General features: G+C 35.1%; 5 protein-coding genes across 7 annotated transcripts; 4 read left to right on the top strand and 1 right to left on the bottom strand.

Annotated features, from left to right (window-relative positions):
- The first annotated feature begins 8,199 nt into the window (after nucleotides 1-8,199).
- Nucleotides 8,200-9,675, top strand: LOC110644002 (uncharacterized). The gene is made up of 2 exons (XM_021796576.2): nucleotides 8,200-8,765; nucleotides 9,249-9,675. Exons 1-2 carry the CDS (start codon nucleotides 8,426-8,428, stop codon nucleotides 9,323-9,325), a joined length of 417 nt encoding a protein of 138 aa, XP_021652268.2. The 5' UTR covers nucleotides 8,200-8,425; the 3' UTR covers nucleotides 9,326-9,675.
- A 10,083-nt stretch (nucleotides 9,676-19,758) lies between these two features.
- On the top strand, nucleotides 19,759-25,942 carry LOC110644012 (phytochrome A). Of its 2 annotated transcripts, none has more exons than XM_021796588.2 (5): nucleotides 19,759-20,162; nucleotides 20,859-22,925; nucleotides 23,440-24,256; nucleotides 25,007-25,297; nucleotides 25,538-25,942. In XM_021796588.2, the coding sequence occupies exons 2-5, from the start codon at nucleotides 20,870-20,872 to the stop codon at nucleotides 25,743-25,745; spliced, it is 3,372 nt and encodes a 1,123-aa protein (XP_021652280.2). In that variant the 5' UTR covers nucleotides 19,759-20,162; nucleotides 20,859-20,869; the 3' UTR covers nucleotides 25,746-25,942. The 2 variants fall into 2 exon arrangements, with proteins under 2 accessions (XP_021652280.2, XP_021652281.2); XM_021796589.2 differs by having other exon boundaries at nucleotides 19,841-20,157.
- Nucleotides 25,943-26,232: 290 nt separating this feature from the next.
- LOC110644013 (glutamate--tRNA ligase, cytoplasmic) lies at nucleotides 26,233-31,086 on the top strand. 2 transcript variants are annotated; one of them, XM_021796592.2, is made up of 7 exons: nucleotides 26,233-26,470; nucleotides 26,588-26,734; nucleotides 26,844-26,940; nucleotides 27,045-27,198; nucleotides 27,717-28,816; nucleotides 29,219-29,686; nucleotides 30,689-31,086. In XM_021796592.2, exons 2-7 carry the CDS (start codon nucleotides 26,592-26,594, stop codon nucleotides 30,905-30,907), a joined length of 2,181 nt encoding a protein of 726 aa, XP_021652284.2. In that variant the 5' UTR covers nucleotides 26,233-26,470; nucleotides 26,588-26,591; the 3' UTR covers nucleotides 30,908-31,086. The 2 variants fall into 2 exon arrangements, with proteins under 2 accessions (XP_021652284.2, XP_021652282.2); XM_021796590.2 differs by having other exon boundaries at nucleotides 26,571-26,734.
- A 2,002-nt stretch (nucleotides 31,087-33,088) lies between these two features.
- Nucleotides 33,089-34,253, bottom strand: LOC110644028 (germin-like protein 5-1). The gene is made up of 2 exons (XM_021796627.2): nucleotides 33,882-34,253; nucleotides 33,089-33,763 (listed from the first exon to the last, which is right to left on the bottom strand). Exons 1-2 carry the CDS (start codon nucleotides 33,988-33,990, stop codon nucleotides 33,225-33,227), a joined length of 648 nt encoding a protein of 215 aa, XP_021652319.2. The 5' UTR covers nucleotides 33,991-34,253; the 3' UTR covers nucleotides 33,089-33,224.
- Nucleotides 34,254-37,100: 2,847 nt separating this feature from the next.
- LOC110644026 (membrane-bound O-acyltransferase gup1) lies at nucleotides 37,101-46,529 on the top strand. Its single transcript, XM_021796623.2, has 19 exons — nucleotides 37,101-37,334; nucleotides 37,466-37,524; nucleotides 37,619-37,800; nucleotides 37,889-37,937; nucleotides 41,906-42,009; nucleotides 42,111-42,175; nucleotides 42,308-42,378; nucleotides 42,962-43,021; nucleotides 43,144-43,257; nucleotides 43,571-43,695; nucleotides 43,790-43,841; nucleotides 44,529-44,591; nucleotides 44,792-44,901; nucleotides 44,985-45,077; nucleotides 45,172-45,253; nucleotides 45,347-45,424; nucleotides 46,021-46,096; nucleotides 46,187-46,236; nucleotides 46,305-46,529. The coding sequence occupies exons 1-19, from the start codon at nucleotides 37,235-37,237 to the stop codon at nucleotides 46,344-46,346; spliced, it is 1,575 nt and encodes a 524-aa protein (XP_021652315.2). The 5' UTR covers nucleotides 37,101-37,234; the 3' UTR covers nucleotides 46,347-46,529.
- The last annotated feature ends 4,048 nt before the right edge of the window (nucleotides 46,530-50,577 follow it).

Raw genomic sequence — 50,577 nt, 5'->3', positions numbered from 1 at the left:
CCAATCAGCATCAGAGTAGCCAGATAATAATAGGGAGGAGATAGCGGAAAAGTGCAAACCATGAAAAAGAGTGCCTTTGATATAACGAAGGATTCGAAGTACTGCAGAAAAATGAGTTGAGCGAGGAGTAGACATAAACTGGCTGACCAGATGAACAGCATATAAAATATCAGGTCGAGTAACTGTGAGATAACCAAGACTCCCGATAAGCTGACAATTTAAACAATTAAATGACTTAAACTTAGTAGATCGTAATAATCTACGAGAAATTAAAGGTTGAATTTTACTGGCAGAAGCATGACCAAGACGAAGATGCCATTGGTGAATGGAGGAATTAGGGATTGTAGCTGCAGACACAAATCTCGGAGGAAGATGTAAAGATGCAAGCTTAAATAATCGACCCACTCTGCAACCCTCCCCAAGAATCTGTCCCGTTTGTGGATCCTATACCAGGACACTATGGGGAGAAAAAATAACATTTAGTCATTTTTCACACAACTGACCAACAGAAATAAGATTGAGTGCCAAATTAGGGATATAATAGGTGTCAGGGAGATGAAGATTTGAGGTAGACACATGACCAGTATGTGTGATGTTCATTTTAGTACCATTTGCAGTATGGATTGGTGGTAAGGAAGATACAGGTTTTGCAGAAGACAAGAATTTAAGATTAGTGGTCATATGATTACAACATGCTGAGTCAAAAAGTGTAACGATCGGGAACCAACCACTAGAGGAATTGTCCGCTTTGGCCATAAGCCTCACGGTTTTGTCCCATAGGTGGAATGGAGGACTTCCCAGGAGGTCACCCATCCTAGGATTTCTCTCAAGCGAGCACGTTTAACCCTGGAGTTCTTCCAACTCTCCAGGCCATTCCACCAAAAGGCGCCTCTAGTAATTAGTTCCCCCATTTTATATATCATTACTTTTTGAACCCAAGACCAACTCCGTGCTTTGCCGATGTGGGATTTGCCTAAGGGACCTTTCTCCCCCCCTTTCAGGACTCAGCGTCCTCGCTGAGGTTTGCCCCACCATCGCTCAAGAGGACACGCGAGCGGCTCTGATACCAATTGTAACGATCGAGAACCAACCACTAGAGGAATTGTCCGCTTTGGCCATAAGCCTCACGGTTTTGTCCCATAGGTGGAATGGAGAACTTCCCAGGAGGTCACCCATCCTAGGATTTCTCTCAAGCGAGCACGTTTAACCCTGGAGTTCTTCCAACTCTCCAGGCCATTCCACCAAAAGGTCCCTTAGGCAAATCCCACATCGGCAAAGCACGGAGTTGGTCTTGGGTTCAAAAAGTGAGAAAGGTCCCTTAGGCAAATCCCACGTCGGCAAAGCACGGAGATGGTCTTGGGCTCAAAAGTAATGATATATAAGATGGGGGAACTAATCACTAGAGGCGCCTTTTGGTGGAATGGCCTAGAGAGTTGGAAGAACTCCAGGGTTAAACATGCTCGTTTGAGAGAAATCCTAGGATGGGTGACCTCCTGGGAAGTTCTCCATTCCACCTATGGGACAAAACCGTGAGGCTTATAGCCAAAGCGGACAATTCCTCTAGTGGCTGGTTCCCGATCGTTACAATTGGTATCAGAGCTGGACTCCCTCTAGTACGGTGTGTGGTGCGATGACGCACCAGGCGGAAGCTGGTGGGCTTGTCACGACCCAGGGATGGGGTTGGGACGTGCTTGTTCAACCAGCTACGCACTGGGGTGAAAACTTCGTGTCCCACATCGGAAACGGGAAGAAAAGATTTGGGCCATATATGTGGGAGCCTTCCTCACCTGGTCCGCGCGCTTTTGGGAATGAAACCTCCCAAGGGACAAATCCGTGAGGCCCATGGGCCAAAGCGGACAATACTAACTGGAGAAGGATCGGGCTGTTACAATTTGGTATCAAAGCCGCTCGCCAAAGTCAATAAGAATTACCTAGAGTGGCAGACATGGCAGCAGGAGAATTAGAAGAGATAACCTGTTTGAATAGTGCCTCAAGATCACTCATGGTGATGGCAGTAGAATCCTCAGTAGCAGCAACAGCAGTGAGAGAAGAAGATCCAGGCTTTGAGACATTCTTGAATTTAGAATGCCCTCCTTTTTGGTCTTGGAGGGCGTGTGGAACAATGTTCAAGAATATGACCGTAACCATGACAATATCTACATTCTATAGTAGGACAATATGCAAAAGTATGATCAATTTGATTACAATTCTTACAGAGTTGATTACCACATTTTTGATGTGAGGATCGAGTAGTTGTAAGAGCAGTTTAAAATTGAGGAGTTTCATCCAAACTGAGACGAGTCTCTTCAAAAATAATCTCTTGAATAGCAGTATCCAATGATGGAAGTGGATTTCGATGTAGCAGGGACGCTCGAACGGCCTCATATTCTGATCGAAGAGCCATTAGAACTTGAATGAGATGAAGATGATCTTCACTGATTTTGGCCTGAGATATTTGATTCCAAATGGGTTGGACCTGGGCAAGAAAATCATTCACAGATTGACCTGCTTCTTGTTTCAGATTATGAAGAATAGTCCATAACTGATAATAATGGGCAAATCCAGTGGTCTGATATCGATTAGCCAAAAAATCCCAGATTTCTTTTGCAGAGTCATAATTAGTAAATTGAATGTGGATGGACGAGATAGAGGTATTGTGAAACCAAGTGATGATCTGATGATTTTTACTATCCCAATCCTCAAGACGGTCAGCAAATTTTGCATCAGTTTCATCGTTCTCTCTTGTCGGCGTAGTGATATCTCCGGTAACAATACGCCAAAGCTTGCGACCTATTAAAAAACTTTTCATTCCTTGAACCCAAAGATTATAGTTGGAACCAGTCAGAACTGTTGCAATAAGTTTTGAAATATCAGATTTCTCCATTGATAACAAGATGAGGAGAAAAAAAAATGGTATAATAACAAGAATGAAAGAATGAACCAGAACAGGTTGTAGAGAGAGAAGAGAGACCCTAGAAACTAGAAATAAAAGTTTTACGGCTCTGATACTATGTTAGAAGAAAGAATACAAGTAATGAAGGAAAGAATTGTGTATTTATCTGTGTCTTATTTACAGAGATATTACATCTATTTATACATGAGAATATGAGCTAATTTAAATAAGAATAATAATTGTTGTAATTATGTTACACAAATCTCCTATAATCATGCTAATTGTTGTAATTATGCTACACAAATCTTCTATAATCATGCTAATTGCTGTAATTATCTTAATAGATAAGCAAACACATTTAAAGTAGAACATGGAGAAAAAATATTTATTATTGAAGAATAGATTTGGAGCCCCATGCAAGTCTAGATCACAAAGTCAAAAATCTATTCTATAGCTGCTTTAAACTTTAAAATATAGGACACTTGCACCGCATGTACCCTCTCCAAGTAAGTAGATTATTCCAAAGTCAATTTCCTAGGTTATCATTTAGTTATTTATTTATCTTTAGAAGCATGCTTGAGCAAGTCAGGAAAATGTGTATAAAAATGAAATGTTTGTAATGATTCTTGATAATAAATCCTAAATAAGTTGACTTTTTTTTATATAAATGTTTCTGAATCCAATTACAGTGTAAATAGGATTCTAGATGAGGGCATGAGAATTCAGAAAACAGAATGCTGTGAACAATTTTAGAATTATTTTCTACGTGTTGTTAACCAAAAATCAACACCAATGTGCTATATATAGTCGGGTGTGACAGTCATTGCTCTCTAGGCTTAAGGTCTACGGTTAAACAGTTTCATTACCTTTGGTTTAACTCATCTTAGGTAGCCTATCAACGAGAGTGTAGACAACCTGCAGTGGATCAACCCACATATCAAGCGAAGACAATATGTAGTCTTTATGTGGAGATGCTGAGAGTCGAACCGGGATTAAATACATCCAACATCAAAAACCTACCACCAGGGTGGTAGAGTTGAGGCTTTCTGGTTTGAGGCACATCATAATGTTCATGTATGCTATGGCATGCCTTCTCTGGAGTGCATTAATATCTCTGGGGAAAATAAAATGAAGGCACCATTGTGTAGTAGGTTGTAGCCAATTAAAGGAAGAATGTTCATGTTCCTTATCTTGAAAAGGACTGTCAGCTTCTCCAAGAGACTAGTAAATCCTAGGGAAAAAATTTGCCAAGAAGCCAATAATAAGTAGCTAGGTTAGAATCAGAAGATGAGTTAAAAAGGTATCTTAAAAAATGCAAGTAAAAGCCCCCAAAACAATTACTCAGCTAAGTTATTTGATCATTTAGCACATCTTGCAAGAAATCCTATGAATTCTAAGGTCTCACCTTATTTAAATATCTAAGAATCACTTGATTTGCAAGTTAATGTACTCACGCTATTCTTCTTAAAAAGAATATATAAATAAATAAATAAATAAATAAATAAATAAATATATATATATATATATATATATATATATATATATATAAAGAGATTAAATTACACTTTATTTTACCTAATTACTTTTTATATAAATATTTATTGTATTTAATAGAGATAAAAAAAAATTAAAAAAAAATTAATACTCCTTAATTTTTTAAATATAATGAATAATTTTATATAACAAAGCTCTCATATAAAAAACAGAAATGGTTGGAGGAGTATTAACTTAGCAAATTTCTATTCCTTCCCAATATATGGGCTATTCAAGGATGGGCTATGATATTTAAAGGACGGAACGTGGGTATGTGGGCTCTGAAAATTAGACCATGAACTTGAGTTTAACAATTAAACGAAACTGTTTCTGGTAGTTGTACCATTATACAAATCACCAGCAACTCTGTAGCGGTTTTCTTCCATAACTTACAAATTAGACCAAACAGTTCATAATTCTGACTTGATCATGGACTAATCTCTGTCAAATGAATAAAGAAACATGTAAATCTGCTATGATTAAAGACCACAACCATATACATCCTTTACTTAACCAAATGATTAGCTCTGAGTTTGTATATCTTAACATTTAGCATTAATCATTGCACATGCCTACAATATTCCTCTCATCATTTACTAATCACACAGATTTGCAGGATGAGTCTGTCTTTTCTGTGTGTATGTGTTTAACAATCACTAATCTGGTTATCTCCATGGTGTTGGCCATGTGTTAAAAGCAGAATTGGAGGGCATGCATCTCTCTCTCTCTCCTCCTCAATGGGGAGTGTACCAAATTAAAAAATGTAGCCACCCATGTGTTATGAGGAATCAAAATAAGGCAGTCTTCACCTACTTGTGCTCATAGTATGCATTTGAAGGAACATTAAAGCCAGATTCTGCATGAACTCTGCACACTCTGCACTTCCATTTCCTCTCTTTATATACTTACAGTTCTTTGTTTAAACCCTGTTAGCTTAGCTGCCCACCAAGTCTTTTTCAACTAGCAGAGGGTTGAATTCTGCAGATGGGTATCCAAGATATTGTTGGATTGCACTTGAGGTATCGGTATGAGAAGCTGATTTCTTCTGATGAAAAATTGGCAAAGCCTAGAAGGCGTTCTTGGTTGAAGAAAATGAATGGAGGATTAAAGGGTCTTCGCCTATCGCGGTCCAGGAAACTCACATTTAAGGCATTGTCTGTGATGGTATTGCCAAGCAGGATTGCCACAGTCTATGCAGATATTATTAGCAGAATCAAGATGGAAGATTTTTATCCCAATATCATCTTCTCCACTCAATGGGGGCTTCCTGTTTTATCCCATCCTTCTGTTAAATGTAGAAGAAATGCCATTTATCTTCGAAGAAAATTGTTCTAGCATAAAAATTTAATAAATTTCCTTTCCATTTGCTTTGAGCTGTTCTTTCTTAGCCCCATACAATTAAACTTTATTTTTATGGAGAGACAATGACCCAGCTACAGTACTTACACATGCATGAAAATGATAGCAGAAGATTAGGCATTACTTTTGGAGGGTGTTTATAATCAATATATATATATATTGTTCTAATCTTTTCATTTTCATTTTTTTATTGTTAATCAAGTGGCAAATATGATTACCATTGGCATGCCTGATATATATTAGTGCTGTGCAATTTTTCATACTTGCACAATCTGAAAGGCAATCAACTAGGCCCCTTAAAGAGTAATTAAGTTATGTAGAGAAGAACCGAACTTCATCTAAATCATAATATGGTTAATTGACCACACAGTGCAGTAGTGGTTGGTGGGTTGGACAGACTTGTTAAAGAAAGCCAACTATAATTGAAGCTTCACTGTAAAGAAGAGGCCACACCACCTTTCCAACCATACAAACAACTCTGTGTGCCTACCTTTTATTCCTTAACCCTCTTCCTCAGTATACAAAAAGAAGCACTAGACTGCTTCATACTCATCATTTCAGGAAGGTATCTGATTACACAAAGTTCACAAGATATATATGGTTAGTTGCCTTCTCAATGTTTTTTCCCTCGAGGCAAAAATGAGGAGAGCCTATCGCAGAATGTGGCGTGCGGTGCCTTGCACAAGCAGGACAATCTTGCGAACTGAGTCCAGGAAGGACATAGAAGAAATACTCAAGACAAAGCTAGCAACCATCAAAGAAGAGCCGGAGCCGGCAGAGACGTCTGAGGAGAAACGGACACCGGTGAGAGGACGTTTGCAGGTGGCTAAAAGTGCTGTGAAGAGGAAGATCTCTTCTAATAAGGTTAAGAAGGGTTCCCGGTTCAACTTGAAGGAGTCCTATGCTTTATTCATGGCTGCAGGATTTGCCTCCAAAGGTAGTAGCATTGGTGGATTAGTTCAATACTGAATAAAAGCAGTGCACAAATTTCAGATTCTAAAAACCAGCTTCAGGGTTTGTAGTTTCAGTGTTGATGTAAATGTGTATTAGTTTCGCTTTGCCCTTTTGATTATTCCCTTTTTTGTGATTCTCGAAAAGAAAATCTGTTTCCATCTTTGAAATATGTACGTTAATCACTTCACATCTATTTAACTAAATAATAACTAAACCAATGCCTTGTATATCTAACAAATCGTTATTGAAGCATGTATGTCTATCTACTGAAAAAAAAAAAAAAAAAGATTTGTTGTGTTTTTGCTTATATATATATAATTGCCTTCAATTAAAATTTAAATTTGAGAACACTCAACCTGTTTTAATTTCTGAGTGTTCACCTCCCCAATCCCTTTAAAAAAAAAAATTTGAGAATTCATAATCTTAGAAACAAAGGTTAGTTTAATCTAATATATCTCCATTAAGGCCTGATATGTATTGGATTAAGTTGCAATTAGCCCAATAGCAATAAACCCAACCCATTTTAGAGACCTTAATGTATTGGATTTAGCACATTTTTAGTATGGAGATTCACTATACTAGTAATTATATTCCACACATATGATATTATATATGAAATGACAAATCAATAGAAAATATATATATATATATATATATATATATATATTCTACAAAATTATAACTACCAAATAATCGCTCAAAAAAGTTTTTGTAATTCGAATTAGATTTAACAGTTGAATTGAATTATTAATTATAATTTAGTTCGATGTAAGGGAGGACGAACTATATTGACTCTTTTCCAACCAATTTATAGAGAGTGTTTGATTAAATTTATAAAATCAGCTTATAGGTGGTTAATACTTATAAGCTAATTTAAATTTATAAGTATTTAAAATTTTAAACAGTTATGTGTTTAATTAAATTATTTATAAGTGATTAGTAAATATTTGATGTATTTAATAAAAAATATCTCATAAGTATATTATTAAATTAAGTAAAAAAGATGTTAAATGAAATTTATGATAAAATTATAAAAATTATATTAATATGGTAAAATATTTGATAAGTTAGTTTATAAGTAATAAAATAAAAAAATATTCTTTTTTATTTTTTTTTAATTCAAATTAAAAAATATTATAAATAAACATATTAATTTAATTTTAAAATTTATAAACTGGTTTACCCTCTAGCTCAGAACTTGGTCTTTAATCTGTTTCTATCCAATTATGAGCATAATCTTGAGGCCAATTACAATAGTGAGACCCATAAATATGAGTATAAGAGTACTATATTATGTTTACTCAATAATTTTCTCATAGTTAGATATAAATTAGGAAAATTTGTAATATGTTTAATATTATTATTTGAATTATTATTAAAAATTATTTTAATTATATTAATTAAAAATTTTTCAAAAATAGGTAAAAATTTTCTTATGCATTTATTTTCACTAGCCGATGTATTCATTTTCCAGTGGCTTGTCTGCACAGTAGAGTCGGACAACTTAGGCGAACAAATCGATGTCTTTCATCCAATTATCAACTGGGTTTTTGTCCTTTTATCTGATCCTGCTCTTATTCTCATCGTGACATTAATGGCTGTGGTCCTCTCCTCTGTTTCAGTTTCAGTCTCAGTTTTCCTTTATTTTTTTTAACCGCGATTTCTGATCCTTGTTTCTATGCGTTGATGTCTGCATCTCAGTCTGATAGAGAGATATCCAAATTTGGTGGCAGAGTAGATCACCACCACTACGACGATGACGATGATGATGATGAAGAAGAAGATAAGCATGGTGCTGGGTCCTCGGGCAGAGGTAGTATTGACGTCAACAAAAAGAATAATGGGAAGGAGAAGGAGAAGAAGCAGAGAAGTGGATATGGGTGTGAAGGAAATTTCGCTAAAGCAAAGGAGGTGGTCCTCCTTCAGTTTACGATGGTCAAGAAATATCTAAAGCACCGCTGGGCAAACTCCAATAAGAGGCCTTCTCCTTCTTCTTCTTCTTCTGCGAATGCTACTACGAGAACAGGTAAGAGGGTTGTTGGTAGTTGCTTTTGTATGAAGCAACCTTGTGCTTTGGAATCTCCTGCTGAGTCTTGCACAAGTGATCCTAATGATCCTAATTTCACTCTTGAGATGTTGAGGACTTTGATCGAGAAGAATGATTTCTACTCCAAAGAATGTAATCCCCATTTAGATGCTACTCCTTTTTCCTCTGCTAATAAAAATTATGGGTGAAAGTTAAAGGGCTTTTGCTGATTTGATTTGAATATCTTGATAAAGCTTCAGAGAGATTGCGGGAATTAAGATAAACTCATATGGGTTGACGAATTTTATGATATTAGAAAGCTTTCCTGGCCTTGCTCTCAGTAGATTGGCATGCTTTATATTGGGTTTTATCTTCTTTGGCCATTCATTCATTCATTGATGTTCTGTGTGAGGAGGACCGAGAGTGATCATGTATGTTTATTGGTTTCGTTTACTCTGAGGCTAACCCATGAACAAATTGTAGAGCGTCAGCCTCGTCTTCTCAACAATTGTTCACATTGGATGGGAAATTGGAAGCAACCTTATGATCAAGGTCTGTGACACGTTTAGCTTTGGGAGTTTCCTCATTGTTCTTTGAAGAACTATATGCGGCTTGTTTTGGACATATAGAATTCAATTGTAATACCAGAGGAAAATTTTGGATACAAGTATATTCGGACTAGTGGAACTTAGAAGGATACATTCATTATAAGAGAAAATTCAAGTGTACAATGGTTCACTGTTGGTGTGGGATATTTTGGTGATACCTTTGCAATACTTCGAATTGTATAGAATTTTATTTTGTCCATGAATCTTGTTTCTTTTGTATATGAGATGTCTCCTGATTCGTGGGCTGTGTTATTGATCTTTTTGAATACACTGACTGAATTAAGCAGGTTGTATGTTAATTTTCTTTGTTCTTGACATGGCAGTCCCTGATAGATCAATGCCCTACAGGTAGGTGTATGAATGAACATATAATAGATGAAATGCAAATGCAACTTATGTGGGCCGCTTGGTAGTCCTAGCTGCTTCCTTTGCCTTGTTTCAATTCAACTGTGGTAACGAGTTTCCTTCATATCGGAACACTGCCTGAATGATGCTTAGCATCGAGGCAATGCTATCTTCAATTAAGCTTGAATATTACAGCAAGAGGTCATGAAGGCTCTATAGCATAGCCTACCTGTACTATAACAAATGAGGCACATCATCTTTTTTATTTGACGTGCACCTGTAGGAAAGTTCCCAGGAACAAGTAGTTCTCAACGTATGCATATATTTTTTTTTAATCTTCATTGATGGATCATGGATGGTATTATTTGCTGTGCGCTTGTTATCTAATTTGTTTCTGGATTTTGGATTCTGGTGCATGTTATGCAGAACAACCATTAACCATTATAATGAGTTTATTTCATGATGGGATAGTATATTCCTCCGTGTTGTGCGTTTATTTGATGAGATTATTCATCTCTCCATAGTCCTAATTCATGACAATATTTGCACTGTCTTTAGTGCAATATCGTTATTGCTCTTTAGCATAAACATCAACTGATTACTGATCTTCAACAGAAGTTTCTTAAACATCAGCTTCAAATTTTGGCCTTGGTTTCTTGGGTCTGCGCTTAAAGGTTTTTCTGTGATTTGGCATATTCCAGTGGAGGTTCCTTCATGCCAGGCAGTAGCGTGCAGGGCACAAGTTTCTGATACTGAACATCCAATTTCACGACCCAACCTATGGGTCGGACCGGCACTAGTACCTGAGCCAGCCTAAAGCCCCCGAAGCCCGTAGTAAGCTTAACTATTCTTCAACCTAACTCTAAGGCCCATTTGGGTCCAATTTCAAGTATTCAACCAGACAGAGTCCGACCATAAAATAGACCTTTTAACGGAGAGTTTTTGACTCACCCGACCTGTAAATACAATATATAATCAATTGGGGAGCTCAGCTCACCCTCCACATACTCATAATAACATAAAGTCAAATGGGAGCTCAGCTCCCTCATCCAATACAACCATACATGCATTTAATAAGTTTACAGGCCCAACATGACAATTATATTACAAATCCAAATCAAATAAATATTTTTAACACATACGGAAATTCTAGGAGTTAATAGAATTATACAAATATTAATAAATGACCTGCGAAGAAGAAAAGTAAGTTAACCACAACAAATATTCTCCTGTAGCCTGAAAAAATAATGAGCAGGAGTGAGCGTTCGACTCAGAGAGTAAAATATCAATTTTAACCATAATCTCTATAGCTATCTAAAGCTAATGCACCCTGTAAAGTGAAATGCAATATCATCATAATTTTCATACAAATCACATCAAAAAGGTAATTTGGAGCACTCATACACCCGATAATGTCAAACAATACATATATGGGAGCTGATCCCCTATACAGCCCTCTTAATCCAACCTGTGCCAACGAAGAACTCAAGCTGAACTTTTGCTTAATAAACCAAATCGGGGTTTCAACGAAGAACTCAAGTCGTGTTTACCCCGAAGGACAGGGTCCCAGCGAAGATCTCAAGCCGTGTCTACCCATCCTGTCCATAGCCAATACCACACTACACGCACACCAACTCACGCACACTGCTCCAAATTACCACAACAACATCCATGGCACTTTAACAGTTGTGAATGCAACATAAAACTTGCCTAGAGTTTAACTACATATATATATATATATATATATGTGTGTGTGTGTGTGATGTATGGGCATGTTTGAACATATAATAATATCGAAATTACAATTAAAATTAATATTTTACTCACAGACTCAACCGAAATCACTGTGGCGACTGGGCGGAGGAAGAAGGCTGTCCCGGATCACCTGACAATTTTATTACAATCATTTAATAAATTTAACTCAATACAAACTAAGAAAAAGATCAAAGAAGTCCTAACTCGTGCCGAAAATCCAGCAAAATCTCCCCTATACCTAGGACCTAACCAATCTGCAAAAGGGCTTAAAACACACTTCTATATCCACAAACCATACACCCACAACTCAATCACATCACACAGCCCCTCTTGGGCCCATCCAAATAGTCATCAATCATAATATGTAAAATTACAGTTTAGTCCTTATAATTGACCCTTTTTGCAAAAACTACCCAAATGAGTTCTAAAAATTCTAAAACTTTGCCCCGCGGTCCTTAGCATTGTTAATAAGCTAATGCAAAAGGAATTATAATTTTCTGAGCAACCACGAATATTTTATGAATTTTTAATCCAATTCAAGCACTAGAAAATTACGAAAAAGCAAGGTTCGGGTTTACCTATGACGATTCCGACTCCGGGATGCGCTCGGGACGTCTGACAACGGTGGGGTAGCCAAAATCTCTATCTAATTCTAAGACTTTTTCGGTAGCCGGTCTGTCTGGTTGGATTCACATAACCGGGCAACCGTCGAATTTCCGTGAATTGAAGGTACCTACACTAAGCTCACAACACGAGGGTTAGTATATAATTTTTACGAAATTTTCTAAACTCATTTAATGCTCGGAAAAATACTACGAAGTTTCGTGGGACTCACCAAAAAACGGTATCGAAAAAGTTCGAAATTTATATTACTGCGAAGCTCTTGACGAGTGGAGCGCTCTAATACTCTCGATTTTCTCGTGGGGTTCACGGTTTGCGAGAAATCTAACCCAAAAATCGAAATTGGCTAAAATTTCCTGAACAAAAATTGGGCAAACCGCTTGATGGATTTTAGTGTTATTGGTGTCTATGGAAAGCTCTCGAAGTGTAGATGGTGTTTGACATAAGACTCGGCCCAATAGGTGGACGAATCGATCGGATTTTAGCCAGGAAGTCGAAACGGCGCGTTGCCCATCGCGCCTCTTCACGCGTCGTTTTCGGCCGCCTAGAAGGCCGACCAGCTGTGTGGGAAGGCTGAGAAGGTGGGAAGTGTAACACCCTCCCGGTAGCAACTCCGTACATTCTCATCGCTTTGGATCGGTCGGTCCCATACCTAGAACGTCCGAAAAAAATATTTAAACTAAAGTCAAGAACCAAAATTAACTCAAATATTAATAATAAAAATTTAGAAAAAATTTTAGAAATAAAATACAACCAAGTCAAATGAGCCGGTGCCCAAGCAATGGGTAACCCAGAGGGAAGTTGCGGTTCTCGCAACGAGGAGCCCTAGACCCGGGAAAAAATTCATAAAATAATTTTTGGGACTCTAGAGAAGGGTCATTGAGGTTCCTATGGCATTAGAATGCCAAGAAAATATTTAGAAAAATTTTACAATCGGTACAGACAATTTTGACCCGTTAAGCCAAACGGAGGGCATTTTGGTCATTTTGCCTTCAGAGACGATTTTTGGCCGACTTGTCCAGTTGAGTAAATAATTATTATGACATAAAATATGAATTAATATTGATGAAAAATTAATTGAAAGTTAGTAGAAAAGAAAAGAAAAGAAAATGCAATAAAATGCCAAATGTGACATATTGTGATGTCATTTAAAAAGCTTCCTCCAATCACAATTAAACAACCCTTTAATTAACTAATAAAAGAGACCAAAGGAGACCAAAAATTCTGGTCATCTTCTTCTTCTTCTTCAGCCAAAACGTGACCTCCCCTTTTCCATAACCCTCCATGAAAGTTTCCTTTAATTTCTTCCATTTCCCATGAAATTCCACTACTAAACCCTAAGTCACCTTCACTAAAACTTGTCCCCACATCACAAGGCAATTCTAGGCAGCCACAAAGAGGAGAAATTCTAGAGTTTTCACAAGCTCAATAAGTTGAACAAAGAGGTTAGTGCTTAATTATGCATGTATATCTCTTGTTCCATGTTAAGGACTTAAAAATGAGTATGAAATTGTGGATTAAATGAATGAAACTTATGGGTATGTATGCCATGGATTTCGGCTGCCCTAAGGAAGGAATAGGATTGAGTGTTTGTGATGGACTTGGAGTGAACTAGAAACCATGTTTAAAGTGTATAAATATAAGGATAATGAACTAGTAGTTAATTAAGGTAAGTTGTGAAAATTCATAATGGGAATTAGGGTTTTAAGGGTGAAAATTGGACTTGGCATTTGAATTGATTAATGGACATTCTAGTGGTCAATTAGTGACCATTTAAGGCAAGTTAATCATAATTTGAAGTGAGTTAATGCATGGCAAAGTGAATGTGTAGGCTGCCTAAAGACAGCAGCAGGGTGACTGAAATTTCAGTCCACTTGGACTGCCATATCTTTGGCTGTGTTGGTCCAATTGGTATTTGGCCAATTGGACATGAAACTAGGCTTATAATGGCACATTTTTGCTGAAGAAACCATGCCCAAAAGACCAAAGCAAGTGGACCAAAAGTTGGCCCCAATCCGGATACCCTGCAACAGCACCTGCAGAAATGACCAAATGAACAGTAACCGTTCATTTGGCCATAATTCACTGTAGATAAGGTCAATTGACCTGAAATTTTTACAGCAACAAGTTAAGACATAGACAAACAACTTTCATGAAGAAACCTACCCCAAATTATGACCATAACCTAACCCAAATGGTAGTGGCAGTCACTGTTCATGTTACTGTAGATATGGTAATTTTTGCAGAATGGAAATCCGGCCAGCTGTGATTTTTGGACCATATCTGGGGTTACAAAACTCCAAATGGAGTGATTCAAAAAATAAAATTCAACTAGACAAAATAAGGAACAACTTTCATGTTTGCCATTTCTTCAAATTCCCACTGCAACAGTGCTTAATGGAACAGTAAAATTAAGCTTCACAAACTGAAAATTCTGCTTCCCTTGGTTTAAACTTAGAAATGGTAATAGTAATCAATTCCAACAAGTTTTAAATACAAAATGTGGTATGTTTGGGGTGTTAAAACCAATACACCTATTTTCTATCCAAAAGTCAACATTTTTGTTGACCAATGAGGTGAATAGTGACACCAAAACTTGAAATTCAAAATTTGAAAAATTTAAAAGTATCAAATGCCCTAGTATACCTAACTAGATTGGTTTGGATAGTTTGGCATGCCAATAGGGTATTGTTTTAGCAGTACTGCGAAAGGAAAGGCTTTGTGCCTGTATTCATGGCTTTATGCCCGTATCCATGGCTTTTATGCCCGTATTCATGGCTTTTATGCCCGATTATGTGATATCATAGCTTTTAGCTATATTGACTGCATACGTGGTTGACGTTCTGCGTCCCATGGTATGACGGCCCGAGGCACCGCGGTGCCCAGTGCCAACGACGTTATCGATCCAGTCATCCAAAGATAGGTTACTTGGGCAACCAAATGAATGGAAAAGTATAACTGTGAACTGATTATTAAAGAAAATACGAAAATTAAGTATCAGGAATGATTACAAAAATACAAGGAAGCTCAAGATCATGAAAAAAAAAAAATTAACGAAATGCATGAAGAAGTTAATATCATAAAACATGATTAGCCATCGACTAAACAATAAGTTAGTAATTACTCATTTCTTATGAACACAATAGCAAGGAAATTATTATTTTTATTTGCATATTATATTTTCTTGTATTATTAGCACCACTAAACTTTATGCTTAGCGCGTCGCTTTTGCAACGCGTAGGTACTGAAGATTTGGACAGAGGGCCCAGTAGACCACAGATTCGGTAAGGCAGTTCACAGTTCTACATAGTGTTCGTGTCACCTCACCGTCTACAGTGCATTGGTAGGACACTAGGCTTCATTTTGGTATTTTGTAATTGATTTTTATTTTCCTTTGTGTAAATGAAACTTATGTAATGTATTTTGATTTTCATGTAAATAATGCAAAATTGTGTTTGTAAAATGAAAAGTGAATATTGATTTGTGACTATTACATGACTATCAAATGTGATGAATGATTGAGAAACGAATGGTTGAAAAATATTGAGATTTTGATATTGGAGTTTGTGAATAGATGAATATGATTATTAGAAGTGTTTTTCACAGGTTCCGAAGAACTGTTTTCTCCATTTTTAGCCAGATCACGGATTTTCTTTAAAATTTTCGGAACCTCAAATAAATTACAATTTTAATAAATGAATTATATTTCACAAGTTATATTCAAAACTACGATAAAAATGAATTAAGATAAAATAGAGTGCTCCGGCACACTGAGTGGCATAACTTGCTCGGCTACACTGTAGTCGGGTAAGGGGTGTCACATTTAGTGGTATCAGAGCACGGTTTAGGCATTTCTGGGCCTAGATTGAGTCCATACCATGCATTGCATTTGTAAGAGTCGATGTGACACTAATGCAGATCTGTTTGTCTTTCTTATTTTGAATAGTATATGGACCCTTCATCACAGAGAGCAGTCGAGGAGGAAGTGGAGAGTCATGCTCCACCTGTAGCAGCTGAGACTGGGGGTAGGGGAGAACCTACTCCACCAGCTCAAGCAGAGCCTGTTCAGCCTCCACAGGCCATGTTCCAGCAAATTGCCGATTTCTTTAGACAAATGGCCGGAGTAATGCCAGCACCACCACCACCACCAGCTCCACAGTAGCAATCACACCTGGAAAGGTTAAGAAAGTTTGGAGCAGTGGACTTCTATGGTAAGAGAGAAGATAATGCATTGGTAGAAAATTGGTTGAGCAGAGCAGCAATTCTAAAACAACTCCATTGCACTCCAGAGCAAAACTTGGAATCACAGTATCTCTGCAAGACGATGCATATGAATGGTGGGACACTGTGTCCAGTGAAGTGCAGTCAGAAATAGTGACATGGGACTTCTTTCTCTCCGAATTTAAGAAGAAATATGTGGATACTGAATATCTAAAAGAGAGAAGAAGAGAGTTTATTAACCTGAGGCAGATGTTAATAGCTATAACCCTTCGAAGTTTACCACAACAGCAAATGTACTTGCCTTCAACCCTGAAAGAAAATTGGAGCATTTATGTCATTAATGCTAGACAGTACTGCACTTCTTTCCATCAGGACTATTTGGATAGGCATTTGGGCAACGGCAAAGTTCTAGAAAACAAAGAAGAAATGGAATAAAGGACAAGGGCAAGGAAGCATAGGGTCCCCCATCATGATGGCTTAGAGTTGGCGCCATCGCAGCTTGTTGTTGGGTCCCGAGTCCCAACTTGGACAACACACCATCTTCTTCTTCGGCTTACAAATTTGGGCATTAATCCCAACGGATAAGGGGACAAAAACGGAAAGTGCGGGAGATGACCCTCCTTCTACTGCGGCTACTTCCCTCCACCATGAAACATCAGCTATAGATGATTCTACAAATAGAACTGTGCAGACATGGGTCGAAAGGAGTCTATAAAGTAGTGGGCAACCGTCATGTGGACAGTTTTAGACTTGGCTACCATTAATAATCCTCTTGTCTCGTAGATTGGAGATGGACAATCAACTAGAGGCATGGCTCCTTAATTATGAAGCCTAATCTATTATTTCAAAATTATTTTTTTTTATTGATTGATCTTTTATTAGATTTTAAATCTTAGAATTTAAAAATAATAATATTATTAAATTAAAAAATTATTTTTTCGTAAGATATGAGAAAGAAGTATGATGGTTAGACTAATTATCGATGGCAATTTAATTCTTTTCATTTCTTCCAAAAATTGTAAAAAAGGAATTTCAGTCCTTTCATTAAGTTGGATAGTTTTGATGTTTAATCCATTCATGCACAATAAGAGTTCTTTAATTTGTTTATTCATTTAATTTTAATTAAAATTCAAATTTATTTTTAAATTAATTTTTTTAAAATTATGATTCAATAATAATTTTTAAGATAATATCTAGTAATAACTAATATTAAAATATTAATTCTTTTATTTATACTATTTGGTGACATAAGTATTTATATTATTATTTAGAAGTTATAATTTAAGGAAGTGTTTAGTGTTATAAAAAAAATAGTATTTAGTAATTAAGGACAAATAAATGATATTATTATTTTTACATTTAATGTATAGTTTAATAAATATTTTTATCAATATTTATGGTTTAAGTCACTGTATAAGGAACTAACCATTAACAATTGATAACTAGTAAAATAATTGACAATTATTAAAATAATTAATAGTTTATTATATTAGACAGTAGGAGCGAATTTAGCTAATAATTTTGCCCCACTAAATATATCAACTTTGCCCCATAGTTCATTTAATCTTTTAAATTATTTATTTATTTATTTATATTTATCCTAAATACAAATCATTATTAGTTTCACTAAAATAAATTAACTAAATAATAATTTAACTAATATTGATTAACGAAAAAATTAACGTATAAACTAAATAATCTAATAGAAGTAAAATATAGAAATTAAATAATTTTAAAAAAAATATAAGAATTAAATAATTTTAAAAAAATATAATAATTAAATAATTAATTTTATTAAAATACAAAATTAAATAGTAATTTATCTTTTTAAAAATGAGAAAGTTGGACAGAGTTATGGCTAATAATGTAGAGACAGCCACACCAAAGCAGCTCCTTTCTTACCCATTGTTTTATTTTTTAGTGGGCACAGGTTAATAAAAGGAGAGTATGGAGGGGTGATCAGATGCTGCTATCTATCTTGTTGAAAGAGAGGAAACCTACCCGCAAAGGAAACCTCCTATTGTTTTTTTAATTATTTTTCTGTTGTTGCAATGGAGATTTTCCATTTTCCAACTTACATTCATTATTTTATGAGCTTCCATTAATAAAAAAAAAAAAATTAAAACATCTTGCCAATAGTTCTGAGGCCCTGGATTCTAGATAGGCTTCACGAGGAGCTAGAAAAGTGTACAAGCTATATACGGACAACCACTTGTGTATTCCTTCGGCTACTTCTAAATGCTTGTGAGAATTTATAGGTTGAGTGTTATTTTTTTTTTATAAGAATTAGAATTTTGAAAATATTTTTATGAGCTTGAATTATGATTTGATTCGAAAGTTTCATGTTGTAATTCGATTAGAATAAAAAGTGAGATCTGTGGTGGCAACAGAGAATATGAATATGAAACCAGTATAAATATTATAATATTTTATTATTTACGATAGAGTTATGATTTTAGAGTTTTAAGTGATTGCATTTTATTATTTTTATCATAGTAAAACTTTTTCTATTGTTTTGTTCATAGACGTAGATCTTACGGTTGAACCACGTTAAATTCTCTATTATTTTTTTTCTCTTTTTTATACTGTATGAATATATAATTTATATGTGTATCTTAAATTTATGTGTTTATTATTATAACATGAAGGTTTTATTATTTCTCAAGATAGAGAAGTTGGGTTAGAAAGTTTAGTGAAATTTCTTTACTTAGCACCTCGATAATTAAACTAGTAAGAGGATAACAAGGAGCGATAAGAGAGTAAATGAAATGAAAAGGAGTTTAGATAAAATTAATGAATCAAGTTAAGAAATATTCTTATAAATAATCTTATTTAGAGTATTGATTATTGTCATTTTCTGACATTTTAATAATGATTATCTTGAGATATATCCTTTAGGTAGCAAGTGTCATGGAATAAATATTTATAGAGGTTTAGAGCATTAAATATATAAAATCGGCTATTTAATGCCCCAAACAATTTGAGGTGACTTGAGATGTAAGGTATTTAATCTTTTGACATTAAAAAAATTCAAAAACAGAATTTTTGGTAAATTAAAGATTTTTCTTGTTAATTTAATTTAGAAAAAAATTAAAATAAAAAATTATTTTTAATTAAAATTGGGTTGTTGGTAATGACTGTGAAAATAAAAATTTTTATTTAAAATTAGAAACGAGTTAAAAAATAGAATACTATAATTTTTATTTAGATTAAAAAAAATTATTTCTAATTTTATTTCTAATTAAAAATAAAATATGTTGTATTTGTAATTAGATGATAAGATTAATTAATTTCAAATTAAGAACAAACTCTTTTTCATTTTTAATATGTTTCTTATTATTTTTAAGAAAAAATATTAAAAATAAAAATTATTTATTTTTTTAAATAAAATTTAAATAAAATAATTAATTAAATATTATAAAAAAAAAATTTGACGAAAGGCCAACATAAAAAAAAAAAAGTGCCAATTACTTTACTTTTCTTATCCGGCTCTTCTTCAAATTAATTTATTCTTACCCAGACTACGATAAAAATCTACAAAATGGCCATTGGATAATAGATATCAGATTCGCCTTTTAATTTCATTTTTTAGTTGAAATGTTGTCGCATCTGCAGCTCGAGATTCGTCTCAGCGCGCTATACGCATCATTGCTCTTTTTTTTTTTTTTTTTTTTTTTCAATTTCCGCTGATTGGTTAGAGACATGGGATTGCTTGGGATTCTCATTTTCAAGCTCCACTTGTTCTTGTTCTTGCTCTTCTCCTCATCCTCCATCAAGCAGTTAACCTCGTCAGTTGGACAACGCTGGATCTGAGATTACTGTTTTTGGCTCTTTTCTGTTCAGTAAGGTTTCAAGCTATTCTTTCTCTTACTTTAATGGGTTTTGGTTACTATCTTTTCAGCTTAAGCACAAGGGCCTTGAAGTTTCGTGTTATTGTTTAAATTAGTTTTCTTTCCTTTGCTCATTTTTTACTAGCTAAAAGATTCAATCTTTCTTTAGTGTACTATTAGCTGGAGCTAGTTTTATCCTGTGTTGATCATACAAAACCAAATTATTGATATAACTGTTTTGGTTAAGACATTGTAGGATCCATGTTCTGTTTTGAAAAAAAAAAGTTATCTTTGTCCGTTTTGTTCACTGAATTCCTGTTGTTGTTGAAGCATGCTATTGCTTGGTACAATTAATGATCAATGATAGAGTACCTTTGTCTCATTATTGTTAAGGAACATGACAAATACCTATTACTGGTTTTCCTATATTGTTTAAAATTGATAGACTCTTCATGAAACTCTGGTGTTTAAACGTTATTAATGGATATTGACAAAGATGTCTGAACTTCACTTTATGGTGATGAAGAAATGATGGATAAATATAAATAAACCATCATAGCAATAATACATGCTCATATAGTTTGAGTTGATGCTGATAAGAGAGGGGGGTTGCTTAGAATTATTTTGCAGATCCAAATCTAGCAATCTTATGAGTTGTTTTAGTTTTTTTTTTTTTTTTTTTTTTTTTTTTTAATTTCTGTATTTTCCCCCAGATTGGGTGAAGATGTCTTCCTCTAGGCCAAGCCACTCCTCATCCAGCAATTCTGTGAGATCAAGACACAGTGCTAGGATTATTGCTCAGACCACTGTAGATGCAAAGCTCCATGCAGATTTTGAAGAGTCAGGCAGTTCATTTGACTACTCGAACTTGGTGCGTATTACCAGTTCAGTTGGAGATCAACCACCAAGGTCGGACAAAGTAACCAAAGCTTATCTTCATCAAATCCAGAAAGGCAAGCTCATCCAGCCTTTTGGCTGCTTGCTAGCCTTAGATGAGAAAACTTTAAAAGTTATCGCATATAGTGAGAATGCCCCTGAAATGTTGACCACAGTTAGTCATGCAGTCCCAAGTGTTGGGGATCACCCGGTTCTTGGAATTGGAACTGACATAAAGACTATCTTCACTGCACCCAGTGCCTCTGCCTTGCAGAAAGCTCTGGGATTTGGTGATGTCTCTCTTTTGAATCCAATATTAGTCCATTGCAAAACTTCTGGGAAGCCCTTTTATGCTATTGTCCACCGGGTAACCGGTAGCTTAATAATTGACTTTGAACCAGTGAAGCCTTATGAGGTCCCCATGACAGCTGCTGGGGCCTTGCAGTCATACAAGCTTGCAGCTAAAGCAATTACACGGTTGCAGTCGTTGCCAAGTGGGAGCATGGAAAGGCTTTGTGATACAATGGTTCAGGAGGTGTCTGAGCTTACTGGTTATGATAGGGTGATGACCTATAAATTTCATGATGATGACCATGGGGAAGTTATCGCTGAGAGTACAAAGCCTGGTTTGGAGCCATATTTGGGTCTGCATTATCCAGCCACTGATATCCCTCAGTCTGCACGGTTTCTATTTATGAAAAACAAGGTTCGAATGATTGTTGATTGTCGTGCAAAACATGTCAAGGTGCTTCAAGATGAGAAGCTTTCATTTGATCTGACCTTATGTGGTTCAACCCTAAGGGCCCCACACAGTTGCCATTTACAATATATGGAGAACATGGACTCCATTGCTTCACTGGTTATGGCGGTTGTTATCAATGAGGGGGATGAAGATGATGATAGTCATACTTCTGTGCAATCACAAAAAAGAAAGAGACTTTGGGGTTTAGTTGTATGCCACAATACAACTTCAAGGTTTGTTCCATTTCCTCTAAGGTATGCTTGTGAGTTTCTAGTTCAAGTATTTGCTATCCATGTCAGTAAGGAATTGGAATTAGAAAATCAGATTGTTGAAAAGAACATCTTGCGAACCCAGACACTCTTATGTGATATGTTGATGAGGGATGCACCCCTGGGTATTGTGACACAGAGTGCTAACATAATGGACCTTGTGAAGTGTGATGGGGCTGCACTATTGTACAAGAACAAGATATGGAGGTTGGGAGTAACTCCAAGTGATCGCCAAATTCAAGATATAGCTGTATGGCTATCAGAGTACCACATGGATTCTACAGGTTTAAGTACAGATAGCTTGTTCGATGCAGGGTACCCAGGGGCTCTCACTCTTGGTGATGTAGTTTGTGGAATGGCAGCTGTGAGAATAACTTCCAAGGACATGCTATTTTGGTTTCGGTCCCAAACTGCTGCAGAAATTCGATGGGGTGGAGCAAAACATGAACCTGGTGAGAAGGATGATGGTAGGAAAATGCACCCGAGATCTTCCTTCAAGGCCTTCCTTGAAGTTGTCAAGACAAGGAGTTTGCCTTGGAAGGACTATGAAATGGACGCAATTCATTCTCTGCAGCTTATACTGAGGAATACTTTCAAGGAAACTGAAACAATGGATATGGATACCAAAACAATTCATTCGAGGCTCAATGATCTAAAAATTGAAGGGATACAAGAACTGGAAGCAGTAACTAGTGAGATGGTTCGTTTAATTGAAACTGCTACAGTGCCAATTTTGGCAGTGGATGTTGATGGGCTTGTTAATGGGTGGAATACGAAAATTGCTGAGTTGACAGGTCTTCCTGTTGATAAAGCAATTGGAAAGCATTTACTGACACTTGTGGAAGAAAGTTCAATTGACATAGTAAAAAAAATGTTGTTCTTGGCATTGCAGGGTAAGTCTTATTCCAATTTCACAATTTTAAATATTTATTAGTTCTTAGGTCTTACTGCTATAGAGAAATGTGCATAAGCTTGAATATAATTCAGCAAGTCAGAGGTTGCCTATGACCTTCAGTTTATGTTTATTCTTTTATCCAAGGAAAATGCTTCTCATGCCACTTTTTTCAGCACCTCCTATTACTACACATGTTTTATGATCTTGTTATCACAATCAATGCCCACCTGTAAATTTTTTACATGTAAGTGTGAACAATGAATCTATGCTATTTTTCCATGTAAGCTGAAGCCATGGTTTTGTAGATCTAGTCTGTATCCAGTATTCCTATGCATATGCATTTTATTGACAAAGAAGAATGAGAAAACATTAGATGTCTCCTTGGTGCATTTTGCTGTCAACAGTATGTGCTTGTTTTGCATGTCTTTTATTTCCCAGCATGCTTGGAACCAAAACAAGGATTCTTCTTTTTCCATTTTTGAGTAAAGTTCTTGTTTTCTCTTTTGAATCAGGCAAGGAGGAGCAGAACATTCAATTTGAGATTAAAACACATGGCTCCAAGGTTGAAGGTGGCCCAATCAGCCTAGTTGTTAATGCTTGTGCAAGCAGGGACATTCATGAAAGTGTTGTTGGGGTGTGTTTTGTGGCTCAAGATGTCACAGGCGAGAAGATAGTTATGGACAAGTTCACCCGGATTGAAGGCGATTACAAAGCAATTGTACAAAACCCAAACCCATTGATCCCCCCAATATTTGGCACAGATGAATTTGGCTGGTGCTCTGAGTGGAATCCAGCTATGACAAAATTGACTGGATGGAAGCGAGAAGAAGTAATAGACAAAATGCTTTTGGGGGAGGTTTTTGGGATCAACATGGCTTGTTGTCGTCTCAAGAATAAAGAAGCCTTTGTAAATCTTGGTATTATACTTAATAATGCCATGACTGGCCAAGATCCTGAGAAGGTTTCTTTCATTTTCTTTGCTCGGAATGGAAAGTATGTGGAGTGCCTGCTATGCATGAGTAAGAAATTGGACAGAGAGGGTGCTGTTACTGGGGTCTTTTGCTTCCTGCAACTTGCAAGCCTGGAGCTGCAACAGGCACTTCATATCCAGCGACTATCAGAGCAAACTGCTTTGAAAAGATTGAAAACATTAGCCTATCTAAAAAGGCAGATCAGGAATCCTCTATCTGGGATTATATTTTCTCAGAAAATGATGGAGGGCACTGAGTTGGATGAAGAACAAAAGCAGCTTCTGCAAACTAGTGCCCAATGTCAGCATCAACTTGGCAAAATTCTTGATGACTCGGATCTTGATAGCGTTGTTGAAGGGTATGACAACAAGCCATTAAGAATGATTTTTTCCTATTCTAGATTATGCATCTATCATGCATTTTCTGAAAATTATTTGACACAAAAAAAAGGAGACTAGTGCATTCCCCCTTCCTTTTGCGGTTTCATTAGGAGGCTTACTATGCTTAGTGGTTATCAGCCCCCCTCATTGCATAAAACCCTTAACATAGATTAAACTATCTCAATTTAGAGGGATTCAGGTCTGGCTTCAGTTAAGTAGGTTAGGATAAGAGCATGAGCTAGTATCTGATTGGTAAGGGCAAGTATGATCGCTAGATTTCTAACAGAAAAAAAAAAAAAAAAACTGAAATTCTAGGTAACAGAAAACACTCATGCATGGAAAGATGGAATGACCAAGATCCCTAAGCTCATACCTTGGATGACATTGACACCTAAGAGGGAATTCATCACATTCACATCTACGTAAAACTTTTCACCACCAAATGGTAAAGCAGTGCAGGCTTGTAAAGTTCTTTAACTTCATATTCAAAGAAAAACCATACAATCCTATAATAAGCCTAGCTGCTCTGTGATCAGCTAAAAACATGAGTGAAGTACATCAGAACTATGAAAGCCGTATTTCATTGTGCTTTGTAGTTCCAAATTGGCTTGATAATTACTTTAGATTTTAGAAAATGTGATCATTGGCATATAGAGTTGGATATGATAATTCTTATATTGTATCATCTTTGTTTATTGTTATCTTTTTCTCTTCTGAATTGTTGATAGTTACTTGGATCTGGAAATGGTTGAGTTTACTCTGCATGAGGTACTAGTTGCCTCCATCAATCAAGTCACAATGAAGAGCAAAAGGAAGGGTATTCAGGTAATTCATGATGCAGCAGAAGAGATCATGACAGAAACCTTGTATGGTGATGGCATTAGGCTTCAACAGGTGTTGGCTGACTTCTTATCAGTGTCGCTTAACTATACACCAACTGGAGGCCAGTTTACTGTTGCAGCAAGTTTGACCAAAGATCAGTTAGGGCAATCTGTTCATCTTGTGCATCTGGAACTCAGGTACTACTTGAGGCAAATATTCAGACATCAATTTTATGTTTAGCTTTAATTTTGGTATGCATGACAAATGTTTACAAATTTCAATTTTGAATTGCACTTGTTCTGGCATCAGCAGTCTGTAAGCAACTTGATTTGAAAGATAGCGAAAAAAGCATGGTGGCATTAAATAGGTTATATGCGTGCATTGATAGATTCTGCAGGAAATATAGCTAATCTGTGGTTGCATTTACATTTGGTCAGGATAACACATAGTGGTGGGATACCTGAAGCATTATTAAAGGAAATGTTTGGTAGTGATATTGATGCTTCTGATGAGGGCATCAGCTTGCTTATCAGCAGAAAACTGGTGAAGCTCATGAGTGGAGATGTACAGTACATGAGGGAAGCAGGAAAGTCGAGTTTTATCATATCAGCTGAACTTGCAGGTGGTCATAAGCCAAAAGCCTGACTGACTTAGAAGTAAGACACACAAAACAATCTGTTCTGTGTGGAGCCAGAAGAAATAGGAGTGGGATGCTGTCACTTGCTACGCTACCTATTCTTCACTTGTTAATTTTCTTATCTATATATTTGCCTTTCTCCCAAGTTGTAAATATTAATGGCAATTTCATTAATGTTTTATGAACTTGGTTAAACTTTAACAAACTCTCATATCCATATTTGTTGATGCAATTTTTCTTCAAAAGCAGTATTGCAATGGATGAAATTGCAAACAATTTGTCAAAAACAGAAGATTTTCAACACTCATCCCTCCTATTTAATGAATGATAATTGTGAATTTGTGATTGCTCTCATTATTATTGTCTTACCAAAAGGAAAATGAAAAAAATAAGAAAGATGTCTATTGCAAAGAACCAATTATACCCAGGAAATGGTGTTAGATTTAAATTATGTTTATCTAAAATCTGCATCAGAAAGTCTCAAACTTTTATTTAGCTTGTTTGGTCATGGAGTAAGTTGAAACGAAACCATGCAGCTCTCAATCCGATTGGACCCATAACTGGTTAACGTTAAACTGCGGGCTGGCTGGCCAATCAAGGGCCGAATTGGATTGTCTTTTTGGCTTTGCATAGATCATAAGCAAAGGAGAAAAAAGAAAGTAGCGTGCTTTCTTCTTTGCTAATATCCCCTGGCCTTTTTTTCTACTTGGACCTCTCTCCGTACTCTACCAAGGTCTTGGGCGGCTGCTCTGCTTTTCCTGCATTTTCCCATTACTTTTAGCTTTCCTCTTCTTCTAAATCTCACTTGTTTTTCTTCGATTTTTATTTTTCAGATTATTTAACGTTGCAGGAAAATGGAGATTAAACAGCTGTCCTTTGCAGCTGATAGACCCCCGCTTTCAGTTCTTGCTGCCGCCAAGGTTGCAGCCGTCCTTCTCCCTACTCCTACTATTGTCACCGACTCTTCTTCCCCGCCAACTATCATCTTTTCTAATGGGTATCTTCCCTCTCTCTCTCTCTCTCTCTCTCTCTCTCTTTCATCTTTCATTTTTAATCCCTAGTTGTTATTGCTTGCTTCCCAACTGATCCTGTATTCTGTATTATAGGATGAAATTGCAAGGTACATATGTGCTTCTTCGCTACATTGGTCGGGTTGCTGGCCTTCCGAATTTCTATGGAAAGGACGCCTTCCAATCTAGCCAGGTGATTTTCCTCTTTTGCAATTTCCCCTTTGGTTTACTATGCTGCTTTGGAAATTTTCTCTTTTCAATTTTGCTAATTCTTGACAAGTGCTTGTTTCTTCACAGATTGATGAATGGCTGGAATATTCTTCTATCCTTTCATCAGGGTCTGAATTCGAGAATGCATGTACCTACATCGATAGTTATTTGGAGAAGCGTACTTTTCTGGTTGGATATTATTTATCAATTGCAGACATGGCTATTTGGTCGGGTTTAGCAGGTATTTCCTTCAGCTATTACCTGTAATTTGTTTTACTGTGTCATTCATTGCTGAACATCTATGCAACTTGTACATTGAAGCGTAAGCAATTTCCAACTTTTTCCGTGGCTACAAATTCATTGGTTTGATAATAATGCTAAAATATGAAGAAAAAAGGCCAAAAAGAGAAAAAGAAATTTATCGATTACCTTGTTTGTTAGAGAGGCTGCTATAATGTTTCTTTTCTTTTGGTCATGAGTGTTATGTTGAATTGCATTTTCTACTTGGGCTGTTGGGGATTTGAAATACACATATCAGATTGCATTGTTTTTTCCTCTTTTCCTCCTGAGAGTCACAGAAGATGAAATAAACATTCAATTGTTATTGTTATCAGGTGGTAATGGTAATATCATGTGCTGTGATGGACCACAACCATTCCCATTTTGTCAATTTGTGTTTCAAAATGTCCATTTTTCTTTTTTTTTTTTTTTTGCTTAATGAATGTTTTCTGGAGATCTATAATACTTTTTGCTTTGCAGCAACTGGGCAGAGATGGGAAAGTTTGAGGAAGTCACAGAAATACCCAAGTCTAGTACGTTGGTTCAACTCAATGTCTATAGAATATGGCAATGGCTTGAATGAAGTCACAACAACATATGTTGGCAAAAGAGGCTTGGGAAAACCTGTGACAGCTAAATCAAAAGAGCAACAGGTTGTCAATAGAGATATGTCTGAGAAGGGAAAGGTAGGTAGCAAAACATCTGAAGTTGATCTTCCAGATGCTGAAATTGGGAAGGTGTACCTGCGATTTGCTCCAGAGCCCAGTGGTTTTCTTCACATTGGGCATGCAAAAGCAGCATTATTGAACCAATATTTTGCTCAAAGGTACCAAGGTGAGCTGATTGTTCGCTTTGATGACACAAATCCAGCAAAAGAGAGCAGTGAATTTGTGGAGAATCTTCTGAAAGATATTGAGACACTGGATATCAAATATGTAAAAGTTACACATACATCAGATTATTTTGATAAGTTGATGGAAAAGGCTGAAGAGTTGATCAGGCAGGGTAAAGCTTATGTAGATGACACACCACGTGAGCAAATGCAGAAAGAAAGAATGGATGGCATTGAATCAAAATGTAGGAACAATAGTGTGGAGGAGAGTCTGAAATTGTGGAAGGAAATGATTAAAGGATCAGAGAGGGGTTTGCAGTGCTGTCTTCGTGGGAAGTTGGACATGCAAGACCCAAACAAATCCCTTCGAGATCCAGTCTATTATCGTTGCAATCCTGTTCCTCACCATAGAATTGGGTCCAAGTACAATGTATATCCAACATATGATTTTGCCTGTCCCTATGTTGATGCTATAGAAGGTATATCTCATGCTCTTCGATCAAGTGAGTACCATGATCGAAATGCTCAATATCACAGAATTCAAGAGGATTTGGGATGTAGAAAGGTTCACATTTATGAATTTAGCCGGTTGAATATGGTCTATACGCTTCTTAGTAAGCGTAATCTTCGCTGGTTTGTTGAAAATGGGAAGGTTGATGGATGGGATGATCCTCGATTTCCAACTGTCCAAGGAATTGTACGTAGAGGTTTGAAAGTTGAGGCATTAGTGCAATTTATTCTTGAACAGGTATTGATAATATGTGACATGATTTCAGTTCTTTCTATTATGATGCTTATTGATGGTCCATTCAAAATACTGCACCCAATATTGTGAGAAACTAGTTTTAGTTGAATAACATTGTAGCCAAAGGCGCAAAAACCTGTCTTGTGAATCTGAGTGTGGGAGTTTACCTTGTATTTCTTTAATTTTTTTTTTGCTCACTATATCAAAATTCTTTATTGCGTTGCTGCATTGTTTGTTTTAGATTGAGGATTTACTTGGCTATAAAATTGCTTAGGAAGCCAAATTCAGATTCATTTCTTTTGTGTATCTTCCACATCTGCAAATGTATGCTACTTGCATTATCTTAATTTGCAGGATAGGCCTCTGTGTTCTTGAAGTTTAATTTCTATGTCCATACTGTTTCAGGGAGCATCAAAAAATCTCAACCTTATGGAATGGGACAAACTCTGGACAATTAATAAGAAAATCATAGATCCTGTTTGTCCTAGGCACACGGCTGTTATTGAAGAAAGGTGTGTTTTGTTGACATTGACTAATGGTCCTGATAATCCATTTGTTCGCATCATACCAAGACACAAGAAGTATGAGGGTGCTGGAGAGAAGGCTACAACCTACACAAAGAGGATATGGATAGACTATGATGATGCAAATTCCATCTCAGAAAATGAGGAAGTAACCTTAATGGATTGGGGGAATGCAATAGTGAAGGAAATTGTGAAGGATGAGAGTGGAAAAGTTACACAATTAATTGGGGTTTTGCATCTTGATGGATCTGTCAAGACAACCAAGTTGAAGCTCACCTGGCTGCCTGAAATAGCTGAATTAGTTAACATCTTACTGGTGGAGTTTGACTATCTGATAACTAAGAAAAAGGTATTTCTTTGCCCAAAGAAAGTTTTAAGTTTGCATCCTTATAAATGAGTTCAGTTGTGTGTTGATTTGAAAATTGCTTACTTTGAAAACCTTAATATTTGCTATTCCTTAATTTGACCTTCAGTCTTTAGGTTCTGTATCCATAATATTATCCTTCAATCTTAACACGGTAATTGCATCCAGTTGTGTGATTTCTGCAGAGAATATAGGTTTTCAATTTTGTAATGTTCCCATCGTCATGTATTTAAATGTTTCAAATTTATAATTCTCAAAATTTATTCTTTGGAGTGGGGACAGTTTGTAGTGATGCATATTGATAAATCATAACTCTCCTTCCCCCCCAACCCCACCACAACACACCTCTCAGCGGGCGCCCAGCATATTCTTCTTTTCTTCCTGCCCCTCCTTTTTTGTACACCTACAGGAACAAAATATTGGGGAAGGGAGGAAAAATCTGATTCCAAAATGGTTGTACTGTTCATCTCCTCTGTATCTTTAGTGTTCATATTTCCTATGGCAGTGTTCTTGATGAGGGTATATCCTATCAATTATGTTATTCCAGGCAAAATTTTTATTTCTGTTTCTATAGTTATAAAAGGGATTATAGTGTTGTAATCAAATAGTTATAGCTTTTGTTAATTTTGTCACAGAAACTTTTTTATCTTGTTTTCTCTTACCATTTGGACCAGAGGAGTAACCCTTAGGTTGCCTCTCTATAGTCACTCTTTCATCTCTCTCTCTCTCTCTCTCTCTCTCTCTTTCTTTCTCCCTCTCAAATATTACCAGATTCTGTTTTGAGCTGGCTTTGTAACATTATGTATTGTTTTATTCATGTTCAAGTTAATTCCAATTACGGGAATGAACTACAGGCATTTTATTGTTGATAATTTTTTGATACTACTAGTGGGTTTTGGTAGTTTTGCATTATCCTAAGCATTTGGGTAGTTTTGGTAGATAAAATTGACTTTTGTGGGTTGGTGCTTCTAACTGTTTTGGATGCAGCTGGAAGAAGGAGAGAATTTCCTTGATGTCCTTAACCCAGGTACTAAGAGGGAGACTGCAGCACTAGGGGATTCAAACATGCGAAATTTGAGGCGTGGAGAGATATTGCAACTCGAGAGGAAGGGCTACTTTAGATGTGATGTCCCTTTTATCAGACCTTCAAAGCCTATAGTTCTGTTTGCAATTCCAGATGGCAGGCAGGCAACCTCATCAAAGTAGACGTTCACACTTGACTGTACTATTTTAAGGCCTGAGAAGTTGAAGTTGAACTAGATTGGAGTTTTCAACTCACTTCCTTTATGGGCGAACATGCAAATTTTTATGGAAAATTTTGGTAGAACTTCTAGTAATTCATCTTTCTATATATGTTATGGAATGGAGTATGCGTTTTTTTTTTATTGAACTAATGTCGCTGAATTAAAGTATAGGTTTTTGCTAATCATATTGAAAGAATATTAAAGTATAGGTTTTCTTTTCTTTTCTTTTCTTTTCTTTTGAACTAAAGGTAGTAATGCTTTGGATCTTGATGGAAGTGTTCTTTCCATAATTGTACATGTGTGATTAGTAATCTTTGGATTGATATTGCCATACTTTATCTGCGTTTTTACCTGCTCCTGTGATGTTCTTAGGCGGAGAAATTGATTTAAGCTTTCTGTTTGTAGAACAGAGGAGTTTGATGCCCAGGTTTGTCATTGTTGACCTGTTCCACCAATCACCATAGGTAAGTTATCACCTCAGGCAGCTTCCTCACTCTCAAGTTGGCGTGACTTTAAATGCGTGACCCCATAAAATGTGAAGCCATATTTTTCTTTCTTTGCAAGTATGCTGAAACAGAAAGCATGCCATGCTCATTAATAATGCAATTAGTGAATATTAACAAAGCAGTAATTTTCCAGCTAAGACTTGGTCTTGTGAACAGCTTCTTTAATTGGCCTCTCTATATTCCAAGGGCAATGATATTGTATTTGATTTCAGGACATTATCACGCCAAGACTATCCAATTGGGCCGCACAATTGCTTTGACAAAGTCACCCTTCTTTTGTTTCTGTGGGGTTCCATCGCATGTTGTCACTTTCACATTGGAAAAACATGACAAAAGATTCCCTGATGATAATACATTGATTAGCCTCTAAGATTAGACAAAAGAAAATCATTAACAATTTTCATTTGAACAAAGCCTTTCACCTGTAAGTGAAGCTATTAAAAATATGGTCCTACCAAGTAAGGGACGATGTGCCCACAGCGATTACTTAAGGACCCCCTTTTATCATGATTTGCACTTATTAATATAAACTTTGATGGGATTTAAGAAATTATTTTAGCCATCCACCCAAACCTACCCTCAACTTGATTGGTCTTCTTGGCTTTCTTGGAAAGGGTTAATTTCCATTTTTTTATGTCTCCCATACAAGTGAAGTGTGGCTTAAGTTATTACTAAATTACATTTTTAATTTTAGAGGAAATTAGTGTATAATTTTTACATTTTAATGAAATTAATTACTTCATCCTGTAGTATTTTGTTTTCGTTAAAACTCCTTAATTTTTTCGTCAAATTTTTTATTAGTCAAAAAATTTTAATGTCAATCAAATGTATTATTTATTCTTTTTATTTTAGTGAAACTATTTATCATAAGGACACATTATTTAAAAAAAACACATTAATTACCATAAGGACTAAATATTAATTTGACTAATATTAAAATTCATTTACCATAGGAAAAATTGATAGAGAGATTAAACATTTTAATGAAATAGAAATAAAAAAATTAAGGCTCTAGTTTGTTTCATGAAAATAATTTATATATAAAAAATCATTAATAAAAATTATTTTTTAAAAAAGTATTTTTCATGAAAAATTTTTTATCATTTAATTATAATGTTAAATTAATAACATATATTTATATTACGCATGTATTTAAATTATATATATATAAATATTTTTTTAATTTAATAAAATTATTAAAATTTAAAAAATAATTTCTATCGAAAGAAAAGAGAAAATTACTCCCTGGTTTAATTTTTCTTATAATTAAAAAAATATTTTTATTGAATTATTTTTTAAATACTTTAAATATTTTTCTAAAAAAATATGTTTTATATAATAAAAAAAAATTAATAATATATTTTTTAAAATAAAAAATTAAATAATTAACTTCATTAAATGTAGAAGTAAATAGTACTTATACATTAAATTTAAAACTCACCTAATGATATAGCTATCATTTCGGTTTCTGAATTTAGGTGAAGGGATTAAAAACTCACCAACCTCTACACACTTCCTAGTCATATTTTTATGGTTTCATACGACATCAAAAACTATAAGAATGGAGTTAATTGGATGCAATATTCTCTTATCTTATATTCAAAAATCTCTATTGACCTTTTTATTTCTTTGCTAAATAAGAAAAATAATTAAGGATTCTCATTTTTGAAAGACTAAAGAAATAAGTTCTAAATATTATGAAGAACAAATCCCATAAATTGTTTCAGTGGTAACACTAGCAACAGACAAGGCCCAACACCCACCCTCTTTCAATTACTTCTTGGGTGCCAACCTAGACTTGATTTTCTCAACCTCCTTGGTCCCCACCTGGAAAGCCTTGGTCAACACGTGGTCAGGAACCGGAGGTGTGGCGGCAAACAATGTGGCGGCGATGGATTGAGTGCCCGGAAGCTGGCTGTTGAAGGCAGCGATCACGGCGGCTGGAACCTTGCCATTGTTCTTCTGGAAATGCACCAACCCTCTTGGGAAAACGAATATCTCACCCTTGTTGATGGTCTTTGAGACCAAGACGTTAGCGGTGGTGATGAAGCCCACGTCGAGCTGGCCTTCGAGGACAAAGATTATCTCAGTGGCTCGTGGGTGAGTGTGGGGAGGATTAAGGCCACCGGGGGCGTAGTCAATGCGGGACAAGGAGACTCCAAGGGTGTTTAGGCCTGGGATTTTCTCAACATTGGCTCCGGTGACCAGGGAGCCTAGGGTGTTGTTGGTGAGTCCTGGTTTGGCCAACCCATCGAAGAAGAAGTCATCTGCTGTGAAATTTTCTTTGCAGGTAAAACCATTAACTTTCACAGCTGTTGGTGATTTAGAACAAACACAAAAACATGAATCAGCCATTAAAGATTATAAATTTCTTATTACATAATCAGAAAGAATGAATTTTGGAGAAGGGGGGAAAGGATTCAGGAGTACCAGAGGTAAGATCAGCAACACAGACATCTTGAAGCATGTCAGGATCAGCAGTAACAGAGGCCAAGACAATACCAAAAGAAAAAACAAATAGGGCCACCATAGCCGTCATAGTTGCAGGGATAGTGTTTTTTGGTTCCTTTCTCTCTCTCTCTCTCTCTCTCTCTCTCTCTGTGTTTGCAGTTAAAGCAGAAGACAAAGGGCAAGAAAGAGGGAGGTTTGTTTGGAATGAATGAACAGAAGAGAGTTTGGAAATCCCTTTATAGTGACTGATAACTACATATCCTATAGTGTAGACAATTCATATTTTAAATCTAAATGGATGCTGTGAAGGTTAAAGCACGAAACTTGCCTTCTTAAACCAAAAGGGAAGTAATGATTCTTGCCTGGTGACCCACATGCCCTTTTTTTATATTTTCTTATTTTAAGCTCTAAGATGTGTGGTAAATCTAAGAAAAATCTGGTTAGTTCACTTGGGAGTTTGTTTTTCATTGTCACCATAACACTACAGACTTAGCCAGACACTGACCGTAATTTTGAACATTTTATTTAGCCTGGAAGAGTATGTGTCATAGATAACAACCTATATTCCATTTGAAGTCTTGAATGTATTTCTTTTTCTTTCTTAGGTATGTAAAGAATTTTGGATCAAAACAAGCCAAAGAACACTTACATCTGTTTTGCCCTGGATTTTGTTTGAAGGGAATGCAATGGTTACAAGAAGGGAAATGTACAACTTATTCTGTACATCCAGCCAATTAAAAATCAACTAACTATATTTTATATTATGATTCATCATATTTTATAGTATATTTCATCATATTTTTAGTGATATATTAATTCTTAATTAGATGAGTGAATACACTCGAATATAAATAAGAATCATTCTAAAAAAAAAATCAATCTTTATGGTATGTGTTTAAATGGAGAAAGGTAAAGTTTTATAAAATAAAGTAAGATAAATAAAAAATAAAATAAAATATTTCCAATTTATCAATTTAATGAATTAAAAAAATACAAATTTTAGAACCTCTGAAGACCTTATATTTTTTTTTAAAAACCTTCCTCCTAGATAAATATGATACTTTAAAAGCTCATCCTTTACATCTAAGAACTTCTTCCAGACAAGCTGTCATAGATATGATTTTTGAAAAGTAAAGATAGAATTATAAGCTTTACTCCAAGGAAAACTAAACCTACACCTTGTGGGGCTCTTTCTTTTTCTTCCTAATCAGCAGTGGTGTGTTTTCTGGTAACATTTTCTTACAGTGCAATCAATCATTACAGTTGGAGCAGTTACAAGTAGTTAATATAAGGAAAGCATAAAGTATGGACCCAATCAAGCAGGTGAATTGCATTTCATATTGGCTTGCTACTTGGTAGACATCATTGGCTTTTTTTTTTTAAATTGATTGAATGCAAATTTAAAATTTTATAAATTTTAAGACAATTTTAATGTAATTAAATTAAGACTTATGATAAAATTGAGTGTCACTTACGCTTTTATATTTATACGTGTGGACCAACTTTTGAATATATCCTCTCTTGATTTCAAATATCCTTTTACTTTAATATTTTATTCTTGTAATTTTTGTAAAATTAAATTTTAAAAATTTATCTCGACTTAATCTGTTACACATTTAAAATATGAATATATAAATTTCATTTATCTTATATATAAATTTTATTGTATTTTATTTTACGTCCACAATCATTCAGATTTAAAAAAAAAAAATTTGTAACAAAAAAGCATGCAATTTCTCAAATAATAAGAGTTTATTTTTTGGTGTTGGAAAGGAAAACTGAACTCAAAACCTCGTAAAAGATAATATAAATAGAAACTAATTGAGTTAATTTAGTAAATATATGCTAATTATTTCAAAATGTATCTCTTATTTCATACTCAACTCAACTAAGTTTTAATTTAAAAAATTTGAGATCGATTATATGAATTCTCTTTCTACACTCTAAATGATTTTGAATTAAATTTTATAATATAATAAATTTTATAAAATAATATGTTATTTTTAACCTACACTTAATATTTCATAAACATTAAAAAAAATAATTACATATTTATAGACTTTTATGGATTATATTATTTAAATAATTTTATATAAAATTTAAAAATACTATCAAAATTATACAAATATAATTTAATAAATGTTAAAAACTTATTTTTTAATAATTTAAATTAATTAATTATATTTATTTATTTATATTAACAATTACTATAATTAATTAATTATTAACATATTTAATTAATTTTTTAATAATTCATTAGTTGAATTATTGACCTATTAAGTAAAGTTTGGCTCATAAATTTGATCATTATGCTGCACCAACCTAAAATTAATAACACTGATCATATTGGTGGAAACGAAAATATTACTAAAAACATGGAAAACAATAAATGCAGCACCATGCAAAAGGCCTACACCATCAAACATGGGATCCAAGACCATACGTTAGAAAAAAAACAGTCATAAAATGAATTTAATACCATTAAATTATTTATACATTCATTATATATATTTTAATTAATTTTATATAAATTTTAATATAAATATTTAATCTAACAATTATTAACCTCGTTCTTATATGAGATCAATTTTATATTAAATATATTAAAATAATAATAATAATAATAATAAAATTTCATTTTATTGTTTATTAAAAATGATAAAAGTTAGAGAATATTAGCTCACTACATTCTTTTAACTTTTAATTTAAAATATATTATTTAATAATAATAATTATTTAATAAAATTATTTAAAAATAATCTAGTTAAAAAATAATTAAAAATAATTTAATTTATTAAAATAATTAAAAATGACACGTAATTAAATATTATAATTATTAAAATAAAATAATATTAATATTTTTAAAAAATTATTAAAATAATATAACTTTCTATTTAATTAAAAAATTTTAAAATAATTAGATAAATCATATAACTTATTTTTAGTATATATAATACTTATTATGACTTATTTGATGTAATTTTTTTAATTTATAAATTGAAATAAATACATATATATATATATATATATTTGTCTTTATTGGAGTTTGGCCCAGATTGAAGGTTTTGAGCGGATTGTTTGGCCCCAAAGAAAAGCATGTTTCAGTTTGGCAGGGTCTGAGATGTAGCGAGGAGCCCAATCGCACTCAAAAATACGACACCGTTTCATGCTCCGTATAAAAGGACACATTTTCACCTGCGTAATGTATCTTGCAGTCAGCCACTGATCGGAGAAGGCTGGTCTTATGCTCTTCTCCAATTCCCTCATTAGATTTTGGTGACAGAGGCTGTGCTTTCCTCGAATCATACAACAGTAACTGCGCGGCAGCGGCGATGAAGAAGGAATGGAAGCGAAGAGAACTGAGCATTTTGGTGCTCTATGCCATTGCTTTCTACACTTTCATCGTCCGTCGATCCCTTCAACTCTCTCACGGTATTCCCTTTTTCCTTTTCCTAATTTTCCATTTTTTTTAGAAAAAAAAATAAATTTCTTCGCTTTATGTCAAATTAGGGATTGTTCCTTTTTATATTTATTGTAATTTGGACTATCAAACTTTCACGCAGATCATGAAGCAAAGCTCTATGGTTTGCGCCCTGGATGGCTTCTCCCTCCTTGTCTTAATGTAATTGCTTTGATTAATTTTAACTTTTGTTCTTTGTTAATTTTCATTATGGTTTCTTATAATCTACTTGTTTTCATTTTACTTTTTCACTTAGGATGTCTCTGATGCCCAATGGAGAAACTTTCGCGGAAACTTGCCAATTCTTACTGTTGTTTTCGGAATTTCCACTGCGTTGGCCAATTTCTTAAGGGCTTTCTTGTGTTTAAAAGCAAAGGGGATGTCCATTGTTTGGCTTGTCATTTCCTTAGTCTATTTATCATACCTTCATGGAGCTTGGTGTGACCTCTTTTTCGTCAAAATGCTTTCCTTCCTTCACTGGTTTGCTATTTTTTTCCTAACCCTCTTCTTTTCTGGTGTGTTCTAGCACTGTATTTATACTGTCCATTGCCTCGGTTAATTTCCTTCTAGTAAAGGTGCGTTTTCAATGAGTTATATATCTTTTTTAATCACGGTTGATGTCTTTTCATATCAGTGTTGTTATTGGTTTTTTACCTTTTACTGTACTGTGCCATTAGCTTTTAAGTATAGATTTATCTTTTTTTTTTTCTTTTCTTTTTTTTTTTGAAATGGCAAATTGCATTACAAGGCCCTAAGGGCATCAGAATTACAAACAGAACTTAACTGAGAGGGGAAGGTTGTAAGCCAATTACACAGAAGCTTGTTCTCAGACTTGAGTTTTACTAAGATATGAGCAGCTTCATTAGCCTTCCTATTGAAATAATTTTTGGGAGACCAATGATGTTCTTAATTGTACTTCATAAAACTCAACTCAACTAAGCCTTTATCCTAAAAATTTGGGGTCGGTTATATTGGTTCTCTTTCTCCACTCTAAACGATTTTGGATTAAATTTTCGGAAATGTATAATACTTCTAGGTCATGGTCATGTTGTTCTGCTCTCCTCCAAGTCAGTTTAGGTCTACCATTTCTTTTCTTTCTATCCTCTACTCTAATATGCTCTACTTGTCTAACTGGAGACTCCGTATGTCTACGTTTCACATGACCAAATCACCTCATACGTTTCACATGACCAAATCACCTCAATCTTCCTTCTCTCAACTTATCCTCAATTGATACTACTCCTACCTTTTCTCTAATACTCTCATTACGGAATTTATCTAGTCTAGAATGACCACTCATCCATCTTAATATTTTCATCTCCGCAACTCTTATCTGAGACACATACGACTTCTTCAGTGCCCAATACTCACTACCATATAACATGGCCGGTCGTATAACTGTACGGTAAAATTTTCCTTTTAACTTATTGAAAATCTTGCGATCACATAAAACTCCCGTAGCACATCATCACTTCAACCATCCGGCTTTAAGCCGAGATATTTAAAGTGATTACTTTGGGATAGTATCACTCCATCCAAACTAACTTCTTCCTTATCACTAGTTCGGCCTTCACTGAACTTCCAATGCATGTATTCTGTCTTCGTTCTATTTAACTTAAAGCCCTTTGACTCTAGAGTACTTCTCCAAAGCTCTAGCTTTCTATTAACTCCTTCTTGCGTCTCATCTATCAGAACTATATCATCCGCAAATATCATACTTCAAGGGATACTCTCTTGTATATGTTTTGTTAATTCATCTAAAACTAATATAAAAAGGTAAGGGTTTACCGCTAAACCTTGGTGTAATCCAACTGACTAGGAAAATCTCTTGTGTCCCCTCCCACTCTGCGCACAATAGTAGTTGTTCATTCATACATGTTTTTCAACACTTGTATGTACCTAATAGATACCCCCTTTTGTTCTAACATTCTCCATAAGACATCTCTTGGAACACTATCATATGCCTTTTCCAAATCGATAATAACCATGTGTAAATCTTTCCTCGCATCTTTATATTTCTCCATCAAGCTTCCGATGAGATAGATCACTTCCATAGTTGAACGACCAAGTATGAAGCCAAATTGATTGGGAGAGATAGAAGTATCATGACGTAGTCGATGTTCAACAACTCTCTCCTACAACTTCATAGTATGGCTCATGAGTTTAATTCTCCTATAGTTTGAGCAACTCTGTATGTCTCCCTTATTTTTAAAAATAGGTACTAAAATACTCCTCCTCCATTCATCAGACATTTTCTTTGAATTTAGAATTTTATTAAACAATTTAGTTAATCATGTCACTCCCATATCTTCTAAACGCTTCCACACTTCAATTGGTATTCCATCGGGTCCACAGGCTTTACCCACTTTCATTCTCTTAAGTATTTCCTTTACTTCTAAAGATCTAATCCTTCTAGTATAATTCACATTCTTTTCTATTGTTCTGTAGTTTATATTCACGCTATTACCATTTAGACTATTATTAAAGAGATCATCAAAATAATTTCTCCATCTTTCTTTAATGTCCTCATCTTTCACCAACACTTTTCCTTCTTTATCCTTAATGCACCTAACTTGATTGAGATCTTGACATTTCTTTTCTCTTCTACTTGCTAATCTATAAATATATTTTTCCCCTTCTTTAGTTCCAAGTTTCTCATATAACTTTTCAAAGGCCTGCGCTCTTGCCTGACTAACTACATTTTTTGCTTCTTTCTTGCTATCTTGTATTGTTAATATGCCTCATTGTTATCACAAGTAGGTAATTTTTTATACCATTCTCTCTTTCTCTTTACTGTTTTTTGTACTTCCTCATTCCACCATCTCTCTTTTGAGGGTAGTCCATGTCCTCTAGACTCTCTAAGTATTTTTCTAGCTAATTCTCTAATCTTTGATGTCATCTGTATCCACATATCATTGGCCTCCATATCCAGCTTTCATGCTTCGGACTCAAGAAGCTCATTTTTGAACTTCACTTGCTTTATTCCTTTGAATTCTCACCACTTTGTTCAAGCTACACTGTTTCTTCTGACCTTACTTGAATTGTTCTTAAACTTGACATCCAATACCACTAACCGATGTTGACTTGTTAAAGCCTTTCCCGGAATGACCTTACAATCCTTATATAGAGCTCTATTTGTCTTCTTGGTTAAGAGGAAGTCAATTTGGCTTCTATGTTACCTACTTTTGAAAGTCACTAAATGTGACTCTCTTTTTATAAAGTAGGTATTTGCTAGTATTAGGTCGTATGCCATAGCAAAATTCAGAATGCTTTTTTCCTCCTCATTTTGGTTGCCAAGTCCAAAACGTCCATGAACATTCTCATAGCCTTGCCTATCACTTCCTACATGTCCATTCAAATCTCCACCGATAAAAATATTCTCTTCATTCGGTATGCTTTGCATTAGATCATCCATATCTTCCCAAAACCTTTGTTTACTCTCACTATCTAGTCTGGGCATAAGCACTAACTACATTTATTGTTTCTTCTTTTAGTACTAACTTTACTAGTATAATTCTATCTCCTACTCTTTTCACAGCTATTATAACATCTTTCAACGTTCTGTCTATGATTATGCCCACACCGTTCTTATTTCTCTCCTTTCCGGTAAACCACAATTTGTACCTTGAATTACCCACTTCCTTACTTTTCTCTCCTACCCATTTAGTCTCCTGAATGCAAGCAATATTCACCCTTCTCATTTCCAAGATATCCACAAGCTCCATTAATTTTCCTGTAAGTAATCCAATATTCCAATTACCAACCTTGATTCTCCTCCTATCATGTTCCTTCCTAATTGATCTCCTTCTATGATATCTTCTATTGTTCTCTATGCCTATCTGGTGTTCTATTCTACTATCTTTTCTACTATCTATCCTATGGACTAACTTCTTTACCCACACCCGTCCATAATGTGTGAACCCTTGCTTATTTAACACCACACCTGGACGCCGGCATGGCGCGTCGCTTTCGGTGAACGCCCTACACCCTTGCATATTTCTCACTACACCCGGGCTCTGATGTAGCGCGTCGTAAGTAGAGGACGCCCCAACGTTTATATGATTTGAATCCATATCATAAGATGTGACGAAATTTTTACGATGGTTGTCTTCTACAGCAACCCTCCTCCTTTATCCGGGCTTGGGACCGGTTAAGCGCAAACTACTAACTACTTAGGCAGAGTTTTTAATTGTACTTCATAAACTACAAATTTCTTTCTTTTTCTTTTTCTTTTTCTAGTATGCTTTGTTACATTCAAAGCTTGATTAACTAACTTTATTTCAAATTGATGAGAGAGTGCTTCTTTCATTATCCTAACTAAAATATGCAAGATTTTGTGCTGGCATAGTCATTATTGCTGTGTTTAGTTGAGTTCTTTTTGAGGTCCACAAAAGGGTTAACAAGATGTTCTGGCATTAGATATTTGTGTTTCATGCTGTTTGCTGTTTTCAAAATTATAACCTTATTGTTATGGTGCCATTGATAGAAATTGTTACACTGCTCCTAATTTGTGCCATATTTTACTAGATTTGCATTTCTACAGATATTTGCGCGAACCACATACTTCTCATTCCTACTTTGGGTTTTCAACATATTTTTTCTTCTATGTAATCGTGTTTATGAAGGATATTCATTCGCCACTTTTGGGTGAGTTTTATAATGTTATACCATAAGTCATTAGTTTAGTTGTTTAACACAAGAAATTATGCTACTTCCATTCACTAACATTACTTTCCCTTTTTACATAGACAAAGGTGGGCATATTTGGACAATTTTCGAGGCACCTTTAGGTGGCACATTTGCTTTAACTTTGGTATTTCCTTCTCCTCATTTTTTTATTGGAATATTAGTTTCAGAAATATTCTGAGGTCTAATATGCAAGTTAGGGAAAAAAGAGTTTTGCAGTTGGTTGCACTGAAGAAAGTTGTTTCTTTGTTTCTGACAGTTATTCTGCGCATGATAAGCTTCGGATATGATTACCATTGGGCACATCTGGATACTCGTTTTGATCAGAAGGTAATGTTGCATACCCTTATTAGCTTTGTGTCTATTTTATGGTACCACTTCCTTATTCCCTAAATTTACTCTAAAGAAAATCAGACAAGTTAGTTTACCCTATCTATTGGGAAAATGATGCTGTAAAAACTTTCAATGTGTCTATAGTTAAGGTTATATGGTATTGAAACATACTTCTTGTTCTTAGACCAATACTCAATGTTTTCCTACCAGCTTTGATTGTTGGTAAAATAAAAGTTTACTGCACCATAAATTGAATGTATGTCTCTGTGTAGACATGGACTTCTATTAATGCAACATTCTAATTTTGATTTTGCTGTTAATATTTGTGTCCTTTGCTACTTAAGTTCTGTTTATGATGTATCATCTTCAACTTGTTTCATTTGTACTTGTTTTGAGACTTAAATATCAATCAATAATAGCCTCACTCAGCCATTCTTTTTATTCTTCCCATACCTCTTGACAGCATACATTATTTTATCTATAAATTTTGACTTCATTGTTTGCCTTTGAAATTATATTGTGAGTACTCATGTTCATGGAAACTGGTTTTGATGATATTTTATTGAACTAATGATCTTAGAGGCACATGCAACGTTGCAATATCTGCAAGTCTGGAAAAACATGCTACCAATTTCTGCAGGTTAGTTTCTTCTTAATGAGCCAAACTGCTAAAGTATTAACGTCCAAATGTTGGTAGCACCAGAAGGATTTTTTTTTTTCTTTTTCAGTAGTTAATAATTTTATTTTTTTTGTTTTACCCAGGAGAGAAGTGGCCCAAATGATAATTTCTCCTTCAACATATACCTTTCTTATCTGGTATATGCTCCCCTTTATATTGCTGGGCCAATTATAAGCTTCAATGCCTATGTCTCACAGGTCTGTTGCTTTCTTTTTTTTTATTATTTTTTGTTGCATAATATTGATCAATCTTTAGTTATGTGTAAAATATGTTCTGCAATAGAATCATACTAGAAAATGGGTTCAGATTTGTTCACTTAGTTGGGTTTGAGAATCTTATCCACTTGAACTTTTGAGCTAGTTTTCTGGACTTGTAGATTGTGGTTGCAGTTAAAAGTGTGGAACACTGATTGCATGTTTTCTCTTACTGCTAATATGCTACTTATTGTAGTCATTCTTCGTTATGTTTCATGGAAACTTATTTAATACTATACTTAAAACTTTGTTGCAGTTAGACATGCCTCAGAATAATTATGCTGCCCGAGATGTGTCATTATATGGATTACGTTGGATACTCAGCTTTCTTCTAATAGAACTTTTGACACATCTGTTTCACTATAATGCTTTTGCAATCAGGTTAGAGCCTTTGCAACTCAAGGACATGGTATTAAGTTTCTATCTGTTCCTTCTAAATTGTGAATTAATTATGTTTATTTTTTCCACTAACCAGTGGCCTGTGGAAATTGTTATCGCCTGTGGATATATTCATCATAGGATATGGGGTAAGATTATCTTTACTATGTAAACTTTTTTTTTTTCATATATGTATTCTCGAGACAAGATATTTGTCAAGCAGGATCAGTTTTGTATGCACAAAAGGGATTACTTGTGAACTCTAAATTGTACAAATGGAGTCATGAACTAAATAATGTGATGGAGTTGTTAATAGTATTGCTATATAGATGTGGAGAGACTGAGCTTATGACAAACTATCCAGGCTTAGGTTGTTGAGATAAACCACCTGAACTGAACTGTGGGCTCTTCTTCGGAGGTGAAGCTTGTACCTAGTAGAGTGTGTGAGCTAGATTTTCTAATAATTGTAGTGTATCAAATGAAGCACAATGCTTAGCCAAATCATCAGAATGACATGAATTGGCAGAAACCTCCTGACATGAGCCAGTACCAAATTTGAAATGAAATTGTGGAAGGACATACTGGTCATACTCGAAACAGGTTTGCCGGCTAGTAGGGATAAGAACAATATGAAATGAATAAACATGCTTAAAGACCTATCTATGCAAGAAAAGTGACTTTGATTGGGATCCACTAAGTCTGACCCTTGGAGCACAGGATGATGACAAGAGGCTTATCCTTGTTGCCTATAAGTTTTTTTGTTGAACCTACAAGTAACTTAATTGCACAATACATATTTAGTTCTTATCTGATGTCACTTACTTGTGCTGCTGCAGGTCTTGAATTTCATGTGGCTAAAGTTTTACCTCATTTGGCGCTATTTCCGGTTCTGGTCGCTGGTATGCTTTTTGAGTTCCAATTTTTTTTTTCCTCATTTCACTTCAACTATATCTTAGCCTAGCCCCTTGGTGTTTTAGTCTAATTTTTTGGTCACTATATCTGCAATTTTATTGTAACCTGTAAAAAGTTTTAAGCTTTTGTCTTTTGGCGTCCAATTAAAGTCAGAAGAAAGTTGTTTTCGACAACCTTGTTATTGTAGGTTTGTGGCATTGAGGCCCCAGAGAACATGCCAAAGTGTATTAATAATTGCTACAACTTGGAGAATTTTTGGAAAAATTGGCATGCTTCATACAATAAATGGCTTGTGAGGTGCAACTCTCAACTCTTTTACCCTTGGTCCCAACCCTGTTCTTCTGATTGATTTTATGCTTTATGAATTACAATGATTCTAGGTACATGTATATTCCTCTTGGAGGTACGCATAGAAAGCTACTCAATATATGGGTTATATTCACATTTGTTGCTGTCTGGCATGATCTAGAGTGGTAATCTTAGCTTCTATCAATTTTTTTTATTATTTTTAATAATTTTTCTGTGTACTGTAGTTCTTACCCAACAATTAATTTCCTTTGGTCTCAGGAAACTTCTTTCATGGGCATGGTTGACATGTTTATTCTTTATTCCAGAAATGATGGTGAAATCAGTGGCAAATGGGTTACAGGTGGTCTATCGATCTCTTTTGTAATATGGTACTGCACTTTGAAATCTGCTTGTGATGAAATCCCTTGATTTCTTATCTATTCTATGTTCTCAGGCAGAGAGTACTTTTGGGGAGTTTCTTTTCCGAGAACTTAGTGCAGTTGCTGGTGCTGTCACTATCACTTGTCTAATGGTATGTGATTCACTATATTAAACCTATAACTAAAACTCAAATTTTGAATAACGACGACAATTTTCTTTTGAGTAATTTTTTTTTTTTTAAATTAGGATTTCTACAAGAGGCTAACCTTCTTTTGTGAGGGTGCAACAGGAGAGTGCTAAAACTTGAACCTTAGCTCTAGCTGCATTTTTTACTAGTTAGAAGTGGTCTTATTAGATGTTTGACTTAAAGGAGACATGGACAAACCCTTTATAAATAGCTGTTTCATTTCAAATAGTTAGTTACATCAAAGAACCTGAGCAAAATTTTATTGTAAATAGGAGCCAATTGAACTTTGCATTACTTATGTCATATTTGGAATCATAACATACAAATTGTTTTTTTTCATCTGAAACTATTGTTGCCAAATATCAAAATTCTGGAATGACGCTGCTTTTTGCTGTTTAGACTTAAGAGAACAAGCGTATGCTACAATAAAATATATGTAATTAAGTTTCAAGGATTTGCAGATTCTTTACCTCTCTTGTTTCTCTCAATAGAGAAACAAAATATCGAAGATGTATTCCTTGAGTTGGCGCACAAAATTTTTTTAACAATTCATTATGCAGGTTGCTAACCTTGTTGGCTATGTTATTGGGCCATCGGGCATTAATTGGTTGATTTCACAATTTCTCACAAAAAAAGGTAAATCAACGCCAAGTGCCTATATCTTCCTAATCTCTAATATTGTTACACATGGAGGTGCATATTTGACGCAATATTCCTGTCTTGTAGGATTGCCTGTATTGGGTAGCATGTTTATTACATTTTATGTTGGGACAAAGGTAAATGTCATGAACATGGAAACTCTCTCCTCCTCTAGTGTTTGTGCTGAAATCTGGTTATGTTGCAGCTTATGTTCCACATTGATGATGCCAAGAAAAAGAAGCACTAAACTAAGTGGACTATGAAGGTTCCATATGCAACCACCAGTTGTTAGAAGTGACAAGGAAAACATGGCTACAAAAAGTAGGATAGATGACCATGTACCACATGATTTAACCCTCAATAGATTGAACCTCCAATTTGATAGGTGGGTGTTCATACTAAGCTTTATGAGAAAATTTAGTTTGTTCAACGAGGGCCGCTACATAATTTCGGCAATTTTATTCCCTGTTTCTTATTCACCATGCTTTGATAAGGAGGTCTGAACACAGGTTATTTTTTTAAAAATCAATAGTTTAATATCTATATTTTGATTTCATGAAACTAAAGAGTCTTTTATTTAATTTTCTGTTAGTTGTTTGAAAAACATCAAAATACCTTTAAAATAATTTATATTTTCACCCTCGGATAACGGAATTTGTTGTTTTCAAAGATTCTCCACTTTCTAAGGACACTGCTTCTAGAGTGAAGACTATTTCTCCACCAATTTCTTTTTGTTTAGAGAGTAAAGATTCAACATTAGCATCTTCTAGATTTAGATGAGTACTTTGACGGATTTATTGAATAAGCTTGGCCGCCTTCTTAGAATTTTGTGGACAATTTTTTGTAAAATGTCTCTTTTTTCCATAGATATAACATTTATCAGATTTCCTGTTTTTACTGTGAGCTGATTTTTCTTGAAGAACCGAAATGATCTATTCTTCTTCTTGCTTTTGTATTTTCCAGAGCGGAACTTAAAGTATTTTTTATGATGAGACTTCTTTTTTGTTTTACAAGTGCAGTTCTTTTGTTTGCATTTGAGACTTTTTGTAAACCTATTGAAGAGACTTGTTATTTTCCAGCAGTTCTCGAAAGAATTTTTGCTAGTCACACATTTTGGCGAGGGTTGCTAGTGTCATTTGGTGAATATCTCCTAAAGAGATTTGAGCTACTTCTCGGTGAGTAGCTAAGATCGATCTCGACAATTCAAGTTGAAGTTATTCTGGCAGGGAGGCTATATAAGTATGGCACAGATTGACATCATCATATTCATTAAGCATATAATAATGTTGTGGCATTCTCTAATAGTGCCTTTCAATGTCTCGCCGTCTCAAAGAACGACACTTCATCTCAAAGAATTCTTGTCTCGCTTATTCGTTATAAAGGGCAGCATCACCAATGAACTCCTAATAAAGGACATTTATTACTCTTAATATGGAAAGTTGATAAAATTGAAGTAATTTGTAGTCGCCTAGGGTGGAAAACCATTCTTATAAAAAACCAGTTGTTCGAGAAGATAACTCTTTCAAGACTTCTTATAGTTGAGCATTTGGTTTGAGCATTTGAACTTCAAGCCATGCCCTGAATTTTGCTAGACAATCTCTCCATTTTGAGAGAGGAACATCATCAAGGGTAAACCATGGGCCAGCAGTAGGTTTTGAAGGTGATATATTTAAAGTTTCCATAAATTCAGTATCAGGAGGAAGCTCAACTTGAGGTTCTGTAACTCATTCATTAGAGCCTATAGAAGTTGCCATGAGTAAATTGGTAATATCTGTCAGATGCTGCTCAGAATCAGAAGACGAAAGATGTTCGTCATGTTCATCTTCAGAGGAAGACATAAGGAAAGCTATTGAGGCCATTTGCTGAGGAGGAGTTTCAGAGGGCATATGTTGTTTGTCCTTTTTAGGTTTAAATTTGGGCTTGTCTTCTTCCATAGATTCAAAAGAAGAAAGACTATGACGAGCAGTTGATGAACAAGGCTGAGTTTTGGGTTTTTGTTGGAAAAACTGTGGGAGTGAAAGGGGATGGTTGATAAAACAATTTATAAATAGGGGATGAGAATAATGAGTGGAATAGTGGATTGTATGGTGTTCCAGTAAAGGAGGCAATAAAAGGATTTTGTTATGAATGTGATGAAAAGGGATTATGCATGGAAGGTTTTTGTTTTTTAGAGGCCAAGTCAGCTTCAATATGAGCAATCTGGGCTTTTAATCTTTTGATTTTCGATTCCTTTTGATCCAAATCATGACCAAATCTTTTTAATTCAAGAAGAGTCCTAAGATCTTTGTCAAGTTGTGTAATCTGGGCTTGAAGCTCAGCATGTATGGTATTAACTTGTAGGGTCAAAGAATCAACCTTAGTTTTCGTCAGTTGAGTTTGGCCTACAACTAAGTCAATTTTTGAATCATTTTTCTCGAGAAAACTATTCTGAGCTCTCGCATTTTGAGTCTGCTAGTTTAGAACTTCTTTAGCAGGAGTGAGCGGTGCAGTTTTACCACCTGCATCCATGGCAAAATGTTTAACAAAAGGTCGGGAGGTGATTCCTGAGATAGGATCAATACCATGTCTGAAAGGAGGAAAATTGTCATCATAAGATTCTTGGGAAAACATCATACACGGGGCTACAAGGGGTAACACTGGAGGATAAAGATCTTATTTTTGTTCCTTGGCTCTTTCTTTCTTCAATATTTCCAAGGCAAGTTCATCGATGGGTAAATGATTTCTTTCTTGGGTTTCTTTGCTAATTCCTATCCAAGGGCCAGAATCTGAAGAATAATCTCTTCTTGGTTTATACTACTTATAGTGGGATAGGTATTTCTTGCTTCCTCGCCTTTGAGCCAAAGGATGATCATAATCTCCTTCCCAATTATAATTTTCACATTCACATCCAAGGTCACACATGCCAAATCCAGGAATATCCTAGATAAAATGTCCATTAATCTTTGCAGGGTAGACATAGTGTCAATCTACAGAAATGGAATAGAAAGGCATATTTTCTTGTTCTTCTTCAACTGGAGTAATCATCATGGTCTAAAAAATGGGAGGAGTACTTATGGATCTTCGGGGGGCCTGGAATGTGGTACGGACAGTACCATTTAGCTGTCAGTGAAAGGATGACTCTGTTGACTGGATAGGCCGAGAATTGGCATGGAGTCTTTCATAATTTGTCAACCGTACTCGAGGAATAATCTGCTCGAGTTCTTCTCTCGGTATTTACTTGGGAATCTAGACAATAGTTGGTGTTATTTCTGTGTCAGCCCAAATAAGAAGTGCTTCACGAGAGACATTGAGTTGGGATAAGTCAATAGTATGATCTTGCAACCTGTAAATGATTTGATGATGCAAGGTTGCTATCATAGAGGAGGTAGTTTGTTCAGCTCCAGTGATCTGAACTTGAACCTTCAAACGGTGCAAAGGTTTGGATCTCTCAATGACATGTTTTAATTGGGAAAGAATGTTAAAACTACACTTCCAACATGGAGGGTAGTTAAGCATGTTCCAATAACAGCATGTTCATAATGAAGAAAGCAAGTATCTAACAAAGATACTCTTGCAGTGACTAGAAGACCTCGTCTACCATGGAGACTAAGTACTAGTCTGACAGCGCCAAAATGGAGATGAGAATACCCTTATCCTTTCCAAGCAGGGACTAAGGAATGATGGATTTCCAAAGTCACATATTGTTCAACTGTAGTGGACTGCAGGCTACATTGATCCATCTTTGAGGCCTGGACATATTCCCTTGGAAGAGATCTTCGACATTAGAGGATGGATCGGATACTTCTTGTGAGAGAACCAGATCTTCAGTAGATATTGTAAGGGTAAAGTAAAGGAAGAAGGGATTTTTCTATCTGAACTCCATCTGAGATAGTGGATATTTCTACTAGATTATCAATTCTAGATGAAAGCGTTATTCTACAAGCAAAGGATAAAGAAAGAGAAAAAGTGAGATTTAGAAGCTAAATAACTATGACGGAAGAGGACATAGGTGTTTGAGAACTAATGTTGTAAGAATCCTCCCCACTTCTCTTTGAATCAAATGCCATTCAATTAATAGTTTTGCTTTTACATTTTGATTTCTAAAAAGAAATAAACCATTTCCATTTTTCACATTCGGATAGAGAGGCTTTCAATTTGACGAAACTAAAATACAGAAATAAAATCATTAATTTTTTAAAAATCATGAAACGTGTCAATTTTGACATAATTTACTTATCTGAAAAGGGGAAGGGAATACTTTCATACGCATGCCACCATTTCCTGTTCCAGCAACTTGAATAGTGCTCTTTCTTGTACAAATTGGGGTTTTCTCCCGCCTGAGTTTCGTTACTGATGCTTAAGTTTTTCTTCGGCAATGCTAAGACAATCAAATAAATAATAGTTGCACTTTGCTTTTCCCGTATGTAATATTAGGCGACTCCTTAACATTTTTCCTGATATATTTTTCACTTCAACCATTTCACTCGCAATAAATTTAG

Source organism: Hevea brasiliensis, chromosome 5 (assembly GCF_030052815.1).
Source record: "Hevea brasiliensis isolate MT/VB/25A 57/8 chromosome 5, ASM3005281v1, whole genome shotgun sequence".
NCBI lineage: Eukaryota > Viridiplantae > Streptophyta > Magnoliopsida > Malpighiales > Euphorbiaceae > Hevea > Hevea brasiliensis.
Note: the sequence above shows the minus strand (reverse complement) of the source record. Positions and strands in the feature narration are given on the sequence as shown.

What these genes read in the sequence shown, in the direction of transcription:
- LOC110644028 (XM_021796627.2), bottom strand. Translation starts at nt 33,990, where the DNA reads ATGACGGCTATGGTGGCCCTATTTGTTTTTTCTTTTGGTATTGTCTTG. An exon ending in TGTTGCTGATCTTACCTCTG is followed by an intron (nt 33,764 to 33,881) that starts GTACTCCTGAAT and finishes AATCACCAACAG; the next exon opens with CTGTGAAAGTTAATGGTTTT.
- LOC110644012 (XM_021796588.2), top strand. Translation starts at nt 20,870, where the DNA reads ATGTCTTCCTCTAGGCCAAGCCACTCCTCATCCAGCAATTCTGTGAGA. An exon ending in CTTGATAGCGTTGTTGAAGG is followed by an intron (nt 24,257 to 25,006) that starts GTATGACAACAA and finishes AATTGTTGATAG; the next exon opens with TTACTTGGATCTGGAAATGG. An exon ending in CTTGTGCATCTGGAACTCAG is followed by an intron (nt 25,298 to 25,537) that starts GTACTACTTGAG and finishes ACATTTGGTCAG; the next exon opens with GATAACACATAGTGGTGGGA.
- LOC110644013 (XM_021796592.2), top strand. Translation starts at nt 26,592, where the DNA reads ATGGAGATTAAACAGCTGTCCTTTGCAGCTGATAGACCCCCGCTTTCA. An exon ending in ACTATCATCTTTTCTAATGG is followed by an intron (nt 26,735 to 26,843) that starts GTATCTTCCCTC and finishes TCTGTATTATAG; the next exon opens with GATGAAATTGCAAGGTACAT. An exon ending in ACGCCTTCCAATCTAGCCAG is followed by an intron (nt 26,941 to 27,044) that starts GTGATTTTCCTC and finishes GTTTCTTCACAG; the next exon opens with ATTGATGAATGGCTGGAATA.
- LOC110644026 (XM_021796623.2), top strand. Translation starts at nt 37,235, where the DNA reads ATGAAGAAGGAATGGAAGCGAAGAGAACTGAGCATTTTGGTGCTCTAT. An exon ending in TTCTCCCTCCTTGTCTTAAT is followed by an intron (nt 37,525 to 37,618) that starts GTAATTGCTTTG and finishes TTTTTCACTTAG; the next exon opens with GATGTCTCTGATGCCCAATG. An exon ending in TCACTATCACTTGTCTAATG is followed by an intron (nt 45,425 to 46,020) that starts GTATGTGATTCA and finishes TTCATTATGCAG; the next exon opens with GTTGCTAACCTTGTTGGCTA.
- LOC110644002 (XM_021796576.2), top strand. Translation starts at nt 8,426, where the DNA reads ATGTCTGCATCTCAGTCTGATAGAGAGATATCCAAATTTGGTGGCAGA. An exon ending in GAATGCTACTACGAGAACAG is followed by an intron (nt 8,766 to 9,248) that starts GTAAGAGGGTTG and finishes AACAAATTGTAG; the next exon opens with AGCGTCAGCCTCGTCTTCTC.